This window comes from Eleutherodactylus coqui, chromosome 7, assembly GCF_035609145.1.
Source record: "Eleutherodactylus coqui strain aEleCoq1 chromosome 7, aEleCoq1.hap1, whole genome shotgun sequence".
NCBI lineage: Eukaryota > Metazoa > Chordata > Amphibia > Anura > Eleutherodactylidae > Eleutherodactylus > Eleutherodactylus coqui.
In genome coordinates, this window is record NC_089843.1 from 148,951,078 (window position 1) to 149,023,166 (window position 72,089).

At 42.8% G+C, this 72,089-nt stretch overlaps 2 protein-coding genes across 2 annotated transcripts in view; both read right to left on the reverse strand.

Annotated features, from left to right (window-relative positions):
• Positions 1-12,626: 12,626 nt before the first annotated feature.
• Positions 12,627-48,233, reverse strand: ETNPPL (ethanolamine-phosphate phospho-lyase). Its single transcript, XM_066573821.1, has 13 exons — positions 48,090-48,233; positions 41,569-41,687; positions 41,242-41,401; positions 37,706-37,780; positions 37,355-37,448; positions 35,746-35,862; positions 31,121-31,211; positions 29,436-29,653; positions 27,367-27,521; positions 25,105-25,194; positions 22,916-23,046; positions 16,182-16,246; positions 12,627-13,315 (listed from the first exon to the last, which is right to left on the reverse strand). The coding sequence occupies exons 1-13, from the start codon at positions 48,143-48,145 to the stop codon at positions 13,199-13,201; spliced, it is 1,488 nt and encodes a 495-aa protein (XP_066429918.1). The 5' UTR covers positions 48,146-48,233; the 3' UTR covers positions 12,627-13,198.
• A 17,486-nt stretch (positions 48,234-65,719) lies between these two features.
• The window catches only part of COL25A1 (collagen type XXV alpha 1 chain), a 404,320-nt gene continuing 397,950 nt past the window's right edge, over positions 65,720-72,089 (reverse strand). The window contains exon 39 of the mRNA XM_066573822.1: positions 65,720-72,089. This exon is cut by the window's right edge and continues 288 nt beyond it. The gene's annotated coding sequence lies outside the window, so the exon portion shown is untranslated.

A 72,089-nucleotide genomic window follows, 5' to 3' on the forward strand; every position in this document is an offset into this window, starting at 1 on the left:
GCGACAGTCCCTAGGCTCACTAGGGATGCGGGGCAGGGAGTCAGACTAACAGACAAATACTGGAGGGAAGCAGACTTACAGTCAAATATAGGGAAACAAACAAACACAGAAGCAGGTCAGGCAATCCAGGTTGGCAACTGGAGAGAACGCAGTACAAGGGCTCAGGCGAAGGTGAAGTCAGGTCCAAGCAGCAAGTCAAAACAGAGCATCAATTCAGGGATACACGGGTGTAGCTGGAGACCAAACATACACTGGCATAGACAGAAGAGCAGCTGACTGGGGCAAGGAGCCTGACAGCAGCAGGAACCAATAACAGGATGCTGGGAGAAACAGCCCCCAGCGCCTGCTAAAGACAGGAGGACAGAGCAAGTGGGCCCGGGGTCATGGCAACGGTGCGTCCCCAGTGACCCGGCTACCTAGGTGCCAGCCACCTGGGCACAGGAGCGCGCATCTGGAGTCGGCATCCCAGATTGCAGCGGCTAGGGGAGGTCACCAAGACAGGGGCTCCCCTGCGCCACACCCCAACAGTCCGGGTGATAGGACCGGCGGTGCTGGCTTGGAGACCCAGAGAGCCGCTGGTCCTGACAAAGCCTTGTGTAAGGGGAAAAAAGTTTAACGTTTTTTTTTTTCTGTAAAAACATTTAGATGCCACAATCAGCAATGACTGTAGCATCTAAACTGTGTAGTGGAGTATTTAGGTGAGGAAGTCCTCATAATTTCACTCCTTTTCTGGGAAAAGCCCCACATGTGACAATCAGAGAGCAAATATGTGTGTGCTACTCGCAGAAAAATAGGGCATGCAGAGTTGATTTTCCATCTCAGAGTGTAGGTTTAAGTGAAAAAAATTGCTCATGTATGAGCAATGAATTGGGTTAATTTTCAATATGACTTCTGTCCATGATGAACAGGATACAACTCGTACTTTTTGTGCAACTATGGAATTGCAGGGATCTGCCGGTAGCTGAAAAGGATAAAGTCGCCACCAACTGCTGTTGTGCGGAGATAGCTTTATCCATAACTGTGTTTTGCTTCTCAAAAAATGGTTTTACAGATGCCATCAAAAAAGAAAATGACTCCTTAGACAAACACAAGTGATTCCTGAAATCCTCTGGGTTGTTCTAGCGTATCTCTGTTAAAAGCCTTGTGTGACAAGCTGTCTCTTTGCTGTAGCCACTGTTCGGACCAAACTGTCCACTGACCCTTGTTGCGACCTTCTTCCTCCATCTATGCTACGAGCACTATGATTTCTACTGCCAGACAGCGTTTGGCCCAGCTGATCATTGTAGCTCTCGAGATGGCGACTATCTTCTTAACCAACAGCTGTAAATAAGCAAAACAGGTAGATTAAATGGGAATCAAGTACATAGAAAGAGTGCTATAATGCTATAATACTACGAACTTAGAAGCGAGTAGGCTTACCTTTTGAAATGGAACGGCAATGGAATGAAGTATTTACATGTCTAAGTATCCCTTGAACTAGCGAATAAAACGGCTTTCCATTCGCAATTACAAAAGCCTTGATGGAGCCACGCAGTCTGCCGGCTGTGAAATGTTTTTCTTTGCTACTTTGAGGGATACTATGCTTTCTTTGAAAACCATAAAGCTGTAAACTGAGGATGGAGTACCAAGGGCCATAATGGCCGAATGGAGAACTTTCCGTAGCCATGAACACACGTCGGAGTATCCCTCAACGTAGCGAACAAAAATATCTTGCAAGCGGCAGCGCCACATGGCTCTCCATTTACCATTATGAAAGCTTTGATAGAGCTGTGTGGCGCTGCTGCCTACAAGATATTTTGTTTGCTATTTCGAGGGGTTCTGCGACATGTTTGTTCGCTGCAACGGGGAGGTAAGATAACAGTATATACAGGATCCTACTGGAGGCTACATGGGGATCGAGTAACAGAACATACAAGCGAGCAAACTCACCTTTGTAGTTAGAAGTGTTCACTCCAGCAAAGAAATGGCCAGTACTTGCAGGCGACCGAATGAAATAATTCTCATTGCAACGAGCAGTATCCCTCAAACTAGCTAAAGGAAGCTGTGGCATCACATGACACTGTAAAGGTGATCGCAATGGCGAATGATCCCTCGAGGCTTTTATGTAGTTCCTATGGTGTACGTCATGACGAGCTTCCAATCATTCGATGCTCTAACCCTTTCCAATCCACTGTCTGACGTCTGAAGACATTATGATTTAGGGCTGTACAGCTCCGATGTTGGAAAACGTCCATCGGGGTTCTCTTACTGTATATTGCCAGCCTCTCAGAGCCTATCCAACGTGTCACCTCATGCAGTACTGGCTTTAGCCAGCATATAGCACGTTGTATAACAGCAGAAAAAGAGTAAGCCCCCTAGGAAAACCAGGAAAACCAAGTTGGTTTAAAAGGGTTAACAGTAGAGATGAGCGAGTATACTCGCTAAGGCACATTACTCGAGCGAGTAGTGCCTTAGCCGAGTATCTCCCCGCTCGTCTCTAAAGATTGAGGGGCTGGTGGGGAGCGGTGGGGGAGAGCAGGGAGGAACAGAGGGGAGATCTCTCTCTCCCTCTCTCCCCCCCCCCCCCCGCTCCCCGCCGCAACTCACCTGTCACCCGCGCCAGCCCCCAAATCTTTAGAGACGAGGGGGGAGATACTCGGCTAAGGCACTACTCGCTCGAGTAATGTGCCTTAGCGAGTATACTCGCTCATCTCTAGTTAACAGCCAATAGTAGGGCACTTTGTGGCTGTCTTAAAAACCTGCTTTTGTTCTGCCGGCAGCCTATCGCAGAGCATTTCGTGGCGCACAAAACCACGCACTGACAGTCACATCTCCCCTCAAGTCTGCAAACGACTGGACGATGGCTGTTTAGACAGAACGAAATTCAAACGACGAATGAATTTTTTTTATGCCTGCAGAAAATGAATGACGAATAGAGATGAGCGAACACCAAAATGTTCGGGTGTTCGTTATTCGGAACGAACTTCCCGTGATGCTCGAGGGTTCGTTTCGAACAACGAACCCCATTGAAGTCAATGGGCGACCAGAGCATTTTTGTATTTCGCCGATGCTCGCTAAGGTTTTCATGTGTGAAAATCTGGGCAATTCAAGAAAGTGATGGGAATGACACAGAAACGGATAGGGCAGGCGAGGGGCTACATGTTGGGCTGCATCTCAAGTTCACAGGTCCCACTATTAAGCCACAATACCGGCAAGAGTGGCCCCCCCCCCTCCCAACAACTTTTACTTCTGAAAAGCCCTCATTAGCATGGCATACCTTTGCTAAGCACCACACTACCTCCAACAAAGCACAATCACTGCCTGCATGACACTCCACTGACACTTCTCCTGGGTTACATGCTGCCCAACCGCACCCCCTCCCCCCAACAGCGCACACCAAAGTGTCCCTGGGCAGCCTTCAGCTGCCCTCATGCCACACCACGCTCATGTCTATTTAGAATTGCGTCTGCCATGGCGAGGGACCGCAGGCACACACTGCAGAGGTTGGCACGGCTAGGCAGCGACCCTCTTTAAAAGTGGCGGAGCGATAGCCCACAATGCTGTACAGAAGCAATGAGAAATAGAATCCTGTGCCACCGCCATCAGGAGCTGCACACGTGGGCATAGCAATGGAGAACCTATGTGCCGCACACTATTCATTCTGTCAAGGTGTCTGCATGCCCCAGTCAGACCGGGCTTTTTAATTCATAGACACAGGCAGGTACAACTCCCTATTGTGAAGTCCCTGTCGACCCACAGCATGGGTGGCTCCCTGGAACCCACCAGCGGTACACAGAAATATCCCATTGCATTGCCCAACATAGCTGAGGTAGTAATGTCGTGCTTAATGCAGGTGGGCTTCGGCCCACACTGCATGCCCCAGTCTGACTGGGGTTCTTTATAAGTGTACAGATGTAGTAAAAACTCCGTGTGCACCTACAGCATGGGTGGGTGCCAGGAAGCCACCGGCGGTACATAGAAATATCCCATTGCATTGCCCAACACAGCTGAGGTAGTAATGTTGTGCTTAACCCTTTCCAATCCAATTTGTATATGGTTTTCCTAGGGGGCTTACTCTTTTTCTGCCGTTATACAACGGCGCTATATGCTGGCTAAAGCCAGTACTGCATGAGCTGACACGTAGGATAGGCTCCGACAGCAGAGAGGCTGGCAATATACAGTAAGAGAACCCCGACGGACGTCTACCAACAACGGAGCTGTACAGCCTTAAACCCTAATGTCTTCACAGGTCACACAGTGGACTGGAAAGGGTTAATGCAGGTGGGTTTCGGCCCACACTGCATGCCCCAGTCAGACTGGGTTTCTTTATAAGTGGAAACAGATGCATTTATAATTCCCTGTGGACCCACAGCATGGGTGGGTGCCAGGAAGCCACCGGCGGTACATAGAAATATCCCATTGCATTGCCCAACACAGCTGAGGTAGTAATGTCGTGCGTAATACAGGTGGGCTTCGGCCCACACTGCATGCCCCAGTCTGACCGGGGTTCTTTACAAGTGGACACATGTAGGTTAAACTCCCTGTGGACCCACTGCCTGGGTGGGTGCCAGGAAGCCACCGGCGGTACATAGAAATATCCCATTGCATTGCCCAACACAGCTGAGGTAGTAATGTCGTGCGTAATACAGGTGGGCTTCGGCCCACACTGCATGCCCCAGTCTGACCGGGGTTCTTTACAAGTGGACACATGTAGGTTAAACTCCCTGTGGACCCACTGCCTGGGTGGGTGCCAGGAAGCCACCGGCGGTACATAGAAATATCCCATTGCATTGCCCAACACAGCTGAGGTAGTAATGTCGTGCGTAATACAGGTGGGCTTCGGCCCACACTGCATGCCCCAGTCTGACCGGGGTTCTTTACAAGTGGACACATGTAGGTTAAACTCCCTGTGGACCCACTGCCTGGGTGGGTGCCAGGAAGCCACCGGCGGTACATAGAAATATCCCATTGCATTGCCCAACACAGCTGAGGTAGTAATGTCGTGCGTAATACAGGTGGGCTTCGGCCCACACTGCATGCCCCAGTCAGACTGGGGTTCTTTAGAAGTGGACACATGTATTAAAAACTCCGTGTGCACCTACAGCATGGGTGGCTCCCTGGAACCCACCGGCGGTACATAAAAATATCCCATTGCATTGCCCAACACAGCTGAGGTAACGTCAGCTGTAATGCAGGTGGGCTAAAAATTAATTTGATTACACTGTAGGCGAGGGCCCACAAAAATTGCTGTATCAACAGTACTAATGTACATCCCAAAAATTGGCCATGGCCAGCCAAGAGGGCAGGTGAAACCCATTAACCGCTTTGGTTAATGTGGCTTAAGTGGTAACTAGGCCTGGAGGCAGCCCAGTGTAACGAAAAATTGGTTCAAGTTAAAGTTCCAATGCTTTTAAGCGCATTGAAACTTATAAAAATTGTTCAGAAAAATTATTTGAGTGAGCCTTGTGGCCCTAAGAAAAATTGCCCGTTCAGCGTGATTACGTGAGGTTTCAGGAGGAGGAGCAGGAGGAGGAGGAGGAATATTAGACACAGATTGATGAAGCAGAAATGTCCCCGTTTTGGATGGTGAGAGAGAACGTAGCTTCCATCCGCGGGTGCAGCCTACGTATTGCTTACGTATCGCTGCTGTCCGCTGGTGGAGAACAGAAGTCTGGCGAAATCCAGCCTTTGTTCATCTTGATGAGTGTTAGCCTGTCGGCACTGTCGGTTGACAAGCGGCTACGCTTATCTGTGATGATTCCCCCAGCCGCACTAAACACCCTCTCCGACAAGACGCTAGCCGCAGGACAAGCAAGCACCTCCAGGGCATACAGCGCTAGTTCAGGCCACATGTCCAGCTTCGACACCCAGTAGTTGTAGGGGGCAGAGGCGTCACCAAGGATGGTCGTGCGATCCGCTACGTACTCCCTCACCATCCTTTTACAGTGCTCCCGCCGACTCAGCCGTGACTGGGGAGCGGTGACACAGTCTTGGTGGGGAGCCATAAAGCTGGCCAGGCCCTTAAAGACTGTTGCACTGCCTGGGATGTACATGCTGCTCGATCTACGCACATCCCCTGCTACCTTGCCCTCGGTACTGCGCCTTCTGCCACTAGCGCTGTCGGCTGGGAATTTTACCATCAGCTTGTCCGCCAGGGTCCTGTGGTATAGCAACACTCTCGAACCCCTTTCCTCTTCGGGAATCAGAGTGGGCAGGTTCTCCTTATACCGTGGATCGAGCAGTGTGTACACCCAGTAATCCGTCGTGGCCAGAATGCGTGCAACGCGAGGGTCACGAGAAAGGCATCCTAACATGAAGTCAGCCATGTGTGCCAGGGTACCTGTACGCAACACATGGCTGTCGTCACTAGGAAGATCACTTTCAGGATCCTCCTCCTCCTCCTCCTCAGGCCATACACGCTGAAAGGATGACAGGCAATCAGCCGGTGTACCATCAGCAGCGGCCCAAGCTGTCTCTTCCCCCTCCTCCTCATCCTCCTCATGCTCCTCCTCCTCCTGTACGCGCTGAGAAATAGACAGGAGGGTGCCCTGACTATCCAGCGGCATACTGTCTTCCCCCGCCCCCGTTTCCGAGCGCAAAGCAGCTGCCTTTATGGTTTGCAGGGAATTTCTCAAGATGCATAGCAGAGGAATGGTGACGCTAATGATTGTAGCATCGCCGCTCACCACCTGGGTAGACTCCTCAAAATTACCAAGGACATGGCAGATGTCTGCCAACCAGGCCCACTCTTCTGAAAGGAATTGAGGAGGCTGACTCCCACTGCGCCGCCCATGTTGGAGTTGGTATTCGACTATAGCTCTACGTTGTTCATAGAGCCTGGCCAACATGTGGAGCGTAGAGTTCCACCGTGTGGGCACGTCGCACAGCAGTCGGTGCACTGGCAGCTTAAAGTGATGTTGCAGGGTGCGCAGGGTGGCAGCGTCCGTGTGGGACTTGCGAAAATGTGCACAGAGCCGGCGCGCCTTTACGAGCAGGTCTGACAAGCGTGGGTAGCTTTTCAGAAAGCGCTGAACCACCAAATTAAAGACGTGGGCCAGGCATGGCACGTGCGTGAGGCTGCCGAGCTGCAGAGCCGCCACCAGGTTACGGCCGTTGTCACACACGACCATGCCCGGTTGGAGGCTCAGCGGCGCAAGCCAGCGGTCGGTCTGCTGTGTCAGACCCTGCAGCAGTTCGTGGGCCGTGTGCCTCTTATCGCCTAAGCTGAGTAGTTTCAGCACGGCCTGCTGACGCTTGCCCACCGCTGTGCTGCCACACCGCGCGACACCGACTGCTGGCGACATGCTGCTGCTAACACATCTTGATTGCGAGACAGAGGAGGAGGAGGAGGAGGAGGAGGGTGCTTTAGTGGAGGAAGCATACACCTCCGCAGATACCACCACCGAGCTGGGGCCCGCAATTCTGGGGGTGGGTAGGACATGAGCGGTCCCAGGCTCTGACTCTGTCCCAGCCTCCACTAAATTCACCCAATGTGCCGTCAGGGAGATGTAGTGGCCCTGCCCGCCTGTGCTTGTCCACGTGTCCGTAGTTAAGTGGACCGTGGCAGTAACCGCGTTGGTGAGGGCGCGTACAATGTTGCGGGAGACGTGGTCGTGCAGGGCTGGGACGGCACATCGGGAAAAGTAGTGGCGACTGGGAACTGAGTAGCGCGGGGCCGCCGCCTCCATGATACTTTTGAAGGACTCCGTTTCCACAACCCTATACGGCAGCATCTCAAGGCTGATGAATTTTGCTATGCGGACGGTTAACGTTTGAGCGTGCGGGTGCGTGGCGGCGTACTTGCGCTTGCGCTCCAACAGTTGCGCAAGCGACGGCTGGACGGTGCGCTGAACTACACTGCTGGATGGGGCCGAGGACAGCGGAGGTGAGGGTGTGGGTGCAGGCCAGGAGACGGTAGTGCCTGTGTCCTGAGAGGGGGGTTGCATCTCAGTGGCAGGTTGGGGCACAGGGGGAGAGGCAGGGGTGCAAACCGGAGGCGCTGAACGGCCTTCGTCCCACCTTGCGGGGTGCTTGGCCATCATATGTCTGCGCATGGTGGTGGTGGTGAGGCTGTTGGTGTTGGCTCCCCGGCTGAGCTTTGCGCGACAAAGGTTGCACACCACTGTTCGTCGGTCGTCAGGCGTCTCTGTGAAAAACTGCCAGACCTTAGAGCACCTCGGCCTCTGCAGGGTGGCATGGCGCGAGGGGGCGCTTTGGGAAACACTTGGTGGATTATTCGGTCTGGCCCTGCCTCTACCCCTGGCCACCGCACTGCCTCTTGCAACCTGCCCTGCTGATGCCCTTGACTCCCCCTCTGAAGACCTGTCCTCCTGAGTAAGCGTTGCACACCAGGTGGGGTCAGTCACCTCATCGTCCTGCTGCTCTTCCTCCGAATCCTCTGTGCGCTGCTCCCTCAGACTTACTGCCCTTACTACTACCTCACTGCAAGACAACTGTGTCTGATCGTCATCGTCCTCCTCACCCACAGAAAGTTGTTGAGACAGTTGGCGGAAGTCCCCAGCCTCTTCCCCCGGACCCCGGGAACTTTCGAATGGTTGGGCATCAGTGACGATAAACTCCTCTGGTGGGAGAGGAACCGCTGCTGCCCAATCTAAGCAGGGGCCCGAGAACAGTTCCTGGGAGTGCTCCCGCTCCTGAGCAGGTGTTATTGTAGTGGAGTGAGGAGGCTGGGAGGAAGGAGGAGCAGCAGACAGAGGATTCGGATTGGCAGCAGTGGACGGCGCAGAACTGCGGGTAGACGATAGGTTGCTCGAAGCACTTTCTGCCATCCAGGACAGGACCTGCTCACACTGCTCATTTTCTAATAACCGTCTCCCGCGTGGACCCATTAATTGGGCGATGAATGTGGGGACGCCAGAAACGTGCCTCTCTCCTAATCGCGCAGCAGTCAGCTGCGACACACCTGGATCAGGAGCTTGGCCTGTGCCCACACCCTGACTTGGCCCTCCGCGTCCTCGGCCGCGTCCACGTCCTCTAGGCCTACCCCTACCCCTCAGCATGCTGTATTACCAGTGATTTGATTTCACAGGCAGGAAATAAATTGGCGCAAGACTGCAGGCCAAATATAATTTTTTCCCTTTTTTGAAAACGAAAGGCCCCACTGCCTCTAGTGAATGAATAATCTAAGTTTAATAACTGTGCTGTTTTCCTGCTAATGTGTCACAGAACGTGAGGGTAGCAGAGTTATTAACTGTGGCAGAGCAGGTATTTTTTTTCCCAATTAAGGAAAGCAAATGGCGAAGCCAGGAGTAAAACGTAGCTGGGTGCGTATGATTTTTAAAGGTGTCACACGCAGCCGGCACGTGTCCACCGCCCTTAGGACGGACAGAGGCCGGACAAATAGAATTATTTTCCGTTTTTTGGCACCAAAAGGCAGCACTGCGTATATTCTATGAACATGAGAAGTTTAATAACTGTGCTGTGTCCCTGCTAATGTGTCACAGAACGTGAGGGTAGCAGAGTTATTAACTGTGGCAGAGCAGGTATTTTTTTTCCCAATTAAGGAAAGCAAATGGCGAAGCCAGGAGTAAAACGTAGCTGGGTGCGTATGATTTTTAAAGGTGTCACACGCAGCCGACACGTGTCCACCGCCCTTAGGACGGACAGAGGCCGGACAAATAGAATTATTTTCACTTGTTTTACAAGCAAAAGGCAGCACTGCATATATTCAATGAATAATAACTGTGTTGTGGCCCTGCCTATACAATTCTTTCCCTGCAGTATCAATGGAGGGTGCAATGCTCTGCAGAAGCGATTTTGAGAAGCAAAAAAAAATGCAGCACAGCTAACAGCAGCCTGGACAGTACTGCACACGGATAAATATGGCCCTAGAAAGGACCGTTGAGGTTCTTGAAGGCTACACTCACTCCTAACACTCTCCCTGCCTATGCAGCACTTCTGTCCCTAATGCCAGGTGCAACGGTCTGCAGAGGCGATTTTGAGGAAAAAAAAATTGCCACTGCTAACAGCAGCCAACACACAGCTATCAGTGGCCCTAATAAGGACCTTTGGGGGGTCTTGAAGCCTACACTAACTACCAATTCTTTCCCTACAGCAGCTCCGGTACAAACAGCACTGTCCCTCATCTAAATCACACCGCATCTGAGGCGAACCGCGGGAGGGGCCGACTTTTATGTTCGGGTGACACCTGATCTTCCCAGCCACTCACAGCAGGGGGGTGGTATAGGGCTTGAACGTCACAGGGGGAAGTTGTAATGCCTTCCCTGTCTTTCAATTGGCCAGAAAAGCGCGCTAACGTCTCAGGGAAGGAAGTGAAAATAACCAGAACACCGCATGGTGTTCGTTACGAATAACGAACATCCCGAACACCCTAATATTCGCACGAATATCAAGCTCGGAAGAACACGTTCGCTCATCTCTAATGACGAACGCAGAACAAACAAATTATAGTTCATCGTTCGCTCACTTGCCATGCTTACACTGAACGATTATCGTTACTTTTCACTCGATTTAAAAACTTTTTGAACAATATTCGTTCCGTGGCCTATAATATTTAGTGCACGTAAAAGCAGTAAAAATATACTGAGCAAAGGGCCAAGACGAATAGTGAAGGCAGATCTAGTGCTGCCTGTTTACAGCCTTCCTGTCTCATTTTCTTGGAGCTTTTAATGTAATTGTTTTCTAATTGACTGCTGTTTACACCGGCGATGATGTTGAGACCGTATATACATGACAGCCGGTCTTTAATATGTCTTGTTAGAGTCTGGAAGGTAAAGTCTGTATGGCTCAGCGTTGTTCTTTCAACTCAATAATTTAAAATGAATCATAGTTTGAACTAATGCCAGTCTTCTTAGGAAACGGATCCAAAAACTGTTCCCAACCACACAAAAACAAACAGTATAAAAAGCCTTCTATGCTTATGAACAGTTCATGTGAGGACAGCTGAGGATGTCACATGGAAGCGCATGAAGGAGTACGAAGAAAGAAGAAGAAGTGCTTGTTGATATAATGCAATATATAGTGTACACAGCTATGATCTGTTTATTTGTTTGCACTATTGTTTGTAGCTATATAGCAAAAAAACTTTTTTTATTCAATTAAAAATTAACCCAACCAATGAAAAAAAATTCCCTATAAGGCTATATTCAAATTTCATTTTAACTCTTTCCAATCTACTGTCTGACGTCTGAAGACATTCTGATTAAAGGCTGTACAGCTCCGATGTCGGAAGACGTCCGGCAGGGTATTCTTACTGTATATTGCCGGCCGCTCTGTTGTCGAGGGCCTCTCCAGCATGTCCCATACCGCAGTACTAGCTCTAGCCAGCAGATGGTGCCATTGTATAATGGCAGAAAGAGAAAGCCCCCTAGGAAACCCTGAATCCAAAATTGGATTGCAAAGGGTTAAACCCCATTCAGGGGTTCCATCGCAGGGCTCCATCTGGATGGCCAAAATAGTGTCCAGATGGAACCCTGGTTGCAGCCTTGGGCTCCTTTTTACTAATAGCAGCCTATGGTTCTATCCACACACTATTTTTGGGCCATCCAGAAGGAACCCTTGGACTGAACCCCTGAACAGGGTTTAAAACGCTATGTGAATGAAGCCTTACTTTAGTTTATCTTGGCTTTGCTTGCACATATATTTCATATTGTTTGCATATCTGTCAAACTAAGCTGACAAAATGTTACAATATTTTTATGTATATTATGTTCAAATATATCAGAGACAAGTTTTTTGAAGAGTTTGTCTTCTCTCTACTGTTCAATCTGTCAAGGCTCAAACACACAACCATATTTGGTAACCATACAAGAAGGCTCATGCTGTTGCTTTAACTCAATCATCCCGTTGTCTGACATGCTTTGTTCTCCTCATGACCCTGTCTGTCTGATTGTAGCCTCCACCTACGGAGCACACCGGCAGTGGGAAGCGCGGTGAGGAACCGGCTAGTTCCTGTGCTGGTGTCATCTATGATGATGGGGCTTTTTGGAGCACTGTAAGGTCCATACTGCAGCCCAAGGGTATATGGACAGGGGTTGCTTCATTATACAACCCATTTTAACTGCCTCATTCAGGCTACTCCTCCAAGTTCACTCCAAACTTCTTTGCAGTTTGAATGTAGATGGAGAAATAGATTAAACCCTTTCCAATCCACTGTCTGACGTCTTCCTACATTCTGATTAAAGCTTGTACAGCTCCAATGTCAGAAGACGTCCGACAGGGTATTCTTACCGTCGATTGCCAGCCACTTCACTGTTGGAGCCTCTCTGGCGCACACACACACACACTGGCTTTAGCCAGCAGATGGCACCATTGTGTAACAGCAAAAAGAGAAAGCCTTTTAGGAAACATTGAATCCAAAATTGGATTGGAAAGGGTTAAGTAGATCATTGCTTCGCACGTGGGTCTTCGGGGATTAGCAGCTGCAGATGCTATTATATATTAGTTACATGAGGGATAGAAAAGATTTACTCAGTTTTGCCTCTAGGTTCAATATATCACTGGCAATTAGTGCTAGGGTAAGAGCCATATAGATAAACTTCTTCCCTTTAATTGTATCCTGTGGCTCCACAGCATCTGCTATATCCCAACGTGGCGCACAAACTATAATAGGTTGGGCATAAATTTTTTTTTTTTTTTTTACATAATACACATCTAATACAGCAAAAACCAGTTAAACAACAGAGTTTATTGACATTATTGGAGGTTAGATCTTACAGTACAGGAGTATTAACCATGCATCTCATTATCATACATATTAAGCATACAATATTATCAATTTAATGAACCACACAGTACTGTAAGTTGTTCTCCTCTACTAGTGAAAGTTTGTTCCAACTACACGATTGCGTGATTTATTGCTTAGACTTTTGTCTGGATTGTGAAATACATTAGCTGTACAAACTTGCTAACTAAATAAAGATTTTAGCACATTATTTTGCAAAAACTGATAACATGGTGAAATATTCTAACTAATCAATATACAAAAAGGTCACCTGATAGTATTGCACTCCCATAATGCACTGTCCCTAAACCTGAAATATGTTAAATTGTGTTATAGGTTTAAGCCATTAAAACATGGATATAGTTTTCATTCCAATATGATATATTGAAATTACAGGCACACATAGAATACAGTTTGTAGTAAAACGTTGCTTCTCTACCATTAACCAATCATATACTGGCATTTTTTTCTCAATTTTGGAAGCATTAAAAACGATGACAGAATTTTGCAGCTAGTTTATGTTCTTATTCTTTTGTTGCTGACGCTATGGTTCTTTGAACGAAATCCACTTTTTTGAGTTCTGCAAGCATTGCTGTGTACATTGTTACTGCTGTCATGTGTGTGGCCAGTATCCTGCAAAGACAAACACATTATGTTATTGCAGAGTATTATTGGTCAGCTTTCGGGGTCAGTCACACGGGCATTTTGACACACAAACTTTTGAACGCATAACTGATGCGTTCAAAAATTCGCGTGACCTAAGCAGGCGTCACGGCGGAAGAAATGCTGCTAGTAGCGTTTATCCGCTCAAAAAGGTTCGGTCACATGGGCGTTTTGATGCTCAAAAAAAGCGCTACCCGCTATCCTCTGCTGCGACTGTGAAAGCTGCTGTCACAGCTGTGGCAGAGGAGCGCAATGTCCTCCCATTGAATTCAATGGAGTCGGCCACACAGCCGGCTCCATTGAAAGCAATGGGCTGCCGGCAAGCGCTGCAATGATTTTCGGGGAAGGATTTCAAATATGTGTAAAAAAAAATAAAAAATAAATAAAAAATCTAAACTCGCCTCTCTGCTGCTGCCGGGGCTCAGCCGCGTCCAGCCTGCTGTTCTCCTGCACTGCTCTGAGTAGTATTCAGCAGGCGGGGATTTTAAATCCCTGCCTGCTGAATGGGCTGCCTCTGATTGGCTGAGCACTGTGACCAATCAGAGGCAGCTCTCAGCTATAAATTCATGAATGGGTGAGTGCTGCCTCTGATTGGCTGAGCGCAGGGACCAATCAAAGGCATCTCTCAGCTGTCATTCAATTTCCACATGTCAAATTCGCACATGTGACTGTTGCCATTGAAAAGCATTGGTTCTATCTAGTGCAAATTTTTTGACACGCAGAAAAACGCATGTAAAAACGCCTGTGTGACTGAGCCCTTCAGCAATATTATGACATCTGAAAATGTGACATCACTAGAAATAAGCCAATGAGAATGCATTTGTTACTATAAGAATATTTGGCCTGCAGAAACATTGGGTTGCCAGAATTGCAGCCATGTGCAGCACAGATATGGGTAAACTAGAGCAACATCTGCTGTGATGTGTGTATGTTCCTCAGATTGGTTCAGTAGGTGTCTTTTGGCCACCGTTATGTTTTTCCACGCTCAATAAACATATTGGAAAATAACTGACTTAATTAAAAATTGACTTGCATCTGTGTGGCTTCGTCTGATATAATGTGTTTTGTAAAGCTGGCCATAAAGCTCTCCATAGACAGCTTTGGCACTCCTTATCTCCAAAAGAACAAAGTTTAGAACAAGTTAAAGTCCAGCCTGTTCAGTCGTTCTTTCGCGCAATGAAATTTACTAGGAGATCATTGGGAAAGAATCATAGACATGAGATTGTCCCTATGGTTCCACCAAAAATGATGAAAATTCCATGTCAATGGAAATAATTAATGACAAATAATTCACATGTGTGTGTATGTATGATATATTATAAAATATAAATAACATATCTAACAGGGAAAACAGGAGATTAAAAAAAAGAAAACTGTACTGCGCATGTTCGGCGGTGAGCCGTGAGGACCATGTGCAGTACAGCGAACCCAGAAGTGGAGGGATCTGCGTGGACGGCGCTGCCGGGGAGATGCAGGTAAGCAGGGCTCACTGGCCGTGGCAGTGCTGGATTCCTTGTGGGATTCCCTGCACTGAATCCACGCATGCCGTGGACATGAGGCATAAGCATACAGCTGAATAAAGTGGACTATGTACACTAAACGACCACTGCATTATGAACAACTATGCAATAACAGGTCAGTCCACCCTCCTGATCAATCATGACTTTCAGACATCTGAACAGATTCTACAACATGGCGAATATCCTCCATACTCAACTTGACTCATGCCCACTGCACAGCCCTTTCCAGCATATCACAAAACTCTTTGATGGGGTTACAGTCTCTAGTTTGGGAGCCAAGAGTGCAGAGAATTGATTTTCATGTTCTTCCAACCACTCCCTTGTAATCCAAGTTCAATGTCACAGGATGTTGTCCTATTGAAAAAATGGCACTGTGGTTGGGGAAGATTTCCTGAAGATACAGTCCGCTAACTGATCTCTGTAACATTCACCATTCAAGGATTATGGTATGATGACCAATGCCTAGAAAATCCTCCCTAGATCATGATACAACCACCATCAGCCCAACGGTGCACCCATGCGATACAACTTCATGCTGACTAAGCCAGATTCAGACCCAGCCATCCATATGGTTCAGCAAGAAATGGGACTTGGCACTGCAGACAACCTTCTGCCATGTATCCAAGGTCCATTGACATCTTTCCTGGGCCTATGCGAAGCATAGTTGTCAATGATGCATCATCATCGGGGACACTCTTGTTGGTTTTTGGCTAATGAACCCCAATCAATGCAAGGTGTGCCACAGTCACTCTGGAAATTCATCTAACTTTTCTGCTTTTGTACTTCTGGATCAGTTTGTCCAATGTGGCATATTGTTGCTAATACACCACACGTGCCAACTGATGCTTGCCTCTAAGGCCAACCACACATGGCCTGTCGTTGTGAGATTATCTATTGGATGTCTGTCCATGGTTCAACCACTCTTTGCACACTCTTGATACTGTGGTTGACGAACAGCCAACAAATCTGGTTGTTTCAGAAATTCTGACACCGCACTTCTCCCCATGGTCTCCCCATGGTCTCCCCATGGTCAAAGTCACTCAAGTCACCACGTATACCCAGGACTGCCACATGTTGCCTTCTGCTGCTCAGAGTAGAGGTCAGCACATAATCTGAGAGCAGACCGTGATGCAGCCATCACATGGTACCACATTACTGATCACAAGTTGTCACAGTACCGCTGTTCCGAATGCAGTGATCGTTCAGTATATTTACTCACAAAATACATTGTAAATGACTTTGTACTTGTCAGCCATTACACTCTACTGTATAGTGTTTAAATGCAATGGTAATAATCAGTGTGGTTAGCAACTTACTTTTCTTTTGCTGCCTGGTTGTTCGTTCACTGCGGCTCGTTTTGTTCCTGTTCCTTCCTCAAAAGCTGAAGACAAACAAGTAAACAGATGTTATTGATGTTTAAATTAATTAAAATATATTTAATAAAAAAAGATTAATTACACTAAAACAAACAGTATATCAGTCTGCTGGTAAGAACTCGTATCAATTGTAGACTTTACACTGAAATGAATGGCAAAGTAGGGAAATCCTTATCCGTTTGATGACCTATTTTCTTATCATAAGTCATCTGCTTGTCTAGTAAGTAATGACAAATATAATGAGATACACAATTTACAAAGTTATTGGTAGCTGTAATCTGAATGGTTCTGCATAATAGTATATTGAGTTGTGGGTGACTAATGTTAACAAAAACATTTACCTTAAAGGCGTTGTCTCGCGAAAGCAAGTGGGGTTAAGTACTTCTGTATGGCCATATTAATGCACTTTGTAATGTACATCGTGCATTAATTATGAGCCATACAGAAGTTATTCACTTACCTGTTCCGTTGCTGGCGTCCTCGTCTCCATGGTGCCGTCTAATTTCAGCTTCTAATCGCCCGATTAGACGCGCTTGCGCAGTCCGGTCTTCTCCGTGTTGAATGGATCCGCTCGTGCCGGAGAGCTGCTCCTCGTAGCTCCGCCCCGTCACGTGTGCCGATTCCAGCCAATCAGGAGGCTGGAATCGGCAATGGACCGCACAGAGCCCACGGTGCACCATGGGAGAAGACCCGCGGTGCATCGTGGGTGAAGATACCAGCGGCCATCTTACTAAGGTAAGTAAGAAGTCACCGGAGCGCGGGGATTCGGGTAAGTACTAAACGTTTTTTTTTTTTTAACTGATGCATTGGGTTTGTCTTGCGCCGAACGGGGGGGCCTATTGACAAAAAAAAAACCTGTTTCGGCGCGGGACAACCCCTTTAAGGAAATGTTTGGGAGTGAGGTGAAACCAACAGGCAAGGACTTTCCTTTGCGCTTTCGATTTAGTTAGTTGTAATTTTTGGATGTTGCAATAGGAAGCTCTGGGGAATAATGAGCATTTTGTAGAACTCAGTCAGTTCCCTGGCATCACTTTAACAGCCCATTGGAAAAATACTAGGGATGAAACATCAGGCAACTTTTAGCCAACCAAGATACTTTGTTTGCTCTCACCCAGAGAGTCTCCCAATAATCAGGGTTTTGCCTATATGATCAGGTGTGCTATGTCGAATTGTTTTCCTTCTAATAGGAATAATTCTTTTTCTTGGTTTCAACTCCTAATTAGGTCATATGAACCTTGGTTTTTGGGGGTACTGTTTCTACTTGTGGAGAGAGCCAAGCTGGCCAAGGGGTTCTTATAGGTCATACAATGGTAATAAACCTCCAAGACAGAAGAAAAACTGTCCCTCTAGTGCTACTTATTGGAAGATAGCTACCCTATAAAGTTCAACCCCCTAATAGACCTTGCAACATATTTAAAGGATATAAGGCAAGCCAGAGTCTTTTCCATAAGGAAATGACACCCATCTGCAGACAGCTGTTTTGGGGTTTCTTTTCCTTATGTAGATAAATTACTTTTTGGCTTACTGTGTATCGTTAGTCATGTTGCAAGGCTCAGACATTTACTTATAGGGTAACTACTTTCCAACAGGTACTACTATACAGACATTCTTCTGTCTTCCAGAAAGCAGAGCTAATTGCATATGTTATATGAACTTCAAAGGTTGGCGGCGCCTGAACATGTCTCACCCTCAGGTAATTCTGGATGGTGTTTGTACTTGGGGCTATGTTTTTAAATTACCATTAGTAAAGTTATGACTTTTGATAGTAGTAATATAATTAAATTGAATGATAGGTAAGAATGCAGAATCACAAAGGTTTATTATGATTCTGGTACTTATTTCTCTAACATGTCGTTAAAAACACATGACACATTTTAATTGAAATGTTCAACAGAACTGAGCACTTTGGGGGGTTGAATGGTGTCAAATATAACATTCAGCTCTTGTATGTGTTTTCTTCTGGGATGAACACTTATCTAGATTTGTAATGGTTCAATAACTTTTATTGCAATATGAGAAAGCATACAATGGGAAGGCAAATTATAAAGCATACAAGATAGGCCCCGTGCACACGGGCGGAAATTCCACGCAAGATTTCTCGCAGAATTTCTGCCCATGAAAGCTGCCATAGGATTGCGTTAGAAAACGCAATCCTAGGCAGACGGCTGTAATTTGTCAGCGCGAAATCTCGTGCGGAAAACAAACCGCGGCATGCTCTATTTCTGTGCGGGGCTCGCAGAGCCTCGCACAGAAATGACACTCCCCGGCTGCCGGCTCTGGTCTGCGCGTGCATCGGCTGCCCAGCAGTCGGCACATGAAAGATCCGGAGCCGCGGGAGCAGGTGAGTGCCGCGCTGGTCCCTGCAGGGGCCTGGGTCGGGTCCCGCTGTGAGAATTCTAGCAGCCAGATCCGACCCGGCCGTCTGCAGGCAGCCGTAATGGAAGCCATAGTTAGGTTCCCAAAAAAAGCAAAATATACATTTAAAAATTTCAAAATAACTGGTTTAGATTTTATAAGAAAGCAATGAGGTAAACTGTACACACATCTATTTGTTTTAAAATGTTGGAAACAAACTAGGGCTCAAAATAAATTATCAAAGAATTCTTAAGAATCCTTAATACAGAAAATACACTAATTGTTAGAAAAATAAAATCAAGCATCTAAAAGGAGTTGTTGGAATTGAGTGAAACTTTCTCTGTGTGATTGTAATGTTGATATAAGTGAGTGATTACAATATCAGAGCAAAAGGAGAATTTATTGTGGAAAACTGAACCATTGAAGAGAGACTCTAGTACCCTGTTGTACCGCCTCTAGCTTCGATACACAATGTGATATGGATGGGCATAGAGGTCCTAGTACCCTGTTGTACCGCCTCTAGCTTCGATACACAATGTGATATGGATGGGCATAGAGGTCCTAGTACCCTGTTGTACCGCCTCTAGCTTCGATACACAATGTGATATGGATGGGCATAGAGGCTCTAGTACCCTGTTGTACCACCTCTAGCTTGGATACAAGATGTGATACAGATGAGCATAGAGGCTCTAGTACCTTGTTGTACTGTCTCTAGCTTTCATGCAAGATGGTAGGCATGGAAGCTATAGTAGCCTGTTAGGTCATCTCTAGCTTGGATGCAAGATGTCATACGGGTGGGTGGTCATGGAGGCATACAGGTTCTGTATGGTGTCCTGAACATAACCCTAAGCTGTCATTGTGCCTTGAATTATTACTAGGGAGACTGACGGTTGTATGTGTGCAGTGTGCTGCTCCACAGCCAAGGCAGGATTGCTCACACCCAGGTCTTCAGACACGAACACAGCTGTCATCAGTGCAGAAACAAAACCTGGATTCCTTGCTGAAGACAACCAAGTTTCAGTTTTGTCATTCATGACACCACTGCAAATGGAGGTGACAATGGGTGGGTGTCAAAGGTAGTACACATAAGTGGTGCCGTGAGACCAAATGTCCTTCAGCCAAGCACCCGGAAATGGTTCTGACAGACACAGGAACCTGTAATGATGGTATCACCTGTCTCTGGATGGTGGACAATGAAACAGTTGGAGCTGCTTGTGCTTGTCGGACAATCATCCACTCTACTGATAATCTGTTGAGAGTGTCCTGTTTTTGTTTGCTTTGTGTGCATGTCCTCACGCATTGGCTGGTCCTAACACCTCCTAACAGTCTGGTCAGAACAGGACAGAGGGCAAGCAATTCATCGATATGACCATCCAGCTTCTTGCATTCTAATACTCTGTTAACTGGGCAAATTCTCTTAAATTTCATTGTAGAAGCATCTAGTGGTCAACAAGCTCTACAGAAACAGAAGAAGAGGTCACTGCACACAAGGAGCCTCCGAGAGCCTTTTTATAGGCCAAGGGGGGAACCATTTTTTTGCTCAGGTGGCAAAATATCTAATCCTATCCTAACTCTAATCATTTGTATATCTGCCTGAGATGTAACTGCATGCCGAGTTTTGCAGCAAAATGACAACTCCCTCTAGGTGCTTGATTTTTTTTGACAAAGAGTCTACTAATGTAATATACAGACTGTGTCCCAGCCTTATGGCAATAGGAGTGCTGCTTCTGTGCATATACTTGTCCTAATATACAGCCCAATGATGTGCCAAGTTTCATTTGTTTATACTGTGTTAAAGTTGAGTGTATATGTGTTTCTGTGATTCTGGTCCTTTAAGACAGCAGCCCCTGCAATGGGAATGTGATGCTGGAGGGACACACCCCTATGAGGTCAGCCTGCCTGTCTGCAGACCCAGTATGAGAAGGAAGCAGGATGTGACGACACAGAGAGCAGCAGCCATCTTTGCAGAGAGAGAACCAAGTGTCTGTGCTGCACTGAGAGTGTGTGGAGATCTTAGAGGACGTTCCTGTGCAGCTAACCTGTGTGTAATTCAGTCCAGAGGCAGACAGAGTATAAAGAGACAGAATGTTCAGTGGAGCCATGCTGAAAGGACTGTGCCCAGTGGCTAACCAGTAATACTGACATTGTGGCTGTGGACATTGCCACCAAAGTTATAGACTGGCAGTGCTGTTGAGTACCGGACGGTAACTGCACAACCCCTGGCTTATATCACACCACGGTGTATGGATTCTGCAGGACTGTTAGTGTGCTGAGCTACTTGCTGTTGGATCCCATTTCATCCATTTTGTTTTCCTGCCTGCTGAGAAGAATCTTATTGCCTCGGATGTTGTGATAACCGTGAGGAGAGGACACTTCGCTATACTAGAAAGGAACGACATTGGGCCCCAACGCGCGCTTCTACACACTGTAAGCAGTCCACCCGGACCACTGGTAAGAGGGGTGCGCACCCAAATGTGAAGTTAGGGTCAGTTAGGGATAGTTTTGGGACTATTGTTCTTTCAGTGTCCGTGCTGTGGAGGTGGACATAGTAACCGTGGAATATATTGTGAAATCTAACTTGAATTGTTCCAACTATACTGTGTATTTTTCTTGTCCTTATTCCTGTTCTTTTACCATTAACTTGCCTTTATTAACCTGTAGTAAATACATTTTTCTTAACTTGACCACCCCGTGTGCGTCCTTTCTGGTTGCGGAGACCAAGCCACCTGCCTTGCTCTCGGTTCACACTAATACAATGTGTCTAACCTTGTTCATTGCTAATTACTGCACATATTACTAGCTTTCAAGGCAATATACATTATCTGTACTGACGGGCATACAAAGAGAACATGGATATGAAAATATTAAAGACGTATACACAAACAAGTACTTTTTTTCACTCTCCATACGTGTATGAGGTACAGAATTTTAACCATCTAAGGTTGCACACTGCATTTGACACTTATGTTGCAGTTATGAAGTGGGTAGAATTCCTGACGTATGTCTCCGATGTAAGGCTCTGCTGTATACCACTTATACTTATTTTGCAGTGCCCATTGCATAAGAAAATGCAGTCGATCGCGCTTTCCTATATTGCTAAAAAAAGATACACTGATGTATACCAGCTCAGTGGAGGCCAAATCTGGACTCTGACAGGTGATTGGAGCCCTATGGATATATTTGACATATATACAAACCAGGAGCTCAGACACAATGTGCACAGACCCTTTTATATTGCTTGCCTTGCTGTTTCTCATGGATAATACATTCATCTAGATGAAATGCTCATGAATTCTACCTAGTACATCCATCTTTTTCTTTTAAGCACTGTGATCTTTTAGCCCTTGTAAATACACATAGTATTTACTGTACACTTGGATATACTTGTCTACATGGATTATCATTTATTTAAAGTACCTTCACCCGAACTATCGCTGGAAACGGCGCATATGGGCGATAATCCTCATGTGTACACGCAGCCGCGGACAGGGCACTAAGTGAGAAATTGCTGACTTGTCGAAGTCCCTTGGTTTTTGGTGGAACTAAGAACCAAGCAACTGTCAGGCCGTGTAAACAGGCAGTCCTTCAACTATGAACGACTGCCTGTTTACTGTAATTGGAGGCAGGTTGTCAGGACAGATCTCTGGTTCACTACGTCACCATTCACAGAAGGACTATTGCTCCTATGTAGAGTGATAGTTGGGTGGTAGCCCATGGGATGACTGTTGGCCACTTATGCAACCGTCAGTCTCCATGGAAAGGTGCCTTTATTCTGTCTATGAGCAGTATAGAAATGCCTATGTTAAGCAGATCAAAAGCAAATTAAATTGATGCTTTTATAAAATCTATTATTATACATTGTAGAAACAAGTAAGACCCGACATCAAGGCACAACTGTGCTGTACAAGTGAGTACTCGGAGCGCCAGTTCCACAAAATCCAGAATATAGCAGAAAAGCTCACAGCATCTCAGGGGTTGGCTTGAAAGGGCAATTTCTTGTATTGAAATGTCATATTGTATTATGGATTTATAGATACAAACATAACTGCAGAACTAATGCCAAGATACCCCTGCGACGCTGTGATGTTTCCTGCTGTGTTATAATACATGGTCATATGAAGAAATGCGTGCTTCATTGGTCATATCTTTATATATTGCATTGTTATACAGTACACTTCTCTGAACGTCTTGTACCTTCCAGTTCATACATTGTTTCTAGGGGGATTGTTATGTGAACTTGTCTCTCCAGGTTGAATTTGATGCAACATTTCTGTTGTAGAGGTTTGATATCATATAATATACTTTTGCTATGTCCTTACCGGTAAGCAGTTCGTCTATGGCATCCACCACCATCTTAGCATCTTCTTTTGAAAAGCACATTGGAGGCTTAAACTTCAGAACGTTTCTATGTGGGCCGTCTGCACTCAGGAGAATCCGCTTTTCTTTTAACCTAAAATGTACAATATTTTTCCCTTTTATGTCCTATTTAAATTGTGATAAATGCAAAACTCAAAAACCTACAAAACAAGCAATGTATTACCAGAAGCATGCCTTGTGAGTTACAGTGTGGTTATAGAGTTAAATGAGTGGTCTAGATAAGAAAGCCGATTTTATATACTCTATTGGGAATTCAAAATTAATAAAGGGTGTTCCTTATTCTGGATCCTCATCTCTTAACCAATGTGGAGCAGTTGTGAAGAACATCTCTCACTCTGGATGACCTGTCCTGTATCATTTAAATGACTAATTGATTTGATTGGGCTCTGTGTAATGCTTCCTTTCTCCTGTGATGATGCTGCAGGGATATTAAATACTTACTACTAGGGGTCTCTACAGACTACGACTGATTGGACAGGTCCTTTGACAATAAGCCGATCATAGCAGTCCCTGCAGAGTACAATCCCTTTAACTCGATAAGGACCAAGCACCATAAATTTAAGACGCTGGGTCCTGGGCTTTATTCCTGGCCGATGGTAAAATATGGCGCAGGATGAAAGCTCCTGCTCCTACAGTGTAGTAGGAGTAGGTTTGGTCCTCAGCCATTAGTCACAGCTGAGGACCCAGAGAGGAAGGCAGAAGCAGCTTTTAACCGCTTCTGCCTTCTCTCTTGCTGACTACATAGCTCTCAATGAGCACTATGAAGGGAAGAGAGAAAGCTTAAGCGCCACTTCCACTTTTTGACCCAGCAATCATGTGACGGCTGGGTGCCCCCTGCCACCGCAGAGCTGCAGAATTACTCCCAAAGTGCTTTTCTGATGTCACGGGGGACAAAAATAGGTAAAAAAAAAATTACAAAATAAAACAAACATATAGGAACTACCCTATTAATAAGACCTACCCCGGTTTTCGGGGGAGGCTTGAAATATAAGGCCTCCCCTGAAAATAAGACCTAGCCAACCTGCATTAAAAAAAAATCTATACTTACCTGGTTCATGGCATCCCGATGCCTCCCGACGGTCTCCGGCGGTGCTGCGGCAAACTACGTCCTGTGATTGGCTTATCGAGCCCCAGCCAGCCACTCATAGCCGGTGCTGAGTGGCTATGATTGGCTCATTGAGCGCCGACTGTAATTGGCTAGGGGCTCGATAAGCGAATCACAGCGCTCACTTTGCTGGAGGCGGAGTATTCAAAGACCCGTCACCAGGAAGAAGCTCAGATGTCAGACGCAGTTCACCGCAGCGCCGCCGAAGACCATCAGGAGGCATCAGGACGCCGCGGACCAGATGAGTATAAGCCACCCCCCTGAAAATAAGACACTGTGCCTCTTTTGGGGCAAATTTTTTTTATATAAGACAGTGTCTTACTTTCAGAGAATCACGGTATATGTGCTCTGTAATCCGAGAGTATAGAAATTATATATCAAAATGTCTGAAATCCGCATGACTAGCTCCATTGCCACTCATATGTTTTTTTTTTGACAGGCGTGGGCGTCTACGGTGTGGACGTTTTTCCGTGCGATCGCCGCTGATACGCGCGTACAAACGCCCGTGTGACTGAGCCCTTACAGTATGGAAGGTAAACCAACCTGACCTAAATGATAGCACTAGACTCTAATTACAGAGTTCTAGAAGACTTTACTTGCCCCGACAACTAGTTTCTTTGAGGCAAGAATGTTTTTGAGGCTCCACAGGAGTGGAAACATTGTTTAGGAATTTCCCAGCCGCAATAAGGTTGGGAATCACTTGTGTAGATGGTAGTAATTGGTGTAAACAGTCATCTTGAGCTGGAGTGTAATAAAAGTGGCATGAGTAAATATAGACTGTCCTGTGAAGTCGTGTAAACTAGATTTGACTAGATACCAGTGGCGGCATGATCTAGCGTGTAGAATCAGTGTGTATAAGGATGGTATATTTATCGCATAAACAACAACTTGAGATACAGAACTACTTGACCTCATTTGCCTCTTGGTTATAAGATTTTAAAATGTACAAAGTCAATAAACATTGAGGTGGGAAGCCTTGCTGGCTTACTGGAAAGAGCAGTGTTATCCAATCAATGCAACACTCACTTATATATAATGTGCTGGGCCTCGGCTGTGGCGGGAGTCCTCAGTTGCCGGTCTTTAACCAGATCTACACCGACAAACAGTCCGACACCTCTAAAATAAGTAAGAACGATATTGGAAATGATTTTTTATTTTTTTTTCCATATTTATAGACAATATACATATTGCTATGCGCTTACTAAATTTTTACTTCTTGTTCAAATCATCCATGATTAATCATATCTACTACGGTACATTCTGTACATAGTCAATTAACAATGATGTTGCATCACTAGCTCTTTTTAAAGCTGAGTTCAGACCAGCGTTAGGCCTCCCGCACACTAATGAATTTGCATTGCTGGATCCGCAGCTGATACCGTTCATAGTATGCTATGGAAAGGGCTTCATCCTGCACACTCGCGGAATCGAATTGTGATTTCCGCAAGCAGAGGAAAAACCGCAGCATGCTCTATTTTCGTGCAGTGTCCGAACAGACCGCTTCCATTGACGTCAATGGAAGCCGTCCGACCGGCGGCCCTTCTGCAATTGACACTGCGGAAAGGTCGCAGATTCCGCATCATCGCCTCTCGAAGGCGGGGGAAAAAATAAACATAGAAATGATAAATCAGTACTGTGCATGTCCGACAGCGACTCGCCGCGATCATCTGCAGCACAGATTCAGAAGGAAAGTGACAGGTGCGCAGGGCCGGCCGGGCACAGGGTCAGATTCTGCTGCGGGCTCCCGTTCATGTGCAGGCGGTCTTAGGGGCTCTGTTTGGGCTTCCTTTTTCCTGATCCGTTATGAAGCATAAGATTGAATCCCTGCCTGAACTGATTTGTCCTCTGATGGTTCAAAATGGTTTTGAATGGACCCTATTTAACACAATAAGGTCCGTCCGACTTCCATCATGCTGTGTGGCATTTTTTAGGACAAAATAGCACTATTTCCTTGGAGACCTCTTAATGCATCTGCACTGCAGGCTCTGAAAGTGGCCTCTAATACAGAGGTTAACCCAGGCTTAAATATGAAAGCCGGCCCCATTGAGTACAAGGTGAAACCCCTGGATGTGACAGCATTCAGGGGTTTCACATTCAACAAACAGCAATTGCCGCAGCTACCTGCGTTTTAACAAACGGTGTCTTATAGTTTTCAACGCAGGCATTTTTGTGCATGTACAATTCGCACATGTGATCGCTGCCATTGGAAAGCATTGGTTCTATATAGTGCAATGTTTTTTAACGCGGGAATAATCGGACGTTAAAACGCCTGTCTGACTGAGCCCTTAAACATTGAGGAAATTGGACATAGTTGTAGGGCAGAAAGACACTAACAATCATATGAGATCCTTAGTGCACCAGATTCAGCACGGCTGGATGGTAAATTCGGAGGATTTCAATACTGTCTAGTTTTTATACCACCTCTTAGTTTATGCCTAAAATAGCATCAGCATTTTGACGCAAGTTGGCACAATTTTTGGCATAATTTGGCCACAAACTGTCCAAAAGTGGCACAAAGCATGTAATACAATTTTCTTTTGACATGCTAAAAATGTTTGTGTACCTCTTGTAGCATTTCTAGCCTGATGACCTCCCCCCCAACAGTAATTTAGGGACCATAAAACTTTCACTCCGCTATCCGTGCCTAGACAAAAAAAGTTTGTTTGCTGTTGCAGAATTCCTTTTAAATGCAAACCAATCACATCCATATCTGTGCCTTGTCATAAGTATGTATGTTATAAGTGTGTATAAATATCCATGCCTCTTTGGATCCAATCCATTTAAGCCTGAAGAAGATCCCTGCATTGGTTCGTTATTACATCATGTATTTTTGTTAGCCATTAAAAGGTATCATATCTACAAGAGGACTTGGTTTCTCTTGTTGGGAACATTCACATTTTGCTCTACTGGCTAACACGGTACCAGATCTTTGTTTTCATTATACAATTTTCTGGTACAATTTGCCCCAGAAAGTTGTCACAATTGGAATAGTAAATCTGCCCCAGTATGATCTAAAATACATTAAAAACATGGCTAGTGTTCGTAACTTTTGATCACAGTCATATAAGGAGGACATTCTCCGATTCTGAGCCAATTATTCCACTATTGAGTAAAAGAGTTTGTATTTGTTAAGAAAAAAGCTGCTGAAAAAAGTCAGTCACTATGGGGAGGCAGAGGGAGAAGAGAAATATGGCCTACGGTGGGACAGCTGGTGACCTTGCCCTACAGCAAGGTGTTTTCGACATCTATTTCCCATCAAGTCAGATTATTTTCGCTGCCAGTTGCTACCTGATATCGCCTATCATCTGGTGCTTGTCTTTCTGCTCCTGCAGCAGCTCCACAAGATAGTTTCCAACTCTAGTAGCATTTCCTCGCAAATCTTCTTTTTCAATAATATCAAGCACGGTCAAGCCAATAGCACAAGACACGGGGTTTCCTCCAAACTGCAAGCATAAGAGAGCACTGTAACCAGAACTTACATAGAAAGACATATTTAAAAAAAATCTCAGGCAAAGTGAAAGTTTCATGTAGAATTTTGCATGTCGGATTTGGAAGCCATTCTATAAAATAGCATTTGTAATATCGAAGCACCAACACGCTCATTCTATTGCAGAACCAGAGGTTTCTGGGATTTCTTGCTGAATGTTGACCACACAGACATATAATTGTACTGTAGATTATAATCAATACATTAGACTAGTGTTGCAGCATATTTTGTCCCAAATGACTATCATGTCCAGTATTAAATTTTATGGGTACCGTCCTATGCTATGTAAGCTGAAACCCCAATCCCTGGCCAATGGACAGACATTTTTTCTAGTAATACTGCCCTTTTACTAGCAAATTCTGTGCATTGGTTACCTCAAGTGAGCAGGGCTTTAACCACATGTGGTTTAGGCAGTGTGAGACTTTATCCTTAAAGGTGTTGTTCATTTGTATATAATTACTTTTCGTTAGGGTACTTTTACATGGGATAGCTGTCAGGCACCTGACAGCCATCTCAAAATTGGGCACTCCCATGCTTTTACACAGGAGTCATTCGCTCTCTTAACCCTTTCCAATCAAATTTGTATCCTGGTTTTCCTAGAGGGCTTACTCTTTGTCTGCAATTATACAACGGCACTATCTGCAGGCTAAAGCCAGTACTGCATGAGGTAACACATTAGATAGGCTCCGACAGCAGAGAGGCTGGCAATATACAGTAAGAGAACCCCAACGGACGTCTTCCAACATCGGAGATGTACAGCCTTAAATCATAATGTCTTCAGACGTCAGACAGGGGATTGAAAAGGGTCAATGGAGGCAGAGCATGCCGGAGATCTCTTTGGGCCACCCACCTCCATTCAGAGAAAACAGACAGTCATTGATAGATGAACAACTGCCTGTTTACATGGGCCGATAGTCCCTTGGGTTTCGGTAAGCTAAAAACCAAGCAATTCCGATAAGTGAGCAATTCTCGCTCACTTGCCCTGTTGGGTGGTGTGTTTACATGGGATGACAGTCACCCGTAATCACTCTTTTGAGTGATCATTTAGGCAACTGTCAGCCCATGTAAAAATAGCCTTACTAAGGTCCTCTGACAATAGGTTGATCACAGGATGTCTCCCTGCTGGGACTCCCAGTGGTTAAATGTATTCTACGTGGAACCCTGCAAGTAACTGTAGGATTTCGTGCAGCCCCACCATAGTAGAAATAAAGTCGCTGATGTTACTGATCATGGGATCCCCACTTACTAACTTACAATTTCCAGACAGATTATTTGACAATCAATGGCCTAAAGCAGACAACCATACTTTTTGATTGTGACTTTAAAATAAGTATCTGAAAACATAACATATTGAGTTGAGCACCATATTTTGTTACTTTTCGCTACTCGTATTATTAATATGTCAACTTATAGCTTAGGCCAGTTGGGTTGTTTGCATATGTGTTCAATTTGTACTTTTTTTTAAATGGGAGAGGATTAACTGTGCACGGATATCCACAAAAATATGAAATAATTATTGTTCAAATTCATTAACCCCTTAAAGGAGTTGTTTGCCCATTTTTCCCTGATGACCTATCCTCTGGATTAGTGCTTGATGGACAGAGGTCCTCCAGTCAGGACTTCTGTCCATCAGCTGATCGTCTGATCAGACACCCACTATCAAGTGTAGCTGGCCAGATGTTGTCATAAGTGGACAGGGTAGGAAGTGCCAGCGCTAGCTTCACTTCCATTGAAATCAATAGGCGAGCTGCACTACTACAGCACTCCCTGCTTTCCTGCTTCTTTTATATAGAACTGTATTAAGCAAATAGAAGGACCTAACAAATACATATATAACTTTCAAATGACTTAACATTTTACACAAATTTACCGTGTTAAAGTATTCCAAGCCAGTTGCTCCAAAGGCTTCTGCAATTTCTTTGGTTGTCACAACGCAAGACATGGGGTGCCCATTACCAATAGGCTTCCCCATAGTAACTATATCAGGTACAAAATCTTCACCCTGTAGCTGAAAACTCCAGAAATGTTCTCCAACTCGCCCAAATCCAACCTGAACTTCATCAGCTATAAACACTCCTCCAGCATTACGTACATACCTGCAGAGAAAGACATACAGCAATCGAACATGAAGCTACAAGACATAAATACAGTATAACATCTTTCAAGAGCATTGGGTCCACAGTCAAAAGTTTCTTGTAGTGAGTGGAGCATGCAGTGATGCAATGATCACTGAAGTGGGACATGTCTCATCCATGTTAATCAATATTTCATGGCAAAACTGATGCACGGTTACTGAACATTACTCTTACTGCTCTACAAAGAAATGTTACCTCTATATCTCTTTACACAGAAATAGGCAGAAGAAAAAGTCAAAAATGTTAAAAAAATTTAAGAGCACAAGGTTCATAAGTGGAGTTACCAGAAGCAGCTTTGCCCTGTTGGGTTTCAAAACCTAGTGATTATGCCATCAATTAGCATTACTTACTAGGTTAATAGTCTGTAAAAATATTCTCTCCAAAAATAGAATCTTTTTACAACATTTTGGTCCAAAATTTCAATCAAATGTAAGTGTGTAGAAGTCAAAGACTACCTTGTTTATTTGTTTTGTAGCTACTTATTTTTTACTTTTATAAAGTTTTCTAGGGCAGCCATGTTAATAGCACACACATTCTCCTTGTTAATACCTTTATACACAGTTCAGCAAAGCATGTGTTCTATATGGCAGCTGCAATGGGATTTTCTAGACAGAAAAGCGTCAATAGACTAATTTAGTCTTCTGGAAATTGTGGAGTATAATCCCTCCCCTAGGGAACTAAGGACCAGGGTGGGGCAGGGGAGCAGCAGTATAAAGAGTCATATCTGTATGCTGGTGTATAATGTAGCGTACCATATTGAATGTTGCATTTACACGGGATGAGCTGTAGGGCAAACTATGCAGCCAGCATGGAGGCGGTGCAGTTGGGGAGCGTTCTCCCCCATGCCCGCCTCCACTCACTGTAAGCAGACAGTCGTTCAGAACTAAATGACTGCTGTTTACACTGAATGGTTAGTCATTCAGTTTTCTGCATGCAGAAAATGAACAACTGAACAACTCTCACTCAGTCGTTCAGTCTCTGCATGCATTTACCTGGGACGACTTTCATGCAAATGTTAATAACTCTGATCATTAATCATCACATGTAAATTGGCCATAAGAATTCAGTAGTACAATTGAGTCTTCATCTATCATTAAATCTACCCTCTAATGATGATGTGATGACCCTGCAGTACTTGACTTAGCATGTACAGTAAAGTTGAAAATGGGAAATGTCACTTTCTCATGAATAGAGAGAAAACTACAATATTTCTGGATTTTTTTTATATGGATATCCAGATACAAAATACAAAAAGCATGAAATATATTGATAGTAAAAACCTGATTTAAATTATATGTAATTTTCTTTAAGAGAAGCCTGTAGTTACATCTCTTTAGTTTCAGGACTCCTAGATGTTTGAAACCTATACATAATATGATACTCTTCTAGTTTTAACCCAAACAAATCCCTTATAAACCAGGTACATACTCTGCCACTTTCTGGAAATAGCCAGGTGGTGGGATAATTTGACCTCCACAGCTTTGCATGGATTCAGCAATGAATGCAGCAATCTAGGGTAGAAAAGAGAAGATTGGGCTAAAGCTCAAGTGGAATCTGTTAAAAATATCTTCAATCCAGGATGTGTAACCTTTCGTAATTGCAAAATAATTAGTCTAAGATGCCCATATCTGGTACTCCAGAATTCATCATGAAAACACAGTTTGGTGGTAAGAAGGTTAGCAAACATGGGCTAGATGTCATTATTCAGCAATGTCTTCAATGCCACTTGACATCAGCCAAGAAGACCTTCATCAGAGGCACAAGAGCAATAAACAATACAAAGTGTTTGTTTAGACCATTCCGAGCTATAACCATAGTCTGTATGATACTTCATTACCAACAACTGATCATTTTCTAGTTCTGGCAAGGAAAATGAAGGTTATGTAAATAAAAAAGTCAGACATCATTATAAGTGGTAATAATGTTTCTTAAATACGTTATTATTATTATTAAGTCTTTAACTGTGAAAAACATAAAAGGTATATTCTTCATAGTTAGACTATTTTTAATATGGATTCCCACCATCAGTTCTTGTAATTTTCTGGCAAAATATAATAAATACTAAACAACATGACCTGAGTCCCATAAGAATAAAAAGTGAGCACATATGATTTTATACATAACAGGTGAACTAAGTTACAGGTACATGAATCACATGTTCCCTAAGGCATTAGAGCGCCTTGTAGATTCGTAAAACATATGTAATCCACTAATATATGGTCAAAAAGGACGATTCACAAGTCTCCAAACAGATAAAAGTGAAAAAAGTTGCTTCATTCTCAGAACTTATGCAATTTTTGAAAAACATTTTGGCATGGACGTCAACTACTGGTGGTAAGCCTCAGGCATCACTACTGGTGGTGACCCAGTAGAAAAAGAATGAGAAGCTCTGCTCTATGTTCTACTGTAGACACTCATGGATGCGTCTCTTCATTCATGGAGAACTTGCAAAAAGATATCAGATATTATGTGTAGAATTGCATTTCAAATGGGCATCCTAATGGTGCTTTCACATGGGGTGGAACATTCCACTGCATGCAACGGAATATTCTGCCGTGGAAACCCACACCAAAATCCATGTGTCCAACATCAGATTTTGATGTGGATTTATGGTCGAATTTAGCCACTTCAATATCTGATCAAAATCTGTTATAAATCAGGAAAAGGGATATTTCCTGCGCTCATCCGAAGTGCAAAAAATGCAAAAATGTTAGACATGCAGATTTTGGTTCGGATTTTTCCACACAATGGAATATTCCATCTCATATGGCCAAAAATTCCACCGCATGTAAAAGCACTCTAAGAAGATTCAAGCTTCTTCTGTTTTACCTGGTAGCCCACAATCTGACCAAATCAAGTGGGCCGAAAGCTCTACCACTCCATAGGACTACGACAACCAATTCGGCAACCCAGGAACCATGAGGCCCACTATTCCCTTATAGGTGGAGATTTTTGAATCGCCCCCTTCTTTTTATTCGTTTGCCTTTGGTCTGTTACATTTTTGTGATAGACTGTAGTGTTTTTTCTTTGCACACCTTAACATATTGTTGGATAAAGTATCATCACCCATCCATAATCTGAAAACACAAAACTGTGAATAAGTAAATATATACACTATACAGCTGAAGAGAGCAACATCATGGGGTATTCCAAAGGAGAGATATAAGTCTTTAGCACAGCTTGGTCAGCAACTGGGTAGCGTCATCAACACCTACAATATGCAAAAGGGAGAAAAAAGGGAAAAAAACTGACCATTAGTAAGAAGGTTTTGCAAGGTTGATCCAAAAATTCCTTAGTGTAGAAGAAGTATTTTACAACATTACGTCAGTCTCATAAGATTAGTATGAGTATGAAACAAGTGTTCTGGGCTAGCAAGGCTTGTGTTTCACAACCATCCTTTTGTCTCACCAATGAATGCAAGTCTTTCTTTCCCTATGACAAAGGCTTTTTAGAACCCCTAAAGAATAAACAGAATAGAAATAATCCAGTTTTCTCGAACTATATGTCACTTGTTTTCTATTGGATTTTCCGATGTGTTTACCTTCTACCGAAATGTCACAGTCACATCCGTTATTTTATAATAAGCCGAAATGATACCTTTCTGGAATAGTTACCCAATGACGGACATCAGGTCCTTGTAATGCCTTTAATTAGCCAAGAATTTAGCATCTTTTTATGTCAAGAAATAACAGAAACGGACAACAGAATGCGGCCTGCATTAATGTTCCTAGGAACAGATGATTGTTACATTATGTTCTGCAAATCCAAAGCCCTTGGCAGAAAAAGGACTCATTATTAGGGCCTAAACCAGATCACAGGATATCCTTGTGGTCTTTAGCAGATGTGTAGGAACATTTTTTTTCAACTTACTTGGAAAATGTATACCCAAGCAAAAAGTAATAATTCCAGTCCCAAAAGAGCGGTTGTTAAATATTTTTGGACTGGTAACACCCTGAACCTGGGGTAGAAATATTAAGAAGGCTAGAAAAGCAAACAAGTTAAACTGAATAATAATGTGTCTGCCTGAAGGCTTATTCACATGACCGAGAAACTGGCAAGAATAGGAAATCCATTCCTTTGAATGGATCTATTCATATGAGCATGTTCTAAATTTGTGTGTTCCCTTGGAATGTATCGCCCTTTGTTTTCAATGGGACCTTGAAAGAATCGCATGTCATGCGATGTGCATGCAAGTGTGATTTTTTTTTTTTTTTTCCGTTGAAGTCAATGGGAAGTGGTCAATGTTTTCATGCATGACAATGCAAATTTTAAGCCTCGCCATGAAAATTGCAACTTGGCCAGTTCAATATTGGGTTTCTTGGCCCGATATTGCACTTGCCCATGTGAATGTAGTCTGAAAGAGTAAAGGTGTAATTTATTGAACTTTCTGTATCTTTAGCAGCCTATTTCAATTGCTTTGATTGTAGGATAGTCATAATATAACAATATATCTATTACTTTAGGCCCCTTATGACTTAAGGCCCTTTACACTCAACAGTTATCGCTAGAAATTCATCTAAATAGCTGAAAATTGAGCGCTAATCGTTACATGTAAATACGGGCATCGTGCACTTTTCGTTTAACTAATGGATTTACTTCACATAAAATCCCTCGTTCACACCTCTGAAAGACTGAGTAAATACATTCCACTTAAATGTATTTCGTTCATCTTTTAAAAGACTGCAGGATGATCTTCCCGCGGCATGTTTAAACTAGCCAGGAGGAGAACAATGTTTGTGTCAGCAGCTGTTTACATAGCTGGGTGTATATTTAAACACACGCTAGGCTCTGCAAACAACTCCTGGAGGTCCTTTTACATGCAAATGAAGATGCTGAAGTATTAATGGCCATTAACACGTTATGCAAATAGATTGCTAAATCTTTCAATCTTTCAAATGTCGTTTGAAAGATTATCTTTGCATGTAAAAGAGCCTTTACTGGCCTCGGTTTAAGTAATGAAGCATGTATGTAAAGCAAAGCTGTGACAGATATTCCATGTAATTACAAAAGTGTCATGAAAACAACACTTTTAGACAAATGGTATACATTGTTCAGTAAGAGCCCACTAATGTGCTGGACTGGCCTGTGCTGTATTTTGATTGAACTGTTGCATTAAGGATAGAAAGAGATTGCTACAATTAAGTCTAACAACCAGAACAAATGTTTTAAGCAAAAAACAGTCATGGCAAACAGAAATATCTCCAGTTAGGTGAATGTTTAAAGCATACCTGTTCTTAATGTGACTCATAATAAGCTGTTGTGTGTATGCATGATGAGAAGCACTACATCTGTCTTTATATTACTTGTATCCTGCATTTATTAGCAGGATACAAGTAAAACACTTATTAGAGCCAGCAGCAGCATCTCTGTGGTTCTATGTCTCACTCTGCCTCCTGTTCCCCTCCCCAGTGACTTCTATAGGCAGCAACTGTAACTTGATCCCTCAGTAAAACTGAAAATCCAACTTGTTTCTGCCTTTCTCAATATAAATTTAAGCAGTGAATTAAGAGTGAATGATCATAGCAGGAGGCAGGTGGGAGGAAGAAAGGAGTCTGAAAAGTGAAGAAAGAAGCTTTTTTTCTCTAACCAGGCTATATACTAATAATAATCTTTATTTGTATAGCGCCAACTTATTCCGCAGCGCTTTCAAGCATGGGAGAAATACAATCAATACAACAATTACCATACTATAAAGTTTCTTATCTTCACTTGCACTATTGATTTATGCAAAGTTTGTTGAAGCATCCATTTAAGAGATGGAATAAAATGTAAAAGCCCTGGATGTTGGTCAATTGCTTGACAATCCTAATTTAGTGTCATCAGTATTCTCACTATTCTCTGTGTCTGGTGTAAGTGTATTCGTCTTTCTGTCTTGCATTGTAATGTAGCCATTGCCCAAACAACTATAAAATCTGAAGTTGAGACAAACTACTGGAAAATTAAAGTTTGTTATACACGGACATATACATACATACGCAGCTGCATACATATGTAGGACAGCGAGCATGCATGAACTTGGTAAAGTGTTTCCGCCTCCACACTGACCTGCCGATTGTTTTGGTGAGCCTCTCTGATTAGGTCATTTACTTCCTCAGCATACGCTGCCCCAGGATCAGGGTGGTCTTCTCTGTATTTACCCCTGTAGGTATCAGGTGATGGAGCCTGGAACATACATGCATTTTTCAGTATTTTGAACTTTTTGAAGTTTTGATAAAGCAGTGTAACATTTTCTATGACCATAGGTAGTCAGCGGCTTCCACCAGCTGAGACAAGGTGACTGTTTTATGCAACATCCTATTCATTTTTGCAACATTTGTGGGATATTTATGCAGCATTTCAGGTTTCAGTGAACGCTGCATGATACAGCACATGCACCATATTCCAGTACATCCTTGTGCTAATTTTATGTATTTGGCGCATGTCCAGTTAAGGGCTCATGTCCACGGGCATTTTTTCCACTACATATTACGCGTGTGATGCACGGCCGCATGATACGCCGTGAATGGAGTCAATGGAAGTCAATGGACTTACACTGACCTATGCACATGAGCGTGTAGACACTGCATGTAGATGCACACAAGAAATAGATGGCAGCATGCTCTACTTCTCTGCATACTGTGCAGCATGAGCACTATACTTTTATATAAGCAGCGTATTCAACGCGGTCCGTAAGCAATACATAGCGTATGGTTGGTGATTCATACATTTTACCATCCGCCCGTGGACATGAGGCCTAATTTTATGACATTTTCAACTATCTATCTTGTTCGCTGCACGAATATGTTGCGCTGAAGAGTGCTCAACTGTGCATATAGTCATCTGAAGAAGCCCTTACAGCGATTTCTTTATTCCTGTTTAGATTGAGTCACATTATGCTGCCAACATATGCATTATTCTACTGTTAGGGTATGGTAATCAATGGTACAGATTTTCCACGGTGGAAAATCCCCACCAAACTCTGCACCTAAACTGCGCCAACTTCGTTGCCGCGGTATTTGTCGTGGATCTGCCGCCTATTTCACCCTTTTAGTTGAAGGGGTGAAGTCTGCTGCAGATCCGCTGCAAATTCTGCAGCAAATTTTCCACCATTTTCGCTCTGTGTGAACCTACTCTAAGGCTGCCTGTCCACGGGTGTTGCGATATCCCGCAGTGGATCTCCACCACAAGCAGCCGCCGCCGGGGAGCAGGAGCCAGCTGATGGATCACTGCGGTAAGCCTATCCGTGGCAATTCGCAGCATGCTGCGATTTGCCGGCCGCGAGTGGAGAATCACTATGATTCTCCACTCGTGGACAGGGGGGCTGCGCTTTCCATAGCAACGCTATGGAAAGCGATCACTGCGTTCCCCGTGGCCGGATTATCGCAGCAGGGAACGCAGTGAAAATTCGCCCGTGGACAGGAGGCCTTCAAGTGTTTTTTCTGTGTATTTTTTTTCTTCCAAAAAAACTTTTTGAATTCTTGCTATCTACAGTCTCCACTACTGGGATCTTAGTGAAGACGGATCTATTGTTTAGATCAACAGGAACTATAGTAATCCATCTTTAGTAAACATTCTCATTAAAAGATGTTACTTCTACATGTAAGTATGTGCTGCATAGTGATGAGTTGGAAGGAGAAAAATACTACAAAAAACAGAAGTACCAATGAACACTCACCACATGGATATACTCTTTTTTGGCTTCTTTTCCCAGTTGTTGAAACTTATATGGACTTATGTCAATCAAAGACGTTACATGTCCGTGGTAGGCGCTGGAGCAAAGAGAGACAAGTAGAAGATAAATGTTCAATGGCGTATGACTTTGCTCTAATGACTTTTTATGCCCGTTATATATTTTTATTTTCGTAGACATATAACAGGCAAGGAATATCCCTTGAATCGTAAAAAGGGTGCAGCAAGAACAATGTCAGCAACACACAAGTGGATTGACAATCTCATCTCTACTGGATTACAGGCCCAGTGAGCAAGCAAAAGTAAGTTCTCTACGGTATGACATTTTAAAACCTACTGGTCAAGGGTTATCACATCATTGTGTCCTGAGTACTGCCGTGCCAAACGTAAGGCAAGGTCGTTTGCCTCTGACCTGCAAGAGAAAGTTAAACAAATAAGTGGTGGAACACTTGTAGTGCGAAGAGTGTTACAGAACAAGGACAATGGCCTGTACTAGGCTGTCGCGTTAACCATATTAAACAAACACTTACAGTGGGTGGACAAAAATATGGAAACACCGTATGAAATGCATGCCTTAAGTTACATGGGATAATAGATTGTATTTCAATAAGACATGTGGAGACCGATTTTAAGTGCAGGTAATATGACCCAGATGTGAACATCTGCCTGAGCAACAAGGTTCCATTGATCAGGGGGTTGAGTCACTCAGTTGCTGTTACCAACTGGCTTGCAAAAACCAGAGCAGGGCAAGAGGTGAAGTCAACACAAATTTGTCGGGAAGCTCTCAGGGGTCACAAAGGCAGCTCAGTGCTAATGATTAAAATCCCATGCATTTCTAATGTGTTTCCATAGGTTTGTCCACCCCATGTAAATGAGTACATACACAATTAATAGAGATGCCTATAGATTGAATCTGGTATTACAGTCCAGCTCCATTGACTGAGTGGGGCTGAGCTGCATATAAATCAGTAGCCCGGTGTGGCACTATTTTCTAATCCCATGCACCCCTTTAAAATTTGTTTATAGCTCTATCCTATTTTGCTTGAATGTGGTAAAAAAAAAACCTCATGCCTAAGTAGTCCAAATCCCACCCACTTTAGCGGAATCTGCCAACACATATCTTTCTAATATCTATGGCATGAACAGACTAGGAGCAATATCCTAGAAAGTTGATTAATCAAAGTACATTTTGGAGTGTGGTAGGTACCTGAGCATCAGGACAATATGCATATTTCTTCTATATGTTACCTTTACAATACTGGGACAAAGGACTTTAAAGCACTAGTGTTGGCCAATGAGTCAACTGTGTTGCAATTGGTGGTATGTATACTAGACAAGGGGCACCCATTGCAAAGATCAAACGCGGCCGTTCATTATGGTGCTGGTCCAGGGTAGAAGGTGCTGGTCCCAGTGTTTGTTTTCTGCCCAATGACCTTCGGGCCATTTCCCCATCATCTTTTCTAACAATTTTGTGCCTCTGAAGGGAAAAGTCCTGCATAGGATCTTGCCAACTAATAGCAGAGGTTATAGGACCAACCACGGCTGGCCACCCTTTTTTCAAGAGTCCCATATTAGCTGCATAGTCTGCCACTGTGGGGTGATTGCTATTCTGCATACATTGCAGCCAAGGAGATATTTACTGTATATTGCATGTGTCAAGTCTGAAATGACTTTTTTATTATTCAAGAAAATGTTCTTAGATTTGTCATAATTTCATAGACATTGTACAATATGGATCACTTTTTGGTGCACCGAGGTTAATTAACTTGGAAGCTATGAAGCAAGGCTGTATGTTCTTTGTTATCTTTTGATGTACAAATGATAGTTATAGTTTTCACTCATGGTGCTTTTAGACGGGAAGACCTGCTGGGGGCAAGATGTCTGACAGGTCACCCCTGTGTTGCTACACAGGAATGATTATCGCTAGTGAATGGAGTGGGAGTGGGCCGGTGATCATTCCAGGGAACCTACCTCCTTTCACAGTAAGAAGGCAGTTGTTCTTATGTGACCAATAGAGTTGAGCGAACATACTCTGCCGATCTTGATGCTCGTTTGAGCATTAGCGTACTCGATGGTGCTCGTTACTCGAACGAGCATCAAGCCATGTTCGACCCCGCCCCAGTTTTCGTCTCCTCCCCGCTGTGACGTGCCTGTTTTGGCCCCTCCCCGCCGCGACGCAGCACGCGTCATTGGCAGATTTTTTGGCTGGCTTGCTAGAGAGAGGGAGAACGAGAGAGAATGAGAGAGAACCTAGGAAACAAAAAAAACTCGGCACCTGGCGTTCCACATAAAAAAATGCTTGAGTCTCCCATTGTAGCCAATGGGGTTCATTGCTCAAGTAGGGCTCTCGAATTTTATGAAAAGCTCGACTCGAATAACGCGGACCCGAGCATTTGGGTGCTCGCTCATCTCTAATGACCAACCGCCTGTTTGCATGGGCCAATTCAACATTTGATTTTCTGCTTGCAGAAATTTAACTACGAAGGAAAAGCAAAGGCTTCTTGTTCATCATTCAGTCGGTGCATGCATTTACGCGGAACAATAATTGCAGGAATGCAGGCGATTGGCGAGTGTAAAAGCACCCTTAGTGTCTTCCACATGCTCCATGGTTGCCAAAAGAAAAACATCAATACCAGGAAAGAGTCTTTTCTATTGCTATCTTGTTTTCTAAATGACTAGCACAATCACTGGTAAAACCTATGCATTCAGTAGACCGTGTAGTTGTAGGTGTAGCATATATACTGGGATATTGTGGGTGAGACTTTTTTCTATGACTGCCCTGTAAGAAGCATTCCTATGTAGTTTAATTTCCCTATGGAGCGTTCATTTTTGTTGCATCGCAATGCACGAAATCGCGGTTTTCGAGCAATACGACTTTAACATTTTAAAAATAAGCCCTACCCTGAAACCTAGCCCTAGCTGCACTCCAAAAAAAAGGAAATACTTACCTAAAAAGTTCAGTCAGGGTCCTCCCACTGCTCTCTGGAGCTCCACTAGGCATCCTGAAGTCCTCGTTTGCCCACAGAAGATCACTTCCTGGTTTCTGGATTCATAAATCCCACCTCCAGGAAGCGATGGCTTGGACTGGTTCACCCAGTGCTGCATTGATTGGCTGACCCGCGGACGAATAACCAATCAACAGCCAGTGCGTTGTGGAGGCAGGATTTATGAATTGGCCAATCAATGCCGCAGCTCAGCCAATTCAATACCTGTTTTGCATTCATAAATCTCCCCCATTGTATTTATAGGGCTAGAGATGACTAGTGATGGCCCTAGGGAATCTTCACACGGAACAGAATTGTTCCTCATGTCTAAACACAGATTTCAATGTGGAATGAAACCATTTTCAATTCTGCATCAAAAATCTGTATGTTAGATATGTGGATCGTGGTGCGGAATTTTCTCCATGATAGCAAATTTTATTGTGTGGTGAAGAACAATTCCACCCATGTGACAGGTCTCTAAAGTATAAAGAATGGGACATATCTGACTTTTATATGTACTTTTATATTGGCAGATTTTCCCAACTGATGTTCAGCTCCATTTACATGGAATCATCAGCACTACTGTATGTGCCTGAATGATCGTTAGTCCCAGCGCTCAGGCACAAAGTGTTCCAATGTTGCTGGCAGCACATCCCTATAAACATGCAGCAATTTGCTGTCAACAACAGATAGTTTTTAGTGCTACATAAAAGTTGTCATTGATGAGTTGGCTTGTTCTTCTGTCCATCCGTTGCACTTTCACACAGGCAGATGTTTGGATGAAAGTTAGTTCCCGATTATCTGCCCATGTAAAATGACCTTAACTTTAAAAATATCCTAAAATGTGCTGTATACAGAAAAAAATCTGGAATGGAATTTAAAAACTCACCCCGAGTTAACAAAGTAGCACACAGAGAGCCTCTCAGGGAGGGTGGCAGTTAGGCGCTCAGCATACTGGACAAGGTTGTCATGTAGAAATCTAGAGTTTGTATTCAGTAACTCCATCTGCTTCACTGCAGCCTTTGTCACCTCCGGATGACTATGTCCAACTACAAGTGAGGGGAAAAAATGAATTATTCATGAGCAACTGCTGCCAAAAGAATACAATGATCCAATGAGATCACACAAACAAGACCTCTGGCAGTTGGGTTATACAACCTATTGTGTATATGTGTAGATTGACTTACTCAGAATTATATTTAATTGATGGACTTACCATGAGCAACATTATTTATGCAGTCGAGGTATTTTTCTCCTTTTTCGTTAAACATGTACTGGCCTTTTGCACATACGATCTTAATTGGATCTTTTGCAAAAAATACTTTACAGGATGGTCTAAAAGGGAATAAGTAACACAAATAATTATAGTTTAGGCTGCTCTCTTATCAAATGTAATATTCTTACTTCCCCAATTTATTTTCTTAAATGCATTCAACGTAATTCATCTGTGGAGCCCGAGAATCAGAAGACGTTGCATTACTGTTGTGACTTCAAACTCAGAACTAGATGTAGAGACTGAAGGTAGAAAGTCAAGGGTCACTTTCTAAAAACAGCCTCTTGTCGTTAGGCCTGGATGCACACAGAAGATAAGTGTATCATCCCACGGAGAGGAAAAAAACAGTTGACTGCTAAAGTAGACGTATTGACAGGCTACGGTGGGCAATTGACAGTTCATGATATGTATCAATTGAACCAAACGAGTGCAAATCTATTAGTTTTAGACAGCTAAGCCCAAAAGATCTTGAGCTTCTACGTCCATTACTTCAAAATGTTGAAATGAAAAATCCCTGGCTAAACTTCCTCTACTCTGAGGAATAAGTAGCTTTGGTATATGCCAATGTACTAATACCATAAGTTGGATAAGGGGTAAAAAAGGTCAAAAATTGGGTAGAGGTGCAACCTTTTTAGGAGCGGCACAAGGGGTTATTTTTAGCTCAATTCCTCTTTTTTTAATCTCAGACCAGAATACATAAGCACGTTTGATGGCCATGGCGCCCCTTCCTCAGCATTTGTTGGGAATACACATCCGGCGTTTTGATGTGTTCTTACTGAGGAAGGGGTGCCACGGCCCTAAAATGTGTTTATGTATTCTGGTCTGAATTAAAAATAGGGGAGTTGAGCTAAAAATAACGCCCCATGCTTCTGTTAAAAAGTTTGTGCGTTTACCCATTTTTTCCTCTTTGTTTACCCTTTACATACATTCTACAAAAGAAATTTGGGTCGGCTGCATCGGATAAAGTATGATTCAGTATGAGCCTATAGCAGCATATGGACATTATATTACAGCTCTGTACAATATGGATACAAAGAACTGTACGCAGAAACCCTAAGTATATTTAACATGTTACAGTGAAATGGAAGGATGCCAGGTCTGGAGGTTGGGACACCGGGATTGCTTCTAATTCCCGTTTTTGGCACTCGGGTTTCAGTAGAGCTGAATCAAGGAATTCCCCATGCTATAGCTCAAAATTAAGACGTGAAGGCCCTGCCAAGTAGGGGTACAATGCAATGCAAGGCCCTTTTACACATAACGTGTGTGGGCCAAACGATGCCCGACACTCGTCCCTGTGATGCACGCTCTGCACGATTCTCGTCCAGCTGTTCAGTTTCTGCATGCAGTTACACAGGACGATTATCGCTCAAAACCCTGCGGAAGAACAATATATTTGTCTCGTGTAAAAGGGCCTTTAGTTTGTAGTTAAGGACACTTTAAAACAAGTGGTACCCTGCTTAGCATCAATGTAAGTGCTACAACCCAAGCTATTAGCACAGTAATCAATAAAACTGACAAGGATTATACAGTAGTTGTTACTTGTAGTCACCAGACATAACATCTCTCATCTCCTGTCACTTTCAGAGTCCGCACACTTTAAGCTGGATGTCCTGGTGTGTGCAGAACCAGATCAGACTGGCTGTAGGGTACTAAATAACTGCAGTCAGCTGTCACAGAGGATAATGAGTAGACAAATAGTCTTTCAGTAATAATAACAGGACAAGTGCCAGAAGCCGGTTCAGAAAAGTTTTAATTCAAACAAACATTTGCCCTTATGCTGAGAAAACATTAGCTTGTTCAGAAGGAAATGCAAACATATGGGACATTTACCCAATACCCCAGCTCATCCTCACAAGTTCCTCCTCCCTTCTGTGATGTATGTTCTGTTATATATTATATATATATATAGTGATGTTTTGTTTTATTTCTTAATAGATGTCTGATAAGTTGATCACATCTGCATTCAGAAGTTCGGTCACCTTTACTGTAATTCTCTTGACTAAGCCAGAAGTAGATTCAAGAGGAATGGGGAATATAGAGGAAGGAATTACACTTCTCCATCCTGCTGGATCCACTTCTCACTTTGGCTCAAAAAATGGCATTAGAAACTGCTGCTGGAAATTTCCTTATTCTCCTCTGCGGGCGAACTCCAGCATTGCACTGCTGGGGATTTCTTTATTCTCCTCTGCAGGGGAACCTCTCTCACCAGTATGGGGTGATTCCCCTGTAACAGAGAGAAAAAGGGGGAGTGGCTATAGGACTTCCCCGAGAGTGGGAAGAGAGAGGGCAGGGCTACAGGGAAGCACCCTATACCCATGCAGTTTCCCTGTTATGGGGGAGTTGCCCTGTAGTGGAGAGAGAGAAGGGCAGTGCTACAAAGAGAGGGCAGGGCTAGAGAGGCTCTCCCAAGGATTCCCCCATAGCAAAGAGAAAGTAAGAGGGTGGGGCTAGAGGGCAGTTCCCTCTAGCCCCACACTCTCTCCCCGCTCTCGGTGAAGCCCTATAGCCACTCCCCCTTTTTCTCCCCCCTACAGGGGAATCACCCCCTAGTGGGGAGAGAGAGAGAAATGGAGGAAAGCCCCAGGGGAACCTCCTTCTCTGCGGGGCTTCCCTTCATCTGAGCAGTTCTGGAGGGATATTCCCTGCAGGGGTGAGACAGGGGTTCACCTGCAGGGGAGAATAAGGAAATACCCTTCCCTTCTCTTCTCCCAGAGCAGCACTTCTTTTTTAAAGCACCACGCAGCTCCCAATAGTGTGAATGGGCAATTTCACCGCTAATTAAGCTTGTGGCTAGATAATGGGAAATCGTCCATTCACGCTATTTTTCACGCAGTTAGGCGTGAATTTCATGCTCATGTGAATGAGCTCTTATATGGGAACAGCTGTGCCTGCAGCTGCACTGGAGAAAGCAGTGCAGATACAGCTGGAGCGCCTCTTCTGCTATGCTGTTAGGTGAATACATATTTTTCTTAGCAACTTCCTAGTATCATCTTCACCAAGCTGCAGAGAAGAAGAGGGGGTTTGAAGGAAAACTGTAAATAGTAGGCTACCAAAATATATTGCAAAAATGCTTAGAATCACCTATTTAGTAGATTTAAAGAAAAAATTAAATAACAGCTGCAATTTAAACCAAGTGACACAAAAACAAGAAGAATCCAACCCAGCCAAAGTATCAATAAGAGTGCAAGTAGAGAGACTTCTAAATGTCTGTTTGTGTGTGAGGATACACTTAGAAGGCAACAGGACATGGGGGGGGGGGGGGGGAGAGTGGTGTGGAGGGGCTTCCAGGACTCCTTACGTAATAGAAAGAGTAGCCTCTGATTGGTCTGGACCTGTTGGCATTACGCTGCCTTTTTCAGCTGCTATATTATTTCCGTTCTTTACAAGTCATTAAAATGAGTTTTTACAAGGCAACAACTAGTTTGTTTACTGGCTGGAAGCTTGGAACGAGGGAGCACTTTGGAAATTATTACAACTGCCGGGCCTCTGCTTAAATGGAAAACAACTGGCTGGTAGTGAGGAGACAGTCAGAGCGGGTCTACACAGCTGGTGGTGGGGGGGGGGGGGGGCGCTGCTTCACTGCAAGCACTTCTACTATTTTGTGTTACAGCAAATATATGTGAGTCATAACTGTTATTTTTGTGAGAAATGCCCGGATGCACGCTTAGTGTGAAGTTTTGTCATTTATAAATGAAGCCGGTCGCACGGATGTATTAGCGCGTGCAATACGCAGAGATGAGAACCTTTGGTGTCAATGGTTTATTCTCATTAACGATTTTTTTGGGGGGGCAAGAAAAAGTAGTACCGTTTCAATCTTTTTGTGTATTTGCGTACAAAAAGAAAACATAGGAATCTATGGGAGGAGCGCAAATGTGCAATATGCTGCGCAATTCCATGAAAAATAGAACAAATCTGGACCTCATTACGCTAAATAGCCTTTTAAATCAGAGCAGGGGGTGTTGCATGCAAACATGTAAAGGTCCCGCGTGTGCAAGAAAGTACAGTAATATGCGCGCAAATCAAGCTTGTTCAATGCACAAATGCATTGCACTAAAACGAGCATATTTGTGCATACATTCATATGATGCCACTATAGATGAGCGAGCACGCTCGGATAAAGCAGTTACTCGAGCGAGCGTTGCTCTTCTCAAGTAACTGCTTACTGCTCGGGGGTGGGGGTGAGCGGCAGGCAGTGTGGGCTAGAGGGGGGGGGGGGGAGAGTGAGCGAGATCTCCCTCTCTCCCCCCCGCTGCCCCCTGCCGCCCGCCGCTCAACCCTGCCGCCCCCGTGCCTGCTCGGACCAGTAATCAGTTACTCGAGAAGAGCGATGCTCGCTCTAGTAACTGCATTATCTGAGCATACTCGCTCATCTCTAGACACCACCCTTAGGGCTCCTTCACACATGTGTATGCATTTATACATTCACCTGGACTCACAGTATAGTCGAATGAATTAATTTTTGACCCGATCAAGTCCCGATCTTAATTGGCATATTTCAAGCCATTCACACGGGACGCTGCTGTGCGGATGTAAAAAGAAAACAAGCTGAAGCAATGGCAACCAACGATCGTAATAAAATGCTCAGAATGTCAATTGATGCCTAATTAGGGCCAGCTGTCTTCTTTTCCCAGTGTTGCATGCAGGGTAACTCCCTCCCCCTCTCTTTTTTCCAGTTTCCATAGAAGTCTATGGGAGCTTGCTGCGTAACATGGCGAAAGATAGGGCAAGACCTATCTTATCACGCGACGTATAAAATATACAGCTGAAGAAGATTGAGTAGGTCTTATTATTTCTCGCACAGAAAAAACATGTTCGTCTGAATGAATCCATTGAAACCCAATGGTCGCGTTTTCTGTACGCCTCTTTTTTACGTTCGAAAATGCCTGCGCAAATACGCCCGTCTGAATAAGCCCTTACATTCTCTTGTTTTTTAAACATTAGGATAAACCGTACACATTTATACCCAGAAATGGGAGACGTCTCCTTCCTTTATTTAATGAGCTCAGTGAACTGATGTTTGTTCTTTCAGGAAATGCCTCACTTGCGGTCTGCCTGCTGCTTGCACAAAACGACTTTCTCCATCACTGCCAGACCGGCATGTTTATCTATTAGGTAGCAAACAGTAACATCAGGCCAATCTGACATAGCCTACTATACATAATACTATAGGTCATCTTTTAGGACTGACAGCAGTGAACTGACTTGCCCAGCAGGTCTTGTGATCCAATGCCCCCACATGAGATACTAACTACAGCCAGCTCTTGTTATGAAGCTGGCGCCTTTGGAGCACATTTTATAGGGCTTGCTTGCTCTGCCCCCCTTCTGTCTGGCTGTAGAAGGCTGCCAACTTTTGACATGAAGGGATGTAATACTTTGGGAAAAACAAAGATGATTTAAAATATTAATGACTTGAGTCAGTTCCTACTTGCTGTGTCGAAGTAGTCATTTACTGTGCCCCAAAATACAGGAGATAATCATAAATAACCCCTGAAAAAACACTTCTTTACTGTATAAAAACAAGAGTTCACCCGAGGGCAATTCCCCCATATAACCTACCATGGATCATATATCTACATCTAGCTATTTAGTTTTGCGCACCTTAAAATATAGAAAAAAAGTGGAATGAGTTTAAATCATCTTTTGGAACATATTGCTACAAAGTATCTAAAATTAAAGGTAAAAAAAAAACTATATTAGGTTTGCTCACTTTGGTATAGAAAAAGTTTGACAGTTTGCTTATAGCATGTACAGAAGTTACATTGCCTCAGAATAGTTGATAAACATTAGCACATATGTGTATATACCCCCCCTCCCGCCCCCCAAAAAGTGAGAAGCCTCCTTTATTTCATAATGAACTTAGTTAACTATAGTTTTTCCACCATTGCTTACTTTACACCACTTTCTCCACTTTTCAGTGTTACTAATACTGACCTACTGGTATATTGTACTTATTTCTTACCTATAAAACAGTTATATCAGGTCATACATTACTATATATACAGCATTCTTCTAGACAGTCAAGTTAGGAGTGGCTACAGAGAATGGCAAGTGCAGATAATTAATATCTCTATAAACCAGGATCTGTTTGAGGTCAACTGTTAGGACTCCTCTAATTTTGGATACAGTGACATTCAAGGACCCAGTACATCCTGGCATGCCCTGCTACTGATGTTTACCATCCAATCATCGTCAACCGATGAACACTTATTATTACTCAAGTTCATTAGAGCTTGAATATCCCTCTTGAGTCTTCTGGGATGTAATATTACTATGTTAGATGTACTAGTAATATATGGTAACATACAGAACATAAAGTCCACAAGCCTTCATGATAAAGATTTGCCTTGATCATGTATGTCTGGCAACATTTCTTAAGCTGTAGGAGTAGATATTACAGGAATGCCCCAAAATTGTACTTTGTGAACGTTCCATAAGTTGGATAGCAGCTGTGCATCAGTGCTTACCCTATGTGCTTTTTCCTCATTTCAATGGTTTTCTCCTTGGAATATGCCTCACACATGTCTGCTCCTGTCAGTCTTCCCTTGGCACAAAACTCCAGATCAGCTGAGCTCCCAGGACTTGTCTCACCGCAGGCTGTGAGGTGTGAGAGCTGTTCTGCCTTATATTCGCACTCTATTTATAAGCCTGCTGAGTTTCCTAAGGACACTGCCTCCTGCACTCCCCTCTCACGCCTCTGCCTGACATTAACTCCTCCAATGGTGGCAGGCTAGCAAATGGTTAACTTTTTTCAACTTTTGCTCTAGATAATAACATAAAAATGTAATATATGCCTAAAACAGTTCTTCTATGTAGTTAACGTACACACTGTACACTTTGAGCTATGCATCTGTTTGTGTGAAGATGACTCGTTGGCTGTTAAGTAGTTAAGTTTATTGACTGTCTGGCAAACTTTGGATTAACGTACTTTCTTGACTGTTTTACACGCTCGTGACCAAACTTCACAGTGATAACAACAGCTTTATGCATTATTCCCCATATCTGTTTGTCTATGCAGATATTATGTTCTTAGGGGTTTCCGGTGTCATTGTAGTTTGTTTGATTTTAAGACTTGGAATGCGATTATGACATAAAGATATATTGTTAATTAAAATAAAAACCTTATAGTGAAAGTTAGATGCAAACGTAAATAATGTAAATTAGGATTCGGACAAATTACTAAAACAGAAAAAATATAAAGAAGAACAAATCGGATACTTCAAAAAGTGATTGTACAATTTTTTTTATTTCCAGTTTATTTGCTCAAGTGTTTGAAGAACTAAAAATTCTGCATTTTTCCCCATAGCAGTATATTGCTATCGTTCAAATGGGTGAAAATCAATGATAATCGTTCAGTGTAAACACAGCCAACAATCGAATGATGAATGATAAATAGTTTGCTTTTTGTTCATAGTTTATTTTGTTCAGGCATAACAGTCATTGTTGGCTCGTTCACTAATCATTCGGTTTAAATACAGATTGTTCAGTTATTCTCAGTCACTAAAGGCTGGTTTAGACTAGAGATGAGCGGGCATACTCGCTAAGGGCAATTACTCGATCGAGCATTGTCCTTAGCGAGTACCTGCCCGCTCGGAAGAAAAAGATTCGGCTGACGGCTTCGGGCAGGGAGCGGCGGGGAAGAGTGGGGAGGAACGGAGGGGAGATCTCTCTCTCCCCCCGCACCCCACTGCTCACTGCCGCAACTAACCTCTCACCCGCGCCGGCAGCCGAACCTTTTCTTCCGGGCGGGCAGGTACTCGCTAAGGACAATGCTCGATCGAGCAATTGTCCTTAGCAAGTATGCTCGCTCATCTCTAGTTTAGACGCAACAATTCGCTCAAAAAATCTTTTGAGTGATTTTCGAGCGATAATTGTTCTTTAACAGTGCAAGATGATCGTCCAAACGTTAAGCAATCACTTTGCGCTCCAAGTGGAGGATGCAGAAGACAAGCCGGGGTGTCCCCACTTGTCTTCTGCATCCAGCTGTTCCCCGCTCGCAGCACCCGGCTATTATACAGCTGAGCGCTCCCAGCGGGGTATGGAGAACACAGCTGGACCACTCTGTTCTTCACACCCAGTCTGTCATCAGGGAGCGGGATACAGCTGAAACAATAGTATCAGCTGTATACCAGTGTGAATTCATAATAACTAAAGGCTGATCTTTCAGCATGCTGAAAGATCAGCGACGGCCTAATGAAAACTGCACGATGTCAGTGCAGTTAGACACAACGATTATCGCTCAAAAGATGGCTTTGAGCGATTTTTGAGTGAAAATCGGTGTGTCTAAAAGGGCCTTAATACAGCGATTGTGAAAAACTGAACAATTTCTCATATGAACGAGTCATCGATGTATCTGCTGTGTAAACAGGCTGCACAAGGTAATGAGCTAACGCTACATCATTTGCTTGTTCAAACGACAAATCGACAGATCTCAATGGATCCTTAGTTTTGTCCTAAAGTTCTGTTCCATATCATGAGTATATATACCATGGCTCTAAATAAATATATAAATACTACTGTAACTTGACCATTTATTATCTCCATACTCCATACAGCTGAATACAGTACTGATCAGGTGCAGAAAACAAACAGCAAACCCAATGACTCACAGGCAATGGTTTCTCTGATTGTAGTCATTCCCTTTCCCTGTTGTTTCCACATGACTGTTTCAGTTCTCACCAAGTTAGTGGATCCTTGGGCCAACTAGATAAACTGAGGTGCAGAGTCTAAGAAATCTTTGCATTTATCATCCTTTGCTCCCACAAGGACTTTCCCAGTTGGATTCCTAGATTTCAGGTCCCTTAGTAGTCACTGAATGGTGGAACATAATCTGCTAAGAATATCTAGGATGATGGCAAATGTGAGCGAGTCAAGAACAAAGATAGGAGTCATCACTGGAAGAGTGCTTACCCATGCAACAAGCCAGAGGATGTCTGAACATGTGGTCAAAGAACAGGCCAATGGTCGAAACCAGGAGGTTGGAGTATAAGTACCAGAGGATAAATATGAAGGAGCAAATTCTAGCAAAATCCAGAGACAAGGCAAAGGTCCGGATCAGAATCAAAATGCTAAAAATGCTCAGAATATTCCTGCATCTGCAAGCAATGCTGTCAGGATAAATTCCTCTTTAAATAGACCATTAGGCCCAATGTCATATGTGAGTGCTATTACCATAGGTAATACCACAGGTGAGAGTTATGGTAGACCGCAGGAGAGCTGTGGTTGGAACCACGCTGACTCAACGTGAAATCTTCTTGCAGATGTGATGGGCCACACATCTGCTTTCTAGTCTCCTAATTTTTGCCTCCATAAAAACCACAGTAGCCTCCATGCCTACCACCCTATGCCAGCCAAAATCTAACCATGGCAATTTCTAGGCCATCCACGCCAAGCACAATGTTCCCTTTGGTCTCATTATAAGTCTCACTTGTGCTTTCCTGCTGTGGACCGGCTTATCTCAATGTCTAACATGTGATGCTCAGATCACAGTACCAATATTGGTTACAGTACTTAAAATAAACTGAGAAATAAACTTGACTAATGGTTGTGGCTTCTTCCACTATAAGTTACGGGATGCGTCTTTAATTAAAGTGATGACTGCCTGGGGCACATATCACTAGTACCCAGGTCCAGCAAGTGCACTTCCGCAGAGTTAGGTAGTGCCCTTCTGTGTGCGCTATTCATGGAGGGCACTAAAGCCACAGAGCATGATGATGGGAGGACCATACACAAGATTGATAGGTATAAGGGCGGAGAAGGAGGGAAGAGAGAACGGGAAAGAGTTAGTTTAAGTTTGTAGAAAGATGACTGTGCGACCAACAATAGCATCCATTGACTTCAAAATGGCTGACAACTCTTTATAACACCCTGTCCCCTTTGAAGAGTATCTCTTGCAGCCCCTAAAATCCAGCAGTTAGTTTTCACTTCAGTAGGATAGGGCTTTTTTTGCGATAAAATGGCAGCTGAAAATCACAACCATCTGAAGCATTGGATTCTATTGGATCTTTGGCTGGAATACGGCGACCGGTCCATAGACTCCTATGGGAGCTGCTAAAAAAGGTAGTTGGGAGGTAGTTTAGCAGCGGCTCTGCTAAATTTCCTCTCCCTCTCCGCCCCTTGCTGTCTGCCGATAAAGGGAGGAGAGGGACGGGGCAGGACATTAGCACTCTCGCTCCCACCCTGTCCCGCCCCCTCCCCAGCAGCAGGCAAGGGGCAGAGCAGGGGCGGGAGCTCAACGACAATAGCATCCATTGTCTTCAAAATGGCTGACGACTCTTTATAACACCCTGTCTCATATGAAGAGTATCTCTTGAACACAAATTGCACTTATAGCAAATGAAATACTGTACATATACAAAGAGCAGTAACATCCATAAGCACAAGTTATATTATCTGAGCAGAAATGTTCTTTATTACCATTTATTAGTATGATGACGATAATTACTAATTACAATAAACAAATCTTGTCTTCCACGTCTCCTGCTGGGACCACTGATTGGATGATTGAGGCTTCTGAGATCTTAGTTGATGAATTTCGTGATTTGAACAAACAATTCAGTAATATCATGAAATAGGAGTATTTAATAATGTTTCCATTATCTAGGGGTAAGCAGCAGGTATGGAAAACCACACGTAGGGCTTCTTCACACGGATGTATTTGTGCACACAAAACACAGAGAATAGATTGATTTCACTATGTTCATCGCCATCTCTCTGTTTTGTGTGTGAAAAAACAAAGCATGTTCTATTTTTTAGTGCATTTCCATAAGGCCTCCATAGAAGTCTATGGGAGGTGCACAAATGTGCATTCAATACACGTGCAAATACGCACATCTGGATGTCTTTAGGCGTAATGACCTTTTAAATCACGTCAAGGATGTGTCCCACGCCCATGTGATTCTGACCTACAGTAAAATGTGCCGATACGCGGTCAGATCTACTTAATTCTTAGCACTAACACGTTGCGCTGAAGTCTGCGTACTTGCACATATCTCCGTGTGAAGGAGCCCTTAAAGAAGTATAAACCATAGTGTATACCCTCACCCTGGGTATATTAGGACTAACGGCAGGTATGTCTTCTGTAGAGGCTGTGCCCTACTCTTTTTTAAAGACACAGTTCTAGGTACTTTCCTTTTCTCAAGCTGCTCCTCTGGAACCACATAAAACTGTCACATTGACTTGAGTATGTTTTGATGAAAGTGTTTTCCGCTTTTGAGAATCCTTACTCATCCGAAAATGTCTTCTTGCTGGAACTTCCTGTGATCAGCTGGAATCTGTATGGAAACTAATGGTAAGTCCGGTCTCATATGGGCATATTTGCACACACAATACGCAGTGAATAGAACCCGTTGATTTCAATCCATGGATCACATGCACAGAATTTTTCTGTTCATCGTTTATTCTATGCAGCGCCGCCACAGGGGAAATAATAGGTTTTCTAAACCAAGCAGCCCTTAAAATCCAGCAGTTAGTTTTTACTTCATTAGGATAGGGCTTTTTTCACGATAAAATGGCAGCCAAAAATCACGACCATCTGAAGCATTGGATTCCATTGGATCTTTGGCTGGAATACGGCGGCCGGTCCCATAGACTCCTATAGGAGCTACTGGAAAAGGTAGGTGGGAGGTAGTTTAGCAGCAGCTCTGCTAAACTTCCTCTCTGCCCCTTGACGGCTGCCGACAAAGAGAGGAGAGGGACGGGGCAGGAGATAAGCACACTCGCTCCCACCCTGTCCCGCCCCCTCCCCAACAGCCGGCAAGCTTAACACGCTACCTCCTGCCCCATCCCTTTGCCGGCAGCCTGCAAGGTGCGGAGAGGGGGAGGGAGTTTAGCAGAGCTAAACTTCCTCCCCCTAGTTGACGGTATTCCGGGCTGCAATGTATGTGCACCACAGCCCCGGCTGTCTGAACAGGCAACAAAACCAGAGATGCAGCAGCGACTTGGTCGCAACTGCCCTTTGTTAATGCGATTTTTGACCGAGATGCATGCCGCAAATCGCATCGCCCATGTGAAGGAGCCCTTTGAGCGTAAAGCATGTTGGGAGCTGCATGGCTTTGAAGCACATTGTTTGAATAAAATTCTTAAAAAATACTGTGTATAAGGCCTCATTCACACAGGCGTATGGGTTTTCACACTGGCCGCACGTGGCCAAATATTGCTATGGTGAAGAATAGCCATGATCCCATTCTGAAATTAATTCTCGTTTTCTTAAATCCATTCACACGAGCGCATTGCGTGAAAAAAAATCACTGCAGCACAGAATTCCGTCGGTTAGCAGAATGGCTTCTATTAGCTTAAATAGCAGATGTCTTCTTTTCCTGGCCTCAGCAGATAAACTCCCTCCCCCCCTTTTTTCAGCTCCCATAGGAATCTATTGGAGCCTCTAGCATTTTGCGTTAAAACATAGGTCATGACCTATCTTTTGACGCTGCAAAAAAATTGGCGACCGGAAACGGTTGCCGATTTTACGGCATAATTTTTTCCACACCCCTGAATACCGTCCATGTGAATGATTGCATTGGAATGCAATGCTTCACATGGTAGCTATTTTCGGACGTTTTATCGTGGCGAAATAGCTCCTCGTGTGAATGGGGCCTTATACTTAAATTTAGCTGGTGCAGATAATTACACAGATGAACAAAATGCATCAGAAACATCAAGTGTGAAGGTCCCGTAATAGTCTCAATAAATCCAAAAATGGGGTCAATTTAGTCTTCAGCACATTACATCATGTACCTGTTGTTACCAAAGAATATTCATCTAGCTGAGTTTTTGCCGAGCTCGAGAAACTCAACAGCAGCAAATGTTTTCAGGGAACTGGGATGATAACACAAAATCCTCGGTGAACCGTTCCTCTCGCTCTTCCTGCAGGTCCTACAGCTCACAGGAGCTCCGTGCTGCTAAGTCTTTAGAAGAAGAAAAGTGTGGGAGATTTGAATCTAAGAGATTTCTAGTATTATAACCCTACTCTCCATTGCAGTGAAGCATGGCTGGCAGCTAGGGTTAAAGACAGAGTGCACAGAAATCATAACACCCCTGTCACATTGTGATAGTTTGTGCTCCTGGGACTTGTAGTACTATGTACTTCCAGGATTATATTTATGTAGGTGGGGCTCATCTGGATGGCTGATTGTGGGGATTGCTCCAGCCAGCCAATCACCTGGGGTCTGTGCACATAAATACCAGCCCCTCTTGCTAGAGGCTGCTAGTCCTTATACATATTTCCTTGCAGAGCACTGGTGATTGCATGCATGATGTTCTTTTTGATGGTTTGTCCATGTGTAGGTGTGCAGATGCCTGGTGTGAACTATGTTCTGTGTTGTTTACGTTTGGTGTACCCCTTCAGTCCTTAGGTGATAGCATGCCTGAATGCCTGCCATTCTCAGGTTTGAGGACGCCTGATTTCCCTTCTGTCTGCAGATGTCCATGTCTGAACTATGTCCTGTCTGTAGTTTGCTGTGTTTGGAGTTGCACTGATCCTATTTGGTGTTCTCTGCCTGATCAGAGTCTTTCCCTTTTTCCACTCAGGGCAAGTCAGGTTTACCCGAGGTTCCTGTGTGGGGACGTCCTTTTCAGGGCGATCACCCAGCTTTTAGGCAGGATTCCCCTACTTCTGTGGTGTAGGGTCAGACTTCCCCTTTCCCTTACTTTGTTCTTGTTTGGTCTGTTTGGTGATCTTGGTGTCCGGTCTTGAGTGTATATTCAGCTGTCTAGCTATAAGTATATTACAATAGTGTAGGTCGCTGTTCACATGTCCTGCACGAATGTAACTGCTCCACTGCAAAACTCATATTCAGCCCTATTTCCCATCAAGAGCTCCACTAAATCTACAATGGTTTTTATTGAACTTACTGTTCACTGACATTAAAGGGAAGGTGTCATCAGAAAATTACCTATTTTATATATAACATTTTTGTGTTAAATAAAACTTTAAGTGTTTTTTTTCCTTTTTAGTTTTGGTCAAAGAAATGTATTTTTTTAAATCCTAAAATCCTGCATTTTAAAATTGACTACAGAGCCTAATAATAGTCTGTCACAACCTGATGTGTAGAGAAAGCTTTGCAGCAGTCATCTCTCTATGGCTACATTCACACGAGTGGTGCGTAATGCAAAAACTTGCGCAAATATGAACTCCAGTCTTTTGAATGGAGTCACACACGAGTGATTTTTTTCCCCCTCCCCCTCCCTTCCTTCACAGCGATGCTACAAGGTAAAAAAATTAATGCATGTCCTGCAGCTCTTTCTCCTCCTCTCCTTCCCCTCTGCTATGTAGCTGGGAGATGTGACAGCCGTCTATACGTACAGCTGGTTGATGGGGGGGTGGGGCAGCAGTTCTCTCTTACTAATCCGTTGTTGTATTCCCCCCACCCCCTGTACAACAGTTGATTATTGAGTTCCCTGCTACTTCCCTGCCTTCACCAATCAGCTGTTGTATGGCCAGCTCTGCTCTTGTCCTGTGCCTACTTTGTATGCGAAAGGCCAACAGCTCTGTGAGAAGGATTTGCAATGCTTTTCATCTGCCTACTGGGTCCGATTTCAGCATGTTCGCTCTATAGGATGCACTTACTTTTACCCCCAGTTTGGAGGGGGAAAAAAGTACGTCTCATAGAGCGAAAAGTACGGTATGTGGTCTGGAAAGCCCCTGTGTAGAGCTGGTATCTATCATTATATGGTCACTGTATACACTGTTGCAGATTTAATGTTACATGTCATGACACACTGTAAAGGGCACCACTGAGATTCTGTTACCCAAGGGCCCGAATAAACCTGGAGCTGGCCTTATTGCGTTTTTTTAATGCTGCGATATCGCTGCGTTTTTTAACGCAATTGTTAATGGGGCTTTCTAATGTTAAAAACACATCGTAAGTTTGTGCTTTGCGATTTTTGTGAGATGCGTTTTTAACATATACTTGGTATCGCCGGAATCATGCTGCCCCAGAGAATAATATTACCATGCTATTTATTTTGTACATTGAATGTAAAAAGGGAATCCAAAAAACAAATTGCAGAATTTTTTTCCCAATCCCCCTAAAAAAATTTGGTAAATTTTTACATTACATTATATGTACCCCAAAATGATGCAATTAAAGAATACATCTTGTCATGCAAAAAAAGCCCTCCTATAGATATTTTGATGGAAAAATGTAAAAGTTATGGCTCTACGAATGCATCTATGAAAAAATTGTTGGTCATTAAGGTGCAAACAGACTTCATCACTAAGGGGTTAAAATGCTCCTGAAAGAAAAATATGCTGAGCACTTCAGAGGCACCCATGCAAAATATGAGTTATTTTCAGTAACACCAAGGCTTTATTCAGATGTGCGTATATCAGCGTGTAAACCCGGCCAATATACGCTGTCCCTCTCTACAGGGGGAGGAGGCGGGATAAGCTGGGAGCAGTGCACTGAGCTCTGACCCCTTGCCACTGTTTGCAATGGGAAGGGTGGGGCTACGTTCCGCCCCACCCCCTCCCATTGCAAATAGTGGGGCGGAGAGGGGGTGCGAGCTCAGCGCACTGCTCCCGGCCCGGCCTGCCTCCTCTCCCTGTAGAGAGGGACAGCGTATAACGGCCAGGTGTGAAAACCCGGACAATACACAGACGTCTGAATAAGCCCTTAGGGGTAGATTTATTTAGGCGTGTGCACCAGTTTTCTGGTGTAAAAAGTCACCTATTTTGGCGCTCGCAGCCCATTACATTTACTATAACCTGCACCAGAAACTGGCGTAAAGTATAGCTGCAATCTTCGTTAGCTCGTAGCTCATGTGGGTGTCATGTCTGAGCAAGGCTGGCTGAAGAGGTGCCAAATTGATCAGGAGGCTTGAACATTTTAATCCTGAGGGCACGCATCACACCAGAGCAGCCTTTACTAAGACCAGTGGGTAAATCACCAGTCGGAGTAAATCTGCTCCTATATGACATTTTTGGAGATCTGTGCTCTCCTTAAAGGGCTTTTCTGGGGAAATACAATTAATGAGCTAACCACAATCATCCGAGCTTAAAAAGTGTATATGAATGTGGTATATATGCGGTTCATATGTGATCTTGTTCCTCAGTCCAGGAGGAGGAAGATAAGCAACTTTCAGCTTGTGGTTAATTGCATTAATGTTTCTTCCATGACTGAGTATATTTTAGATTGCTGAACTTTATGGCTTGTAGTGCAGTGAAGCATCAGAAGCTGAGACCTGTACCGTATACTACAGACTGGTCACTATGTATACATATATATATATATATATATGTGTGTGTGTGTGTGCGTGTATATATATATACATATAAGTATATGCGTATATGTATATATATATATATATATATATATATATATATATACATATTGCTCATATCAGACACTGGAAATTAGGACATCATAACACAAGTCTACACATGAAAAAGTTCCTCCTAAATTCCCAGTATGCCTGTGACATAGACCGAGATACTGTGGGGTACAATGTGTTATTAAAAACAGATATAAAAGGCTGTTTAGCCTCAGGAGGTCCAGATGTGTTGTTTTCTCAGCGGTTTTGCACTGTATTTGGCGCATCCCATTGAGTATTGCATGCGCATTTGTGCACCCCCCATAGACTTTTATGGGGCCCTATGGTGCGCAAATGTGCACAATATAGAGCCTGTTCTATTTGAGTGTGCAGGAAATGCGTGCACAAAAATGAGACTGAACCCATTGAAATCAGTAGGTTCCATTCTCTGCGTATTGCACGTGCAAAAAACGCAGACAGATACCTCTGTGTGAAGCTGCACATTTGCATGCTCTACTTTTGCCCAAGAATCGGACAAGAATAGGGCATGCATTAATTTTTCAAACTTTGGCTATCAGTCCGAGTAAATGAATCCATTTGAATGTTTTTTGGGTTTTTTTGTGCGCATTTTGTCCATCTTGGACTCAGACAGAACTCGCATGGAAAACTCGCCTGTATGAATACAGCCATAGTCCTTATTCAAAAGGTGAAGTGCAATTGTAGTCAGTGAAAAGCTGACAGATTTCAATGCGAGTGGATGTGCATTCTATGTGAGTTTTCGTTTGGTTTTTGCATTTTAAGGACTAAAGGCCCATTTACACACAAAGATGATCTCTCAAAAGATGGCTTTTGAGCGATCATTTTGCATAAACTACTACTTGGTACTAATGACTATTAGTACCAATCAATAGCGTGTGACCCGCGGGGAGCTGCATTTAGAGAACAGACCACCGCTGTTCTCTGAATACATTTCCTTTGTTCTGCTGGGGGGGCTGACAGCTGAGACAATGCTATCAGCTGTAATCAGCACTGCCCCAGCAGAACACAGTGTGTGGTCCATCTTATCAGCCCTTCTGTCGAGTGATGGATTTCATGTTAAACTGAAATTCATCATTCGACAGAAAAATGAAAGATGGGCACATTTACACACAACAATTATCACTCAAAAGTTGGCTTTTGAGCAAATTTTGAGCGATAATCGTTGTGTCTAAATGGTCCTTTAGTCTCATTAGAGTGTTATCTATTTTTCACTCACATGAAAAAACTGAAGGTGGCCGAACTGATATAATTTAAAATTTCCATTCAAAATGTGTGTGTGAAAAAAACAGAATGCGCTTGCATGCCATACAAGTGCATTTAGTTTGTTAACACATCCAATGACTTGAGTGGGCAATTCTGGTCTGAGAATCACACCAGAATAGGACATGCTGAGGTTTTTTTAAATAGACTATTATGCCTCTTTCACATGAGATACAAAATCTCGCTACAAAATTATTGCTACAATGTTAAGCCCATGGTTCTTTCACATGAGCGATGTTTTGAACGTTGAGGGATCACCTTGCGCTCCGAGCAGAGGATGCAAAAGACAAGAGGGATGTCCCTAATTGTCTTCTGCATCCAGCTGTTCTCGCTCAGAGTGCCCGGCTGTTATACAGCCGAGCACTCTTTAAGTGGAGGATGCAGAAGACAAGTGGGGTGTCCCCGCTTGTCTTCTGCATCCAGTTGTTCTCTGCTCGGAGCACCCGGCTGTTATAAGGCTGAGCGCTACGAGCGGGCTATGGAGAACACAGCTGGACTGCTCTGTTCTTCATACCCAGCTGTCATCAGGGAGCGGGATACAGCTGAAACAATAGTATGTGTGAATAATACGCTGCGAATAGTATGCTGTAAATCCCTGATAAGGCTCATCGTTGTCTTTCAGCATGCTGAAAGACAATGATGAGCGATGGCTTAGCGAAAACTGCACAATGTCAGTGCAGTTACACACAACGATTATCGCTCATAAGAAGGCTTAATTATTATCTGGGGCAGTATGGATTGGGAAATTGTGTAGAGGTATGTAAAATATAGGGAGGATACTAGAAAAGCTAGGAGCTAAATTTGTCTGCCTATCAAATAATGCAGATAATGTGAGGTGGTCACTAAGGGCACTATTATGGTGAAATGGTCATTATTGGGCACTTCTACTGTGAGGGGACACAAAAAATGTGTTCAAAAGTTGGGAGGTAAGATCTGGCTGCAGCCTTCTTTGCCATAAGAAAAGAAAGCACCCGAATCTTTAGAGACAAGTGGGCAGGTACTCGCAAAAGGTAATACTCGCTCGAGTAGTTTGCCTTAGCGAGTACGCTCGCTCATCTCTATTTATAATGGGTTGTACCTTTCAACTACACAGAAGCATTGTCAGGATGGGGGGGGGGGGGGGGGCATTATAATTTAACTGCTCCATACTGTGGATTGCTTAGGCAGCTTTAAACTGGCCCTGCAACCAACATTGGTAAGGGCAGTTTCACGTCTGCATCGGAACCTTATTTGCTTTTTGCTGTTTTCATCTTTGAAAAATTTCCATGGGTTCACCAAGGTTAAAAAGGGTAACTCACTTAATGTGAAGATATGACTATGGGGAAGCGTATTTTCCCCGTATAGTCAGTGTTCCTTGAAATAAATTGTATGTTGGTTTAGTAAGTCTTAACAGTATTATATACCCACAAGGTCACACGGTAATAGTATCAGCAGGGCAGTTGAAAATTCCCTTAGTAAAATAAAGCACCATCACCATTTTCAAGTTTCCGAAAAGATACAGATCAGAAATGAGAATATGAAATCCCTCTGCAGAATAACATTTCATATCCCAGTGCTGATCTCTAACAAGCTTTGCAAAAGAACAAATAATTCCCTGACTAAAATGGAACATTTTACACATTCCAGTGTTATAGCTGCCGTGCCAGCTCCGGAAAGTGTTTTAGATATTTGTCTATTAGAACACCAATGTCTTTGTCCAATAACATATCCATGGCATGCCTGAGTGCAGATTATCTTCATAACACTCTAGTAGACACTGCTATGTAATATATAGATGAATTATGTGGACCCTATGTTAAGCCACTCTACACAATGTTCATATGGGTGGTCTACAATCCGGGAAACTTGGCCCCTTGGCAGTGATCATAGCATTTTCAACTTTCCTCTGGAAGCAGGTACACTTGAAAACTGCAGTGGAGTAGAGAGCCATCACACTTACAGGCAACAGGTCACTATAGACCTATAGCCTAGTAGATGTGTAAGACTTTAGCCATCCAACACAGCCTACATCAAACCACTGGTGGCATAGGAGATAAGAAACATAGGAGGAGCAATTAGAACATTCTGGCCTCCTGCTATGAATAGCATCCCTTGCGTAAGATTTGTTTTAACTGTTGTGGTATCTCTATCCTGTGATGTATTGGCCCTTTCATAGTGGAGCTAGGATGCATTGTGGCCACATTAGGTTCTGTGACAGTTAGTAAAATAGATTATGCCTACATTAGTCATATATTCTATGTAAACTGTGATCTCATTCTCTGGTGGGGGTATTATTACTATGTAGGACACAAAGGAGGCAAATATCTAACTGCTATGGAGAAAATTAAAAGAAGCATTATAACATAGTGTGGGGCCTAAAGGCCCAACTGCTGTAAGGAGCACAAAGGAGGGCACTTTTACTACATCATTTAGTTACTATTACCATGTAGGGCAACATTTCTGTCTGGGGAACAAATTGGGCATTGTTACTGTCTAGGACACTATCCGTTTAGTCTTATTATTTTTGGAGACACTATTTGGCTCTGTTGGGGCCAGCCACTCTTATTTATTTCACAAGTACGGTATTTGGAGGCCACATTTGTAAGCCAAGAACTTGGTGGGACACAGGGGTTGTTGTTGAAGAATGACAAAGGCATGGCAAATACCAGAGTTGTTCTCTAATGGGTGTAGAAAGTGGTTGCCCCAGCTACAACAGTCAAGCAGATACCTTAACGTTACAAAACCAGCATGGCCAAATTGGAAGTAGTGGTATCTTTCCTGGTCATAGCTTTACACTTGGTCACATTTTTTCTAACCTTGGCAAACTAGATATTAGTGAGTATATGATGTCCTTATGTTACTCTCTCTGCTTGCACACCGGACCCTGCTTTCTCTCTGCAGCTTCTCTCATGCATGTAGCTGTCCCGGGACTGGCACCTGAAGCCCCGCTAGAAACTACCACATTCCACTGCAAGAATACCCTCCGTACATTTGTCAGCAACACCTAGCAGTGTGTCACCAACCTGCGCCCCAGTACATGAGGCATGCAATGCTCTTGCTTCCCCGCATGCTTACACTGTACTGGCATGTTGGTATCCTCCCTTTCTCTTGACAAATGGCCCAAACTCGCCCACATGTTCTACAAGATACTATCCCGACTGGATACCTCTATGCCTTACAGTATTAAAATACAAGCTCTTATTAAATATATAATTAAAATGTATAAATTAGACGCAGTGTTGAATATATATATATATATATGTCATACAAAAAACAAAGAAAACAAAAATTCGACTTCTATCCTCTCAGTTGTCTGCAGAAAAGCAAAAGAACGAAGGAGAGAGAATGTACTAAATGTACAAAGGCTACTACTCAATAACGTCCAAATGGTCAGACAATGGGTAAAGGGAAAAGGACAGTACTTGATGGAACTGATACAAACCTAAAGGAACACTCAGTACTGAATTGAGCTGATTTGACCCTATAAATCACCAAACGCGTTTCCACCAGGATTGGTTTCATTAGGAGTCTATTTTAATACAATACAATATATGCAGATCGAAGCATCAACCATAAAAGGTGTGTACAGAAATGTTTCAATGTTTTTGAACAGATGTTATTAAGGAGGGTTCAAACAGGGTTTGCAAATAAGGGAGATGGAATAAAACCTCCACAGTGCCACCTATTGAAAGGCAGCATTCCTTCAAGCCAAAGTCAGACATTTTATACAAGCCTTGTTACAATGACCGGGAATTAAAAGCAAAGCCAGACTCCATGTACAGACAGCTGTTTCAGGGTTTTTGCCATGGTCATTGTAACAAGGCTTGTATAAAAAGTCTGACTTTGGCTTGAAGGAATGCTGCCTTTCAATAGGTGGCACTGTGGAGGATTTATTCCATCTCCCTTATTTGCATATTACCCAGAGGAGCGTGTATAGCCATTTTAGTCTCCTCACTTAATTTATAGTATAGTTGCTCTCCCTAAGGAGAAAAGATAGCGTTTCTGACCCCCATCCCAGGCCTCTTACTAGCAAAGCCAGATTCCTACTGTACACTGATGAAGGGCAAAACCCCTGAAACAGCTGAATGTACATGGAGTCTGGCTTTGCTTTTAATTCCTGGTCATTGTAACAAAGCTTGCATAAAAAGTCTGACTTTCAATAGGTGGCACTGTGGAGGATTTATTCCATCTCCCTTATTTGCATATTACCCAGAGGAGCGTGCATGGCCATTTGAGTCTCCTCACTTAATTTATAGTATAGTTGCTCTCCCTAAGGAGAAAAGATAGCGTTTCTGACCCCCATCCCAGGCCTCTTACTAGCAAAGCCAGATTCCTACTGTACACTGATGAAGGGCAAAACCCCTGAAACAGCTGTATGTACATGGAGTCTGGCTTTGCTTTTAATTCCTGGTCATTGTAACAAAGCTTGCATAAAAAGTCTGACTTTCAATAGGTGGCACTGTGGAGGATTTATTCCATCTCCCTTATTTGCATATTACCCAGAGGAGCGTGCATGGCCATTTGAGTCTCCTCACTTAATTTATAGTATAGTTGCTCTCCCTAAGGAGAAAAGATAGCGTTTCTGACCCCCATCCCAGGCCTCTTACTAGCAAAGCCAGATTCCTACTGTACACTGATGAAGGGCAAAACCCCTGAAACAGCTGTATGTACATGGAGTCTGGCTTTGCTTTTAATTCCTGGTCATTGTAACAAAGCTTGCATAAAAAGTCTGACTTTCAATAGGTGGCACTGTGGAGGATTTATTCCATCTCCCTTATTTGCATATTACCCAGAGGAGCGTGTATAGCCATTTTAGTCTCCTCACTTAATTTATAGTATAGTTGCTCTCCCTAAGGAGAAAAGATAGCGTTTCTGACCCCCATCCCAGGCCTCTTACTAGCAAAGCCAGATTCCTACTGTACACTGATGAAGGGCAAAACCCCTGAAACAGCTGTATGTACATGGAGTCTGGCTTTGCTTTTAATTCCTGGTCATTGTAACAAAGCTTGCATAAAAAGTCTGACTTTCAATAGGTGGCACTGTGGAGGATTTATTCCATCTCCCTTATTTGCATATTACCCAGAGGAGCGTGCATGGCCATTTGAGTCTCCTCACTTAATTTATAGTATAGTTGCTCTCCCTAAGGAGAAAAGATAGCGTTTCTGACCCCCATCCCAGGCCTCTTACTAGCAAAGCCAGATTCCTACTGTACACTGATGAAGGGCAAAACCCCTGAAACAGCTGTATGTACATGGAGTCTGGCTTTGCTTTTAATTCCTGGTCATTGTAACAAAGCTTGCATAAAAAGTCTGACTTTCAATAGGTGGCACTGTGGAGGATTTATTCCATCTCCCTTATTTGCATATTACCCAGAGGAGCGTGTATAGCCATTTTAGTCTCCTCACTTAATTTATAGTATAGTTGCTCTCCCTAAGGAGAAAAGATAGCGTTTCTGACCCCCATCCCAGGCCTCTTACTAGCAAAGCCAGATTCCTACTGTACACTGATGAAGGGCAAAAACCCTGAAACAGCTGTATGTACATGGAGTCTGGCTTTGCTTTTAATTCCTGGTCATTGTAACAAAGCTTGCATAAAAAGTCTGACTTTCAATAGGTGGCACTGTGGAGGATTTATTCCATCTCCCTTATTTGCATATTACCCAGAGGAGCGTGCATGGCCATTTGAGTCTCCTCACTTAGTTTATAGTATATAGTTGCTCTCCCTAAGGAGAAAAGATAGCGTTTCTGACCCCAAAGAGGGTTTGACACTTTTTTTTTTTTGCCAGAAACCAGTAAAACAAATATATCACCTGATTGTATTAATAAGGTATTGCATGCAGCGCAGCATTGTCTAGATAAGGTGGTGACATAACTTTACACCACACCTATCTAAATAACACTGCATTACATGCAATACCCTAGTAATACTAACTATCAGGCGATATAGATTTTCCTGATACTTTTTGTTTTGCTGATTTGTGACAAGTTGTCATAACAATCTGTCCAGATGCAGAAGAAAACTCCAACTTGTGAGTCAAAACTTTCCAATTACTGTGCCTAAAATGGTTTCTAAATAAATAGAACTATTTTGTAATGTTTAATTGAATATGAACACATATGAAAAAAAATATATATATATATATATATATAAAATGTATTTATTTTCCATACACTCCTTTACTCATACATTATGAATTCAGATGCATCTTTTTATATGACCCTCTCCATTCCTTTAATGTAAACAATATACCCTTCCAGCTACCTCATGAAATAGAATATTGCCTCGAAATGCGTTGTTTTGCTGGTTCTAAAAAGGAGTATTCCTATGCATAAAAATTCACACCGCCTACTGTTTCTTTTCAGGCCTTCACCATATTGAAAGGAAATGTATCATGAAAAAATGGCTTATTGTTTAGATCAAGTTTTTATGCTAAACATTTGTAAAGAATTGTGGTGACTTATTTTTCATTTTCCACATTACTACCTGTATTTTCCACTTCCATTCTGAGTGTGATCATGGCATTACAACACATACATACTGAGAAAGAAGGTAACAGTCGTGTGGAGGAGATTAATATTTTAATTACACACTTTTTACATTATGAAAAATATGTCATACATAGTGTAAAAATAAATCTGAAGATCAACTTCTCACCATGAACAAGAAATCAAAAATAAAGTTCAAACATCCAAGAACATAAGTCAGTTCTATGGTGAGATATAACAAATGAAATCCATGTTTCCTTATGACAAATGAATACATGAAAAAAAAAGTCAAACTGAATGAGTCCTGACACAGCGAGACTAGAATAAAGGCAAATTTATTTAAAGTTTCTATAGTCTCAGGTAAGAAAAAGAAAAAAAAAAAAGAATATTTACCCCAAAAGACAAATCCTCCTATATTTATGACTGAGGTTACATACACAGATTTCAGATTTACTGGACCAATATCAATATCTGGATGGTTGGACGAAGTTGTCCATTTAGATCTTGTTTTGGCATAGAACCAATTTTTAAAGGGACTAGTGACTCCCCACTTATCTGACACTACTTTATATTTGCTATACAGTAATGGAAACTGTGAGACCAAACCTTATAAGCAGTTGAGATGAAATTTATGTTAGATGAACAGATTGTAATCATTTCCATGCACTATTGTAAATTGATATTGGCTTGACTAAAATCTGTGATTGTAAACCCAGTGAGTGCTGAAAGAAAGCCATCACATCTCAATAGTTGTAACTATGAACAATAAAGACCTCAATCTAAGCCAAACAGCCTTTGTAAAATGCAACCATGTAGAACAGATATTTTGCCTATATAATACAAGGATGTTGAGTGGTGCTAGATAAAATATTGTTTTGTCAGGATCCTTTCACACGGGATGGCTATTGGGCACTTAAGCACCCAACAGACGTCCCAACAATTATTACTCCCGTGCTTTCACATAGGAGCAATGGTCTTTCATTAAATAGAGGTGGGTGCATTGGAAATCTCTTCTGGCCACTCACTCCATTCAGAGTAAATAGGCTGTTGACTATCTGCTTACACAGGCTGACAGTCGCTTGGTTTTTAGGTGAGCCTAAAACCAAGTGACTCAGACAAGTGAACAATTCTTACTGATTTACCCTGTGAGGTCATGTGTTTACACGTCAAGGCAGTTGACCATAATATCTCTTTTGAGCAATTACTTGGGCAACTATCGGCCATGGAAGAGTACCCTAACCCACAGAAACTACTTTTTTTAAGCGTCTGCCAGCTATAATCAAAGGCTTTGCATTTTTTTCCAGAAATAACACCACTCTGGTCTATGGACTAGTATAGGAGCTTTGTCCCATTCATTTAATGAAGGTGACCTGCAATATTAGACATGGCACATAATAAACAGTTTTTTTACCCTTAGACAACACATTTAATGCCCTATGAACACCATTTGTCATTTAGCTAATCAAGCTAATTAAAAATTAAATGACATTAACACATTGGGCCCAGTGAAATTAGTAGCACCAGACCGGGGGCTCATATCACTCTATCTGCCCCCTGGGTTACAGTATTTTAAAGCATGTTATATTGTTATTTAATAAGCCTCAGTGTGCACTTTAGATTTTACAAGGCTGTTTGCGTACAACTTTATTTCTTCATAGTACTATGGTCAATTTCCAATGCGACTGGTTACACAACATCAACCCTTTTCACAATAGCAGCATAATACTGAAAAGCACAGCCAAATATAACAAATGTCCTGCTGCATTCTGCAATACAAAAAAATCAACCTAAACAATAAAATCAACAGTGTTTAAAAAAAGGTACAAAAATCAAAAATAAACAAAATATGTATATCTCAACATAAGGAATAGGAATATACATACATCTTTCAAAAATGACAAAAAAATCTACTACATTGTATTCACTTACACATTTCCAGTATATGTACCTGTGTCTGACTATCAAGACAAATGGTAACTCATTGGCTGTGAAATTACAATTTCCAAAATGCCTTGATAGCCCTCTAGGATGTATGTATAATTTTATTAAGTACCACATTTAGAAACTACCGGAAATGAATAACCATTCAAAAACCCATCAGACACAACGGAGGTAAGCTCTATGGTTTACTATGTTCTAGTGCTATGAATTAATTGAAGAATCCTCTTTAAGAGTTAGGTGTTACTTCAATCATGTGGCTGGCATGAGCACTGGGCACCTGTACAAGTAGTAATATACTGTACACAGTGAGTGAGTATACTCGCTAAGGCACATTACTCGAGCAAGTAGTGCCTTAGCCAAGTATTTCCCCGCTCGTCTCTAAAGATTTGGGGGCCGGCGCGGGTGACAGGTGAGTTGCGGCGGGGAGCGGGAGGGAGAGTAATGTGCCTTAGCGAGTATACTCGCTCATCTCTAGTGGGAGATAATGTTTAAGTGTTCTCTTTAAACAAGATTGTAGGAAGTTTCTACAACAAAATGTATGGCATGAAAATTGGTTAACTCTGCATTTGCTTATTAAAAATGTAATTAGCAATGATTGACTAGACCATGATTTGTCCAGGATTGTACATTATATAGGGCTAATTCATTAAAATGAATATGATTAATATGGATATCCATAAAACATAGCTGCTTACATTATTTTTCAGAAGCAGTAGGTATCGCTATGTTCATATTTGCATTGGAGGCTCTGTCGAGATATGTCTTTCCTTATCTTGGCTTTAGGTTTGAAATATCCCAAGATGAGTAGCACAAGATGACCAACTTTTGAAAAAAAATATTTTCATTACTTTGTCAGGCTTTTTGAGTAAAATTTTTTTTTTCAAAGCTGGTCTTCTTGGAATATCTTGAGCCAAGAGCCAATGTAAGGGAGGACACATCTGTTTTTCAATGGGCTCCATTGGCATTGGTGTAATCCGCTAAATACGGCACCCTGTTATGGATTCTGTTATACATGAAAACTACAGTACATATCTGAACAGAGCTTTGTGTGCATCCAATGTATACTTTTTTGTTTCCAACCAAAACTTAGAAAAAAATTTGGACAAACGGCCCCCGTTCTCTTCCCCAAGAAACCTCACCACTTCTGTCCATGCGCCACATCTGGTATTGCAGATTGGACCCATTCAAGTGAAAGAAAAATAGTTATTTGATTTCTAAATTGAAGCAATCCTTTAACTGGTCATATATTAGTAAATCTGGGTGAAGGGTTTGAAAGCTTATAAAAGTACTTGTCAATTTACAACTTTTTATATATCTTGCTCTGTATATTATACACTGTACAATGAGGAAAAATAGTCTTAATTATATCATTATAACTACAAGGCCTCAAAAATACAAATGATAGCTTATATGTGTAGGGACAGCAGATTCCAAGGATATTCTCATTCATGCCCAGAACAAGAATCCATATCCGGCCATTTTGAATAGAATTGTATATGGAGAAATTACATTTACAGTTGAATTAAATCATGGAAGTGTATTGGCATGTGAATAACATAAATAACTAGGGTAACATGTTATACCTAAGGAATAAATCTACCTTGTTCTAACTTTATAGAATAAACTCTAACATGAAGACCCAAGTCGTAGGTTCGGAACCCAATTATAGGTCATTTGGTTTCAGTCCTGTAAACTAGCAGCTGATTGAAGTGTTATAAAATTAGTTGGGTTTTTGGAAAAGTGGAAAAAAAGTTGTCTGTAAGTCCGGAGATATTTATGGGGTGATATAATCGTATGCATTGTAATATCAGAAGGGATGACTGTCGTTCAGATAGCTTTTCATTTTTGGTGGAAGGCAATGTTATACAATGTCCATATAATACGGAATGGCATTTTATAAAAAAAACTGTGTTAAACATTTTCTACAGTAAATGTTTATTTTACAATTTATTTTAAATGGTTTCCCACTGTCTTGCCTTGTTCTATCTGTTGGGAAGTCCAACTATGTTTGACCCTTATCTCTGAACTTATGTATCATTTAGCAACTGTATGATATGAAGAGTGCTGATTGCTTTTTGATGGCCAGAACTGTGTCAATGGGATCCATTATTTGTCATGGCTCCTGTAAAAATGTAAGGTATGGCACTAGTGTGAAAACAGCTTAAATGAACCTAGCACAAAGGGGTAATGCAAAGTTCTCACGCCCCAATGCAAAATCAGGTCCCCAACCTATCATGCACCATTTATAATACTGATATCTTCTTACGTGGCAGAGATGGCTTTGGGCCTTCTCCGGCACAACGGCCCCCGGGGAAAGTACCATCTCTGCATTCCCTACAGCTACACCCCTGGTCTAGCTGGAAATTCTTGTCAACTAATACTAAAGTAATCTAATACTATTTAAACTCATCAATATTAAGCTCTCTGCATATTGCGCATATATATATTTTTGCACTTGTAATACACAGAACGCAGAAAATACGCATGTAACATGCATATTTTATGCAACAGGCTATGATAATGGTGCACATTAAGCACCAAAATAGGACATGCTGCGTTTTTTTAACGTGCATAATACACACATCTGAATGGCCCAATGTAAATAAATTGGCTTTTAGCATATTACACATGCAAAAAAATATGTGCGTAATACGCAGGCTAAATACGCTCATGTCAGAGAGGCCTTAAAGAGCACTCCTTACAGAAACTACAGAATTCTACGTAAAAGGACACAATCACAAAGCCAAGTTTATATCACTGGCTTAATGACGGGTGTGTATATAGCAAAATATCACATGCCAGTAAACTAATATGTTTTTGTAGCATATCTCCCAGTATTTTCAAAAAGAAATTCAGTTCACCAAGCCATAATCTGGGCTTCCAAAACTTTACTCATTTCCAACAAACTGAACACTAAACATGTGGAAGGGACAAAGAAGTTAAAACTCTTTTGACAGAATTGAAACTAGGAGGTATATGCTATGCGACTGCTTCCCATTGACCAGCAATACCAGTGTTGATGACCATACAATAGACTGAGTGGACAATGTACCCAGACAAAACCATTATCAACTCAACTGTCCTACTCTATGCTTACTACCTATCTATCCCTGTGTGTGCTTATATGTTAGTTTGTGGAAACAGTTTAGAATCGGCTCGGCAGAGAACTTCCAGTCAACTTTCTCTATAAGCAAATGGTAACAATGCTAAGAATGTAAGGCCAATATATTCATAATGTACCATACAAAATCACAGGACTGCCTCATATTTAAAGGTAGCCAAAATCTTAGTTAAACAATAGAGAAAAATGATGGAGAATGCAGTAAAAAAACACAAACTAGCTATCCTAAGAATAAATATATGTTTTTAGGAGACATCAATTTGTCTTTTACCGAATAATCTGGTTTCTTAAAACAAAAAGAAAAAACTTTTCAAACTTGCAAAAATGTTTTACATTTTCTTAAAATGACAGCACAAATGAATATTTTATTCACCATATGAAGAATAAAAATAACTGACCCCATTGTTGCTATGTGGGAAGCAAAACCTACTGTATGCGGAATATTTTAGCAGATAGTAAAAAAAAACTCCCTATATACAGTACAGAACTGCAATATAGCAGCACAGAATGCAGTTCTATGAAATCCTACTTCTAATCTGTCTTGAGGTAAAGACTGTGACAGTGATAGGATTGCAAAACTTAAAGGAACTGTGTTTTGCTGCCACTACATATAAAGAAATCACTTTTTTGGGGCCACAATGAGTGTTTTTGTCATCCCACAAAAAAAAGTCAATTTGTGCTTTAATGTCAGCATCACTCTGGTAAATAAAATCAGACTGTAACACACAGTTCTACGGACACATATATGTCTCTATGTGAAATGCTCATTTAAAAGTCCAGAGTCTCGAAATACATTTTTTGACTTTCAGTGAACACAATGTTTTTTTTTTCCTTGTTTTTTTTTTTTTTTAAAGTAGAATAAAGCAAAAATAAACATTTTTCTGTAACAAATAGTTAGACGGAGATGAATAATATATTACATCTATTACTGTATAAGCAGCTATGCTCTTAACCACTTCCTATGTTTTGGAATATGCAGATAAAAGGAAGTCACACAATAATGGCGTAACTGCTCCATACACAATATCTAACTGTTTATGAAAGATTGAAGCTTTCGGCAAGCCTTCGGTACAACGGTTCAACAATAGCAAAAATAAGGCATGTTTACACATTATCAGCATGTTAGGCAGTGGCACATCGCAAGACCATTTGGCAATCCTAACACCATGTAATAAACGTATGTAGCACATTTCTTGAATGTAATAAAAACATTCAAATACAAAAATAACAAAAAAAAAACATGAACACAATATAGATTCTGATCCTGTCATACAAGATCATATATTTCAACGCGTGGGTCATCAAACTCTTCTCATACAGTTCTGTATGGAGGATCTAGGATCTCCGCAACTGCTTAGTTTCTGAGAAGGACTTTTTCTGTACAGGTACAA

Excerpts from the sequence above, each read along its gene's own strand:
- ETNPPL (XM_066573821.1), bottom strand. The coding sequence starts at position 48,145 with ATGTGTGAGGCATATTCCAAGGAGAAAACCATTGAAATGAGGAAAAAG. Across the intron at positions 41,402-41,568 it reads CATAAATAATGTTGCTCATG|TTGGACATAGTCATCCGGAG; the intron begins GTAAGTCCATCA and ends CCTCACTTGTAG. Across the intron at positions 37,449-37,705 it reads GATGTGATAACCCTTGACCA|CGCCTACCACGGACATGTAA; the intron begins GTAGGTTTTAAA and ends TCTTTGCTCCAG.